This window comes from Scomber japonicus, chromosome 2 (assembly GCF_027409825.1).
Source record: "Scomber japonicus isolate fScoJap1 chromosome 2, fScoJap1.pri, whole genome shotgun sequence".
Taxonomy (NCBI): Eukaryota; Metazoa; Chordata; class Actinopteri; order Scombriformes; family Scombridae; genus Scomber; species Scomber japonicus.
The window spans coordinates 20638194-20699141 of NC_070579.1; the positions used below are offsets into that span (position 1 = coordinate 20638194).

At 40.0% G+C, this 60948-nt stretch overlaps 2 protein-coding genes across 5 annotated transcripts; one reads left to right on the top strand and one right to left on the bottom strand.

The window, feature by feature from the left end:
• Positions 1-5971: 5971 nt before the first annotated feature.
• LOC128365814 (putative methyltransferase NSUN7) lies at positions 5972-20621 on the top strand. The gene is made up of 13 exons (XM_053326409.1): positions 5972-5984; positions 6077-6223; positions 7225-7407; positions 8893-8951; positions 10250-10386; positions 10522-10674; positions 11227-11410; positions 12288-12498; positions 13484-13627; positions 13874-13975; positions 14149-14266; positions 16983-17103; positions 19680-20621. Exons 1-13 carry the CDS (start codon positions 5972-5974, stop codon positions 20619-20621), a joined length of 2514 nt encoding a protein of 837 aa, XP_053182384.1.
• A 4818-nt stretch (positions 20622-25439) lies between these two features.
• On the bottom strand, positions 25440-60448 carry apbb2b (amyloid beta (A4) precursor protein-binding, family B, member 2b). Of its 4 annotated transcripts, none has more exons than XM_053334359.1 (17): positions 60338-60448; positions 59393-59459; positions 56763-57833; positions 49469-49713; positions 48425-48556; positions 47768-47839; positions 46269-46319; positions 44531-44616; positions 44093-44153; positions 40463-40609; positions 39721-39848; positions 35858-35972; positions 34304-34391; positions 30183-30263; positions 29961-30076; positions 28979-29158; positions 25440-26234 (listed from the first exon to the last, which is right to left on the bottom strand). In XM_053334359.1, exons 2-17 carry the CDS (start codon positions 59409-59411, stop codon positions 26064-26066), a joined length of 2763 nt encoding a protein of 920 aa, XP_053190334.1. In that variant the 5' UTR covers positions 59412-59459; positions 60338-60448; the 3' UTR covers positions 25440-26063. The 4 variants fall into 4 exon arrangements, with proteins under 4 accessions (XP_053190334.1, XP_053190318.1, XP_053190326.1 ...); XM_053334343.1 differs by having other exon boundaries at positions 29961-30091; XM_053334351.1 differs by having other exon boundaries at positions 30183-30266.
• Between the last annotated feature and the right edge of the window lie 500 nt (positions 60449-60948).

Below are 60948 nucleotides of genomic sequence, written 5' to 3' on the forward strand. Positions count from 1 at the left end.
TAGGTCATTGTTTTGCTTACCAGTCTGCAATTTTACCGTTGCTCTCACCACTCTCATAGTTACATTTTCAGCCACAGCATGCAACTGAAACTCCAAGAGAAAGCTCTAAAAACCAACTGTACACCACCTAGCTGATTATAGTGGAGCATTTAGCAGTTGAAGACAGAAATATATTTCTTTCAGGAGTTTGTAGACCAGAAATAGCTCAACGATAGTTACTATTGGACTTACTATTATTAGAGGGACAGAAAAAATACTCCAAATGAACAATAATGTTGCGCTGTGACTGCTGGATGTGTAAAATACTGTTGGTAACAAGTTCAACAACTTAAAAGGTGATATGACATTTAGTCAGAACTTGTTTCCACTGCCCCCTAGTGGCCAAGTATAAGCACACAAGATATAATGTGTTTGTGAATTTAAGAGGTGTTGGTAGGCAGATTTTTATTTCTATTTCTAAGTATGCTAATTGTCTCAAAGCTGGATTCATAGAGTGGTATTAATCGTCTTCTCTAAATTTGATGACAAACATATTACCCAAAATATCAAACTACTGCTTTAAGGGAAATGCTACGACATGTAATTATGTTTTAGACACTAGTTTACAACTTTGTGGCAGCAGTTTTCTGTGTCAACGCAACAATGCTTTTTGTGCCCAAAGCGAGGCCTGAAAATAAATGATTTGTCTCAGTTTTGTGTGGAATAACTTCACTGGTCTGCACTGATTCATAACCTCAACCTCAGATTAACTGCAAAGTTGATTGTGAACCAGGCCTTATTGCTCAAAATGGTCAAACTCACTAATACTCATGTGGCATGGGAGCAAATGCTGCCATGTTCCAAAATCTTGTGAAAAACCTTCTCAGGGGATTGAAGGCTGTCACAGCAGCATGTTACTATAATACCCATGGTTTTGGAACGAGTGTAGCATACATGACCTCGTGTAGATCAACTCAAGGTCACTCAGGTAGACAACACACACACATAAAAGAAACATGTGCATAGTGAGTGTATGATAAGTGTGATTGAGAGGTTGCATGTTGTGAGTGTGTAGGTGAATTGATTAAAGATGGAGGGGGGCAGGGGGCAAAAAAAGAGAGAAACTCCTTCCAGCATTGTACAGCTTTCCGTAAAGATTAGGCCTTTATTGAGAAAATTCCAGGTCGGCTTACGGCCGCACGACCCGCCATCTCCAACCGGGCCGATTATTGAATACGCCATCACACACACACACACACACACACACACACACACACACACACACACACACACACACACACACACACACACACACACACACACAGAGCAAGTGAAGCCCTGTTGTGAGGCGACATTGATGACGCGTGTTGGATGGGATAATCTCTCCAGCTGTACTCTCACCCGCGGAGAAGTGAGGCTCATTTGGCCCCAAAAAGCTCACTGTGGTTTTTCCACACACTGATAAACCACCCCCTGCTTTTCCAGGCGAGTACTCTTAACTTACTAAAGCTTTAGTAAACTACAAACACCAACTTTCTGTGATCCTTCAGGATTTATTACAACTAAATAAGACACTGCATTCATCTCTACTAGTGCAGGTGCTGAGCTCAGCCTGCACCTTGCTGTGTTTTAAAAACTGCAGCAAAAAGATTCATGTGAAGAGTCAGGTTCATACATTTTTAATGTTCAAGTACTAGGATCAAACGCAAGCCAGAAAATGGCTTTGAAATAGGTCACTCATTACAAGAGGGAAGCAGCACCCAGGAAAATGTCTCCCTCTGTTGGTCTGATAGAAACACATCAGTTTACTGTAAAGGGAGGGACTTTTGAGAAGTGCACTCTTTACAGAAATGGCAACATAATATCTGTAACTATTAGTTACTGTTGAACAACTTTCTTGGTGTCATAGTTTGTTGACTAAGAGCTATTGTGGTGCGTTCAAGAAACACCTAAAACTTTTTAGTATCTTAATAATTGGTGCAATGCTTTCTTGTTGTTTATGGGATTTCTTATTTATTTGTCTTCTTCCAGTAATTTCTTACTTTTATTCAAATCTTCTGTCTAGTGCTGTTTCTCATTGTACTTGTACCTGGTCATCCACTTGAGGCTCTAATGTTTGATTGTTTCCCTCATGTGTTACTTTTAAAGTCATCTGCCAAATAACAAAATGTAAATGTAACAGGTGAATAAAACTGTGGCCTTCAACTGTTATGTAATAGAACATAAAATGCAAATGATTAATTTGTATTGGACCATATTTCAGTCCAGCATCTGTTTAGTTTAAAGGAACCCCAACTATTAAGACTTGAAGGACCTTATAAGTTTAATATTGTCACCAACTATTGTGTTATATAAAACACTCTTGGTGTCTAAATTTTTCATAAAATTGGAAAAAATGTCGCAATGCAGTCTGGGTAGTCACATCAAATGGTTGCAACAGTCTTCGGTCCCAGTCTGTTTACACTACAGGAGAACATCCAGTGTATTCTGTCTTTGACGTATCTTAGAACAGATTTCACTCACTATTCAAGGGCATTTAAAGTTAAGACTCCTTGTGGGAGAAAATTGTAGGCACGGCATGTGGTTTTAAGCTTTGCTTATAGCCAGCAACACCCATTAACTGTTTTAACAGCTGTGGTCGATTAAGTGCATCACACACATCAAGGCTGAAGTGATGAGAACACAGCTGCTGGTTTTTAGGAAGTTGAATTTATCCACAGGCATTTTCAACTTCCTTCTCTTCTTATCATTAGGAAAGCTAGGAAGCTGACTTACATCACTTGCCTTGTTTCAGTTTGACTGGAAGTTACAATCAGAAGCAGCACAGTCATCTCTCTAATGCAACTAGTTTATGTCGTTCATTGTGCACGTAATGTAACAGTGACCTCTGTATGTCAAAATATGTATTAAACGTAGAGGATTTTTCAATAATGAAAATATCTCATGTGTTTCTTATGACATCTTAATAAGGCAGGGTAAGTATAGCATATTAAGGCATAAAAGTCCTTTTAAATCGGAGGTGTTTCTTGTTTTTATTTGGTTAGTTTTTTATTGAACCGACTGGTCTCAACCTGTAAATCAAGACCACACAATGTAAGCTGCTGATAGATGTACTGACTCATACTTCCGCAGACAAATAAAATGTGCAAGGACTGGATGATGCAACCTATGTGGGCAGCTAGTTATCATATGAATGTCTACTGTAACACTCCATACACACACCTTATAGGGGAATGTGCTTTTGAGGTTAGGATTAAGATCAGGCATTATTCTTAAATTGGTCATTCTTAATAAGAAATCTATTTAGAATATGAACTTATAGGTTCATATCAACATGACTGAACATAACAAAGGATCATTTTTTTCCTCCCACATTTTACTTTCATGAATGACAGTAGCTTAAAGATCCTGTACATTGATGCACACATACTTGTATCTCACGGGAATTATTGTCATCTGGAGGACCCCCTTTGACAGTTTTGTCCATTCTGCCATAGCCTTCAATAAAATACCTAGAGGAAGGCTATGTTTACATGTGAGTAAGTATGTGTTAGGAGATCAGCACACAGCAGGCCATTAGGCTTAGCAGCATGTTATCCAAGTAGCATAGAGAAGTGTAGTAGCATAAGCATAGTAAAATATATAAAAAATAACATACCATACTATATACATTAGACAAGTGTGAAAAATTGTTAAGTTAAAAAAAAAATTAAAAATGCAATGAGGTAGAGTAGAAGTTAAAAGATGTGCAAGTTCATCATGAAATATACACACACTTAACAGTTTATTAGGTAAACCCACATAAAACTAATATAGTATAATATGACAGCCCTGCAATAAATCCCAATATCATGAAGGTTATAATGTATTAGAGAGCAGTTGATTTATGATTTGTGGTCATTGTGGAGGATTTAGTCTGTGGTGCTGTTGAACTTTATGGGATTGTACTTTAATGTATTTGTAATACTTTGTCCACCCCTTTTATAGGAATGATAGGGTATAGACATAATATTATAAAAATAAATCAACCCCTCGCTAAAATGGATTAATAAAAATGAAGATTATGACCTCCAAGAAGTTAGGATTTATTACAGGGCTGTTGTATTAGACTGCATTAGTTATAGCTGGGTGTGCCATATGTGTGCATATATGACCATGTGTGCAGTGTATGTTGTGTGTGTCTGTATGTTTTTCATGTGAGACATAAAAATTCATTTCTCCATCGGGAACAATAAAGACTCTTTGTATTATAAGTATTAATAGCAATCTTAGTCAGTTTAAGTTGTCAGAGTTAATACTGTCCAACAGGGGGCAGTCTTAGTCTGCACCGTCTGTCCGAGGCCTCCTCACTGTCACTCATGAGAGGAGAGGACAGTGCAGTATGAAGTTCACAACGGGTCCAACTGGTCAGGCTTGATACTGTACATTGGCACATATCAAATGCTCTTTGAAGCATTTGCCATCCCATTACACAAACACACAAACACACACAGACTGTACACTACACTTTCTTTCTCTGCCTCTAAGTACAGATGATAAATGTTTGATCCTTTTTTTTAATCTATTTATCTCTTCTGATTAATTGATCCATAAAGAGCATCAACCAATAAATCAGTCTAATAAAGTAGTCAGTCTTTAAAATAGGCCTAAGAGCAATAATATATGATGATATCCTCTAAATAATAAAAGCTGTCTTATGCAGAGTATATATTTTGTATTTTACTGTAAATCTCACAGAGAGGAAGAGCCTCCTTCATTATCATATTGTTGCCATGGCGTTTCAAACTCAGGACAGGCAAAAGCATGCATGACAAAGAGGTGATGAGTGTATGAAGAGGGACACTGTGTGATACCTAATGTGGAGCAGGAAAACAGTGTTAGACAGACAAGTGCCAGTTTGTGGTTCATAGTTATACTCATAGAGTACGGATTCTTGCTCAGGTTGCGTATTTGAGAAGATGAGCTGCATTGCTTCCATGAGGAGGATTCTGAATGACAAAGGTAAGACCTGCTATGCAATTTTAAACAGCCTATCATCGTCTATACAGATTACACTAAGCTGCTGTAGCCTTTTCTTCCAGCACTGCTCTTCTAAAGTGGACTTAGAGTTTCTCCTGCAATGGACAGAAATTGCTTCATACTCATTAAATCACTGCTGTTTGATATTCATTAATGTATTCCATTTGCACTGACATGGCCTTATTGGACACATTTCTGGTCTATTCCAACTTTGTCCTTAAACATTGATGAGTGCTGTAAAAGCCGATTCTACGGTGTCAGTGTTTCTCTCTATTAATCCAGTGGTCTTTAAACTTTTGGATAACAATCCTGATGTGAAAATTCTAATTGTCAAGTCAAGTAATGTCACCTGAACACCACATCACTAGTTTCAAACACGTCGTGCAAATTGGGGGGGACATATTTCTGACATAAGATCAGTTAACTGGCTTGTCCAATTGGGAATAAAAGCCATGTCACAAATTGGGAAAAGGCTGATTTTTGGGTCAGTGTTTAAGGTAAAGGTTAGGCAAGTAGTGATTATGGTTAGGTTTAGTCTCCAGGAAATGAATGTAAGTCTATGTAATGTCCCAAAAGTGACCACGATCTGATATGTTCGTATATGTGTGTGTGGGATGAGTGATTCAGGTCAGTGAGAGGTGGACCTTTGTCCAGGGTCGGACAGTTCCCATTACTTATTAATGCTAATGTATCTGAGTGGCTGCCTAATTGCACCAGGAGGAGCCCAATTATCCACAGCTGCATTGTCTCACATACACAGAAACTGGAAGGTCTGGATCATATGTCAGCTGTGACTGACTGTGCGTCTTATTTACACTTGCAGAGCTCAGTTTCAGCTGTGTAAACAAACAATGTTTCTAATGGGTCAGATGCTAGCTGGTGTTATGGAGGCTGGAGAAAACATGACAGAGATAGAGACAGAAGGATTGTGCACAGGACTGCTTCACAAGTATTTTGTTTTATTGCTGTGATCATGGCAGGTAAAGGTAAGGTCTTCATACTGCTGTTTTGTTTGGTAACATGAGCAACAAGCACACAATCACACTCACACACATATCTGTCTCCCTCTGTCTTTCAGTGGGAAACAGCAGGGATGAGAAAAGCAGCCCTGTGACAGAGAAGATGTTCATCTCACATCAAGACCGAAGTCATCAAAGAGACAAGAAGCCTCTCTTCTCTCCTCTTCCTCCTCTTCCTCGTCTTCATTTATCTTCGCTTTCCCCAGGTGAGGTCCTGAATGTTTCATTATTTTATCTCATAATGTAGACATTATATTCCGATGTATTTCAAAGTACACTGTAGGATTTTAACATTTATAAAGCAGGAGAGTGTGAGAAGTCTGTGTGAACACTGATCAATTATATGATGATAAGAGCAACAGTTCGACATGGAACAATGACCAGGTGCTTTAATTTTAAAGACACTCAGATACTCATATTCAGCTGTGTGTGGTCTCAGGTTACAGTCGCCTATAGCTGAGCTGTTGGCACCAGGAAGCCATCCCTGTGCTTTCAGGAATCCAAATACTTGATTGAAACAGGATATAATGTATTTCCCCTGTCAGTGTCAATGCTCAACTTTCATCATTTATTTGAAACCAGAGAGATAAAGATGTTTACAGAGAGCTGCATTAATATCCAAAGAAATAAGGTCATGACAAGCATGCTGACAAGTATCTGTATGTAATTTCTTCCAGTACTACTTGTATATTGTTTCAATCTTTCCTTTGGGACATTTCGCAGTAGAAAAAAGTGCAGGTGTAGATAATAAAATGAATGATGGCTGTTGATCAACGATGAGCTACTTCAGCTTTAGGGTGCATGCAGGCTTACTGTCACACTGTCATGCCTGACTGAGACACTTTAATTGAACAGATGCATCATCAGTTTTATTAGTAGAATGCTTTTCCTACTATGACAAGTCCAAGTGTCTGCTGTGAAGAAAGCTCACTGCCAACCCAAATTACTGGAGACTAAACCCTATACTGTTTTGGAAAGAACACCTACACTATCAATAAACAGTATCACTTCTCAGGGCATGAACTGTAACTTATACATTTTCCATGTTTTTCCATGACATCACTATTTTCTTTCTTCCTTTACATCCCTCGCTTCATTTCATTACATTTTTCCTCCCTTCATTACACTTATTCAACAATAACTTATCCTCTTTTTCGTCCTTCCTCTTCCTATTTTACAACCCTCCCCAATCTCCTTCTCCCCACAGTCTCTCCTCCCTCAGATGAAGCCTACCTGCAGGCAGCAGACATTTTCCAGCGGCTGCGTCCTGAGAAGCCACTCACACATCAACTTCTGCATTATGCGAAGAAGACAGACACGCCTCTACCAGAGAGCGGAGACAAGACCACACAGAGACAGGCCTACCAGCTGGCCTTCAACACACTCAAATGTATGCCCGAGTGTCAGTTTAATTATTGTGTGTGTGAATTTCTGAAGTGAGCAACTGAGGATAATCCCCTTTTAGCATCCTTTTTAAACAAATTTAGTTTTGAGATTTATGTAGAATTGCAAACTCTGCTTGGAGAGAATGGGATGAGGGTTAAACATAAAGTCAGGGAGAAATTAATTTGATCTACTCTACTGCTACCTCTGCAGACCTCACCCACCCCCTATAAGGAAGCCTTATCTCAATAATGAATAGCCGTGGAGCTGCAGTATGTGTCAACTCTTCTGAATAGCAGCTTCAACTGCATACTGTAGATTAAACAGTATACAGTCACACATTTCATTTCTCCATGTGGCTGCAAATTACTTAAGCTGGAGGTGCAGCAGATGTCTGCAGGGGTGGTGATAAGAGGCAGCATATAGTGAGCAAACACACACAAACAAAGCCACATGCACACACTTTTTCAAAAACTTGACCTTACATATAGGGTGTGGCATTAGGTTCACCCAAGTTATTAACAAAACAAAAAAACACATTTTCTCTCCATTGGTCCAGTGATCTAACTTTCAAGTTACTTTGTTTTCATTGAGTTTGGTGAAGTAAACAGTTTGTGTTTCTCAAAGCACTGGAAAATATTTAAAGCTGCACTAATCAATTATTTAACAAATACACATAATGTGAAACATACCTCCAGTAGTGACAAACTTTTGATTCACCCTCACCTCTCTTATCAACATCATTTTGAGCCGCTGAATAAAAAAGCTCTGTTAAACCTACTGTACAAAAGACACACACAAAGTTAGCTTCTAGGTGGTGAACACAGCGGAGCATTAAGCAGCTGAAGAGCCAGATATTTCCCTCAGAAGTCTGTGACGACCTAAATAAATCTAAAAGGAGAAATAATATTGGGTTCAGAATCAACAAGTGGACAGAAATATGACTCCAAATGAATATAATGTTACTCCATGAACTCTGGATGTGTCATTTGGCAGCTGTTTCTTAATGTTAAGTTATAATATAGCAATATTAAAATGCTTTTTTCATCTTGTTCTGCTGCTCCCAAGTTTCCAAAGATATTTGATTTCTTCATTTTAATTGAAACTACTTCCTGCAGAAGAAATAGTCCCTATGAAACCTGTTGGCATTGGAGGTCTGTGGATTATCCAGCGTAACCAAGGCACCATTTTTCAAAAGAAATGTTGCTGTAATTTGAAAAAAGGGAAATTTTCATTACTGCATGAACAACTAATACTTTTATATCAACAATGAACCTTTCTGTTGTGGTGATGAAAAGTATCTCGGAGATGAATATGTCCAAACCTGGTCTGATTAAACCAGCCTATCAGCAAAGCTAAATGGTTTCTCTGTCATTTGAATGAACAGACTATTTAATGTGTATATTTCTCTTGATTGTCTTTAGTGTGTTTTATACGAAATCCAACTGATGGTTTATTGTTTAATCAATCACCAGTATTGTTTTCTTCTCAGATCAAGATTTACTTGAAGACATCATGATGGACAGCTGCTTCCACACTTCACAGCACATTGTGAGTTCCATCAGATTTAACATGACCATTGTAATTAAAGAAAGTTAACCATTCACTCACTGATTGTTAAACTGTCTCTAGAAGTTGTTCTCTATATTCAGATAAAGTAGTCGAGCTTCCTCTGTCCATATGAGTGTGCTGCATTTGAATATGGTAAAATAGTGGTGAAGGAGACAGGGCTGCAATTAAAGGCCATTTGTATTCAGATCTCTACGTAGTCGGGCCCGTTACAGGCGATAAATGATGCATACAGGAGAGATACAGATGCACTCTCCAACTGGGAGACAGTAAATGACGCTATAAAACACCGTGCAATGACACATACGTGGACAAAGAAACACACATAGTCTGTGTGTGTGTGTGTGTGTGTGTGTGTGTGTGTGTGTGTGTGTGTGTGTGTGTGTGTGTGTGTAAATGATGACTTTATTGAGGGATCGGTGAAACAGAGAATAGGCTGACAGGTTGTTAGTCAGCAGGTATGACTATAAAAGCTCTTTGTAATTCCACACACCTCTTCAGTGCTACATACATATTCTCAAGAACTCTCTAATTAACCTACTGTTTAGCTGGTAAACACGGTGGAGTATTTGGTGGCCAGAGATGTAACTGCAAAAAGAAAGTGAATGTTGGACTTATTCATCAGGTGGCCAGAAAGTCCAAATTAATGATAATTAATTTCTGCTGCCCCCAAGAGACAAAAAATCAGTTAATGTAGGTTTAGAAGTTTTCTGTTATTTATATACCTTGATGTAGGATATACTAAACATAATCAAAGACAAAAATAATTCCAATAAGTCAAAAGTCCAGGCTCACACATACCAATAAAAGGACACCCTTTTTGTAGCTTTTGTTGCTTAGGTTTTTCCATGTGTTGTGGTCGCATTGTCCACACATATATTTTGTTTTGGATTTTGGCTAAATATGTACAGATATGTTTCCATTTTAAATAAAGAACAAGAAAAAGTAGTGAAATCCTACAACTATAGATTGTTTCATGGTTTGTCAATGTGTCTTCTGCAGCCAGCCAGCTACTACAGTAAGTAGCAGCTTTATGGGGGCCTTAAAGAGACAGGCGTTAGACAGGCGACATGAAAGGCCACTATAACATAAATAGTTTCACTGTAAATCATACAAAGATAGTCCAGTAGTAGTATAAATATAGACCAGGAAATGTGCATGATACATTCCCTTAAGACGGGAAAGATAATAATAATATCACTGAAGATTATTACAGTAGTGATAATGATTATGATAATGATCCTTACGATAATGCTGATGAAAGTGGTCATGTTTTCTAGTCCAGCGACATGTTACCATTGGCATTGGTGATGCTGTTCGACTTCCAGGACCGAAGATTTGTGCTGCGTGAACGTTCAACAAAGGAAAGGGAGGAGCCTCACCAGGAAGTCAGGGATCTGGAGATCAATCTGTACAGGTGTGTATAGATATAAAACAAATGCAGCTTTAAAATCATTTCAATGAAGCACATTTATTCAAGAAATAATCCTACGAAGGATTTGTAGTACATTAATGATGAAGCTAGCTGTGGTATGGTGGGTGTTCATTACAGGTGTAAGACCAAGTTGGCAGCGTCTCTGGCTCGCTGTAGGGTGAAACTGAATCTGCAGAGTGTTTCCTGTATTCTGTCTGCTTCTGTGAGGACCAAACAGCACCAAGCAAAACGTCTGCCGATTTACGCATGGGTCAATACACTCAAAACCAGGTATACACACATTTATTTTGTTCCTTTTTTCCACTTGCTTTCAGTTGTCAGTCAAATGTAATGGACAGTGGAGTCTATAATCATTCTGGTGGTGCACTGCAAAAGATGCAAAGTCTTTATCTGTTGCTGGTACTGGGAACATAATGCTCACCTCGTTTCTTCTGTCTGGCAGACCCCACACATACAGTATTTGGGTGTGAATCAGCAGGGATTATCTGGTGCATAGCAGCAAAGAATGTCAGTTTAAAGATGAGTGTTAATGTTTAACAGAGTGGCTGTTAATGATAAGACTTTCAAGTGATTGGTTCTGTATGGGGATTATTGCAGTCAGTGAAGGTAACTGGGGCATATCTGAAACATGGAGGTTCAGCAGTCTAACAGCTTGAAAGTAAGAAGTGTTTTTGTGATTGTAAAGTTGAATGATGAGACACTGTTCAACACACTGGAATAAACCTTTATATTAACAATGTTTGATGTAAATATATGAGAAAATGAAGACTCGTACAAAGCTCCAACATTCTGAGCCAACAGATTTTCCTTTGTCGTTTGTAGTGTTGAAGAAGTGTGTGAGGCATTGCAAAGTGACAGTCTGTGCGAGGTTCAGAGCATATCTGACATCAGGGAATCGACGTTCTGCAAAGACCCTCTCTGTCCAGACACACTCATCTTCTCCCAAGACCTTCATGCTCTGCTCCAGCACAGCAACCTCACAGCGACACATACTCTCAACATACAGGTAGTGTGTGTATGTAGAGAAGTGAGTCACTGAGCTAAATATAGACATAAATCCCTGATGAGAAGCATGCTTTCCTCTTTCAGGAGCATGCTTTTGAAGATAATTTTAGTAGACAGGACTGAGACTGACTGGGTACAACAGTGTCCCAGTGGAGTAGAGTTATTACCTTTTTACTGATTCTTCAGTGAGGCAGAAGTATTGGCTTTTTATATACTTGAGTAAAGACACACAAAAAAAGCCTCTTTTACATGTATAGGTTTTTAAAGGGGTGACCATCATGAAGATTTCAAAAGGCTGAGAGGGCAGAGGATTGTTTTCAGTGGGGACAGAGTAGAAATGACTAAATAAAGTACACAAAGTAAAGCCTCTTTCCTTTCTTTCTTTCTTTCTTTCTTTCTTTCTTTCTTTCTTTCTTTCTTTCTTTCTTTCTCTTGTTATCTTCACTGGCAAACCATTCATCAATGCATGATCTCAATTGTCAGGTCCCTGCATTAAGTAGCATAAATTACATTTGTACTCTGGAACAACACCTCAATAGGTTAAGTAAAAATCAAAATGACTGACTTCAAAGAAATAGTACATAAAGTCCTCAAAAAACTCACTATAATGTATTTAATAGAATTCACAGGAGAAAAATGTTAATTACTTCGGCTGCCAGATTAAAGGTATTTCTCTTTACTGCAGATGTTTCCCTTTTGTGATGTGAAGTTTAAAGTTTGTGTACTTTGTGTAACTGTGTTACACAAAGTATCAGCTCGATTAGCAGCACAGCAGTCTATAAAGCTGAAGGGTACAGTTGAGTCAACAAATAAACCTTGAGAAGAAAGCCCTCCTTAAAATGTGAATAATATGCGTGTGTGACTTTGTTTCTCTGCAGGACAGGAGTGTGTGTGTGGCAGTGACTGTGTTACGCCCCCTGCTGTTTGATAATGCTGATGTCCTGGTGGTGGGGTTCTTTTCAGCCATGACTGTGGCTCACATAGCCGTCGTGGCTGCCTGCTCAGGCCGAGTGTTGCTGTGTGGTGCTGATCACACACCATCACAGATGGAAGAGATGCAGGAACTGCTTACTCAAATGAAGATAAAAAGTAAGAGATAAAAAGTCAAAATCATATTAAAAGTAACTCAAGGCCCCTTGAAATATCTTGTTTTTGCTGACTTCCAGTGTTGTAACTTCTCATCTTGCTTTAGTGATGTACAGGTGAACCCCAAAACAGGTCCAACATTCAACCAACTCATCAACTCATCAGTGATGGGTGTGGTTGGAGTTGAAACAACCTTGAAACTTTCAATCAGAGAGGGCAGTAAAACAAAGGATGTCAAAGGATGGGTTCACAATTGTTCAAGTCTGTCTTAAAACAACAGTCAGGTGTTCAAATGGACTTTGAAAAATGTTAGTCTTCCTGTTATACTGGACATTAAAAGATCCCTTCACAATGCATTTACAATGATATTGCCCAAAATCCACTGTCCTCATCTGTCTGGCTAATATGAAGCTTCAGCCATCTATATGAGTCAAATAAAGTAGATATCTTTTTATGTAACTGCAACTCAACAGCCAGGGAAATACAATGTGATGCTTAAACACTGTAAATGTTGCAGATATCTGATATCTTGATATGACTAACTCAGACTGCTGAAGCCTCATATAAGCTTCAAATAAACATTAAATGCATTTTTACACAAAGTGATTTTTTGTCATTTACATTAAGAGCACATTTGAAGGGGATCTTTTAATAGCCAGTATGAACATGGGGAATGATTACAGCAAGGAAAATCTCTTTCAGTATTCATATGGACACCTGACTGTTGTTTTAAAACAGCCTTGAAAAATTGTGAACCTGTCCTTTAAAGTACTTAAAGAAACAAAAAGTAATTTCTTAGACAAGGTTAACTTACACATTTGTGCAGTGTATTCAACCCTTCATGAGCTGATTAATGTATGTGTATGATGTCGTTTGGTTAGGTTTACACACTGTTGTTAATCGTGTTTTACATTTTAAAGATGTTAATAATAAATGTAAATGTATATATGTGTACTTCTTTCCTGATGCTTGTTCATGTCCCATGCAGATGTGCGCGTGCTGTCAGAAGCGTTCTGTAGTCTGGATGAGTGGGATACCGCTGTCCAGCGTTTAAAGGTCATTATAGTGCTTCCTCAGTGCTCAACATCAGCCCTCAATGACCCAGTACCCACCATCCACTGTGAACACGGAGGTATGTAACATGTGGGAGCAAGACAGATAAGTCAGAGGGCATGGGAACAAGATTGGTACAAGGGAGATGTAGAAAGAGGTGGATGAATAGAGGTGAGAAAGGGTGGAAGAATAAAGAAAAACATTGAATTTGTGAGTGAAATTATGTAAGAATGGAAATGTTATGTTGTAGTTTTGATGTGAATATGAAGAAGTGTCTTTCTATATATGATAAAAACAACACAAATAAGTTACATTCTCTTGACAGACTGGGATCTGCTGCAGGACTTGTCTCATGGTTCTGTATCCCAGAGTAAAATGCAGACTCTGACCATCCAGCAGGCGAGGCTACTAACCCATGCTCTCACCTGTGAGTGTATAACACACACACACACACACACACACACACACACACACACACAGAGAGAGAGAGAGAGAGAGAGAGCATTAGCAATAAAAATACAATATGTTGAGTTAAAGTTGACACAGGTTTTTGTTGATGTTTGTACATTCTATTCTCTCCTTTTCGTCTCCATCCGTCAGTCGCAAAGGTTCAGACTGTGGTCTACTGTACACGCTCGGTGTATTCCCAGGAAAATGAAGAGCTGGTGAAACGAGTGTTAGAGAAAGCACACACTCACCCCAAACTGCTGCCCTTCAGGTAAACACACACAAACACGGATGAACAAACACATTTGTGGTTTTACTTCCCTATTCTAAACTATATTATTATGTAATCAGTCTTTTCATTAGCATTACTTTTCCACAGGCTCAAACGTAATGAGAAAACTGAAATTGGGAACAGGTCAAGCATAAAGCCCCTTTTTAAAAGAATGACATTTGAAGGAAAATTGGAAACTGAAGTCACTGAGACTTCTTCTCCTATTCTTTCTTGTCAAACACTGACAGCTCACAGGGAAGCCGATCTGCTTTAAAGTTTCTATTTCATTTGGACATTTTCTTTGAAGCAAAGTAATTGTGCTCTCACCGTCAGTTAGTCTTTGTCCATCCAGATGATTAATTTCTCTGAGTTTGAACAAGATGTCAACGGATAAGAGTGGTATTAAGTCCATGTCTTGTCAACTACAGTATACGTATCTGCTCTGCATCACTTGTCCTGAGTTCTTCCTTTGAGAAAAAAACAGTAACCAAAAGATTCATATTTTAAATTAATTGATTTCATGATTGTTTCACCTAGTTTACATTATTTTTGATCAAATACCATTCTGACATCTGCTTACATAGCTGGAGACCGTATTTCAATACCGCAAATCAAATCTTGAAAAAAGCAACAGACAAAATGATATTAGGTCATCAGCAGAGCAGATGGCCACACTGAGCCTAATAGCATCCTGCTACAGCAACCTACATTTACTTTCATGCTAAAAGCTGCTTCTTATATAACTTACAAACATTAACATGCATCTCGTCCTGCAACTTAGCGACCAAGCAAACAGTCACTGAGAAAAAGTGCACTTTTTATATCAGTTAAAAGGCTAGATAGCTAATTCGCTATCTAGCCTGTTGACATTATGCTCAAGCTCTGACACTGTCCTATGAAATCACTTTAGTCTTGTGGATGGTCTAGTGGATTTTTATTGATCAGATATTATCTGTGGTAATAAAGGATTGTGCAATTTTCTAATCAGGGTTCTATTACCTGTAATATAGCAGTGTAAAACGGACTTCGGCAAATCAGGACTAAGCAGAAAACATCATCAATGAACGAATTAGTATTTTGTGCGCACGTTATACTTATTTCGTGGCCACAAATTAATATTTCGTGCACACGGTATAGCTATATTGTGGCCACAATTCTTTTTTTTTTTTTTGAATATGACACCAGAGGGGCTCCGTAAATTGTTCACTTTGGATGACGGGGCTAACATCATTTGCCTCTAAATTGGCTTCTTCAAACTATATGCTTGGTGAAGTCTGTGTGACAAGCCTGTTTTACCAAAAAGAGTATCAAGGGCACTTTGTTGCGATACACAAATTGCCCAAAAAATATAATTCTGTGTTCAGATAGGCTACAGCTAGTAACTTTGGAAATAAAGTTCCCTCTGACTTTTATGTTGTGTAGGATTTATAGATTATAGTACTTTAGATTTTGCAGATTTGTGATAGTTCAATGTCAGTTTGCTGTTAGCTTGTTAATGTTTTAGGGAATTATTCTAAAATCAATATCAATCAAAGGCAAGCCGGCTTTATTTATATAGCACATTTCATACACAATGGCAACGCAATGTGCTTTACATAAAACAAGCATTTAACAGTAAGAATTAGAAACAAAAAACATAAAAAACATGCAATTTGAGTAATAAAAATAACACACAACAGTGGGTTTGCCAGCTTGTAATTTTTCTTTTATGTTGAAAGGGCAGCTCTCCAGAGATGTAACTTCTCACTTTCCTGTAGTGAACTTCCTCAAATGTACTCCAGGACATGGTCAGCACAACATGACATCACTATCAGTGATGTCGGGTCTGGTCAGGAGTGCAAAAACGTACTATCAGAGTGAGCAATGCAAATCTGTATTTCAGCATTTTCTTCTTATTATTTAAATTTTCTTTAAAATATCAGAACTTCCCCGTCACTGAACCATAACATTTTATTGTAAGCTCACAAAACTCATTAAATCAGCCTCACAAGTACAAATTCTGTGCCTCCTGAAAGACTTTCGCTCCGGGCCTGAATTTTAAGTATTCTTTTGGCTGTGGAAGAATGGTCACCGCCCAGATACAATGGCAGTGAGTGCAAATGCTCACCTCCAAAAATAGCTTTTCACTGAGAATTTTAATGTGAATGAATGTCATATCAGCACATCATCTCCATATTTTAACAGGATTTAGACAGTGTTTGGTCTGCTGAGAATTGTTAACCAACATTTGCTAACATAACTAATGCTGAGTATTCTCATGCCAGATGTTAAAAATACAGAAACCAGCAGTGACAGCTGGTGATGCAGAGGCTGTTTGTCCTGAGGCTCAGGACAATCTGTCTGGAGATAAACTCAGTCTTGCCTGGTGGACTAATCCCACAGCTACAGTAAACAGTTGTGCATGTATATTTTTGCACTAATGCTGACCTTGAATCGGTGTTTAAGAAATACTATGAATGACTACTGTGCCTGGAAAAATGATATTGATTTGTACATTTTTCAATATTGTGCCCCAGTTTATGAGTTAAAAAAGATCTCACACATGCCAGATTCACAGACAAAATGTGTATTTGGTTGTCACAATTATTTAATGTACCTTTTATTCAGCCAAATCTCCCATTCGATGACAGTAGAAGTTCTCTGAATTAATGTGGCAATGATGGATTAATGTTAAAGTGCGACAGGACATCTTATTACAGCACATCTGCTCTCTCAGGGTGAATGGTCCAATTTTCCCAGACGAATCCCAGGCAGAAGACACACCAGACTCCAAGTTCTTCAGGCTCGAATCGTCTCATTTCACCAACGGCTGCTTCGTGGCCCGGCTGTCCCGACAGGTGAGAGACAGAAAAGACGGACAGAGACTGAAACTGTGTGAGACATGGAAAGAGATAGAGGGAGAAAAGTGAGAGAAATGTTTAGAGCAAGATAGTGTGTGTGAAGATGGAGGGTGAACAGAGATTTTGTGGTGTGTGCTTGAATTTTGAATGTTTGTGTGGGTGTGTGTGTGTGTGTGTGTGTGTGTGTGTGTGTGTGTGTGTGTGTGTGTGAGATTGCTTTGCGACGAGACCTTCCAGTAGTGCTGAGGCTGCAGTCTTTTACTGTCTGTCTGCTGGGAGGTCGGTCCGCTCTGCTTGTCTGCGTGCACACACACACACACACACACACAAACACACACTCTGACACATACTATGGCTCCCTGAAACACTGCAGCATTATTCCAATGCTCCATAAAAAGAGACGAGTTCAAGATGAAATACCTCTGAGCTGCTGAAACATTTCAGTACTTTGGAGAAAAGATGAATGGATAATACTCTATATCGTTCTTCCAGCCCACCCTCCACCCTCCAGTCTTGTTGCATCACCTCGTTGCTCCATCTATTTTCCCCCTCCACTCATAAAAGAAGAAAAATACAACAGAAGGAAATGAGATGCTGCTTCTTTGATCTCCTGCAGCTTGAAAAAATGGTGCAGGGAGGACACTGTGCCTATGTGTATGTTTATTAACCTTGTAACACACACATAGACAGGGGCAGGTCTTGTTCACCTGTCTGGTGGCAGTGCAGTAATTTAAAATCTAATGATCATCGTGTCTTATTAGATTGACGCTCACTCTCACGGTGTGTCAAATCACATCAGAGCTGTGGCTGCAGATTTCATTACACTGACACTTCTGAGGTGGTTCAGTGCTGCTCACACCAATGACTCTGGGATGATTTAAAAGGATCTGAACCAGACACATAGCAGCTTAGAGAAAACAAAGAAAGAGAAACACAGAGAGAGGGTGAGGCAAGAAGTCTCCTTTGAATTGCTCTTTTAAAAATCAGAAAACAGACATATTGATTAGAAATGTAATTAGCTGGAAACACATCTGACAGGCTGCTAGCATTAATGCTCTCTCTAGTAGGCTTCTACTGAACATTTCACCACAAAATGTACATTTGACATGACAATTCAGCTTTTGAGTTTTGCAAATTACATTTTATGCTCCTAAAGTATGAAAATAATAACATTAAGAGCAACACTCATTGAGGCTGTACTTGCTTTGAGCTAAATGCTAACTTTAACATGCTAACATGCTCACAATGAAAACATGCTAAGGTTAAGCAGGTATAATGTTTAAATGTTTAATTCCTAAAATGCTAACTGACACAAAACAGTACATACAGCTGAGTAGGAATGCCATTACTTTTAGATATTTGAACAACAAATATTTAAACAAAATATTGGATAAATTGAAGTTTTGAAGTTTTGATGTTTTGATGTTGGTGTTAGATAGAAAATTGAAGGATTACCAAAGTAATTACAATCCATTTTGAGGGGAACATGACTGTGTACCAAACTAACTGACTATTCATCGAAAGGTTGTTAAGACATTTTACTCTAAACCATAAATGTCAACCTCATGGTGGCGCTAAAGAGGATCAGTCAGAGGATCACCAAAGCCATTAGGATACCATGAAAGCCTGAATCATCACATAATAATATTATACATATTTATTATATCTAGTTTATTGGAGGTTTAAAGCAACCAACTCTATGGAACACCTGACCTTTAGATATCAGGGAAGCCCGCTTGCTAAATATTTTTAGGAAAGCTAAAAGCTTCATTTTAGCTTTTCTCTCAGTCTGCTTCTTCACACTGATGTAGTACTGCACTTTTTAAAAAACATTGAATTTTACTTGATTTTATCCATTCTATTTATTCTGTTTTAATTATTTTTATTTTATTTTACTACTCTATTTTTATTTTAGAGGGTTTTATACTTGTTTTTATTATTCTGTCTTATTTCTATTAATAATTTTAAGTGTGTTTTACTATCTGGTTTTTTTATACACTTTTATGTTGTTTTTATGTCCTTTTTATATCTTTTGAAGCACTTGGTGCATGTCATTTCTTTTGTTGTAAAGCGCTTTGAGCTGCATTTCTTGTCTGTAAGGTGCTATACAAATAAAGTTATTATTATTATTGTTCAAATGTCCACTGTGAAAAAGTGGCATGAAATTTTGTACAAACATTCATCTTCTCCACAGGATGAACTGTAATAACTTTGGTGATGATTTAACGTCATTGAGCGTCATCGTGAGGCTAAAAATGTAAGACCAAACAGTCAATCTGCTTTAACTAACAACATTACCATCAGGCTCACACGTACTTTGTGTAAAGTACTTATTAGCAAATGTTAGCATGCAAAAAAATGATGTCCCATGCTCCCTGTGGGGATGTAAAACCTCCTGTGACCTCCTCTCTCCTTTCTTTTCCTCCTCTGCAGGTTCAGTTTATAGCTGTGGTTCATTTCTACAGTGCAGTGTTGTTGTATAGACCTCCTTGGTGCAATGTTACCCTGGAGACTTGTAGTTTTAATGTGTTGTATCTTCACATCAAATCTTAAACTGTGCTTGCTTTTTTCAGGCGGATCCCACTAAAGTAGAAACAGTTCAGGATGTGTTGGCAAGGGCAGCAGCGAAGGGCCTCCTGGGTGGAATAATTCCTGAGCAATCAAAAGCTGGTAAAAAGGGCAAAAGCAAGAAGAATCGGGCAGCTTCAGCCACCAGCAAACATTCATCTCCTTCCAGCCAAGATAGGCCAGCACAGACAGGAAGTGAGCTTAAAAGTGGACAAGATCTATACACACATTCAGACCATGAAGAGCAGAAAGGTGAGGAAGACATTAAGCATAGAGCAGAAGGAGAGGAGGAAGCTGAGGATACAGGGGGTAAGGGACAACTCACAAGGAAGAGGAGAGGGCTTAAAGGACGCAAGCTCAAGCGACGTTCAAAACAACCCAACAGGTTTCCTACAATCTCCAAGATTCTTCCTAAAAGCCACAAGAAGAAACTGAACAAGAGAAAACAGACGCATCACAAGAGGCGTCTCCAAGGTCCAACAAAAAGTAAACCAAGAAGGATTCCTCGACTTACACTGACATTGATATCCTCAGCAAAACCCTTGTCTCTGATCACAGCCCAGGACATGTCTGGTACCCTCACCTCTGCTGGAAAACACCCCTCCCCTGCTCGTCCTGCTCCACCCATCCCTCCCTACATGTCCTCCAAGCGGCAGACACAGAAACAAAACACAGAGCCTGAACATGTAGAGAAACCACTTACTGACACAGCTAAACCAGGAAGCGTGTGTAAAGGCCACATGAAGGGGGTCAGACCAGTTAAAGAGTTGAAGCCTGCTGGATTTTTTCTTCCACCCATTTCCTCCCCAACCTCCAGCTCTCTGAGCAGCAGGAGTGGTGCTTCTCTCTCACAGCCTCCATCCACGGCCCTCCACACTCAGCACACCTGTACGTCTGCATCTTCCCCCTCAGTGTCTCTGCCCAGTTTAGAGAAACTTTGGGTTTAGGCTCACTGATGGGGTCTATGAGATGTTTGGCAAGCTTTGACACTCCACCAGTCAGTAATGATCATAAATTAAAAAAAATGTTATTGTGTTTAAATTATTTATGGTGAACCACATTTTACTGTTTTGTGTGCTAGAATATATTAAAATGTAAATGTGGTGTATTAAAAAAGACAAGTAAGAAATAAAAATAAATAAAGCTGCATCTGAATTCTCTGATTTACTACAAACACGACTTTTGGAACAGTACATAAATTAATAAGACTGAGGATTGGGGGGATCAGAGAAGGGGGGAGGGGGTCTTTTTACTGTAGGGAGGGTAGTCTAAATGAATTAAGAGAACAGGGAAGGGTCTTCTTTTCATCCCAGACTTGTTTTCTTTTACTTTTTCACTTGTAGTACTTACTGGAAAAAAATAGCATATTATTATAAGGGTCAATATGTCATATCAGTATGAGAAGACCATCTTAAAATCTTTGTACTTAACTGTCATGTACGTTATGTTGTTTTTGAGATATTGGTGGGAGGGTTTGAAAACTGTTAATCAAGTGTGTGGGAAGGGGAGGTTCAAAGACAATACTAGTAAACTGGACAGTCTTTGTGCCCCTCTTACCATCAGTGCTTTCACACAGACCCTTATTCAGACAAATTGAGCAAGCTGAGGTCTTTTAAACTTGTAATTGGCATTTTCATATTTAATATAATATAGTCAGATAATATAGTCATGTAAGAAAATAAATATGATAATTATACTATACACATTTATCTTTTAGATTTTATGTTTGTTTGCACTACTTCATAGAAAACAATCACCTTTTGAGACTTCTGGAAATTGTTAAAATGAAACAATTTCAGACGGGAATAAAATCACTTTGGTGACTTTTTGACTGCTCAGAAAGTCACAAGCTGACATTCCTTCATTTTAAAAGGTCAAAGGATAAACTTTGTGGACTGAATTAATAAAACTAAAGTTCAAAGAAATATTAAACACAGAATAATCAGTAATGAAATATCATTAGTTGCAGCCCTAAACACACAGACACACAAAAAGTCAGGGGCGTCTATTTTATAATGCTGTTTATTCTCACAATTGGTTACATTGATAAAGTGTACAAATCAGTGAGCAGCAAACGGAAGCAAACACATCCATCTGTGGGGAATGGAGTGTGTGTGTGTGTTTGTTGTTTATGTGTGTGAGCTTGACAGAAACGCTGGGAGTCCATTGCTGTTGCCTTCATCTTCCTCCTCCTCCTCCTCCTCTTCACTCCTCCTATCAGCAGTGGACTCCCAGCTCTCAGTGCACTGTACACGGTGAAGATATATTCCTTTATCTGCCTTTATCTGCAAAGCGGAGCCTGTTGTAGCATTGTGAGTTAACCAGGGACAGAGACAATGACACCGAGTCAAGAGACTTTACTTGCCTCAACTAATAGAATCAGTATACTTTTATAAAATAGAATAAATAAAATAAAAAATATTTCTGTTCAGTACATACAGTCGTTCTTCCAACCGTCCAAGGGCATGCAAGGCTTTTAACGACTTTCCATTTCTCAAGATCAAAAGAATGCATAGATAATTGCTCAGTTAAATTCAGTATCAACTTAATTGACGACTGTGAAAATTTCCAATCACCTCTCCTTTTTTCATTATTTGCTCTCGTAGTTTTCTTATCTACAACAATGTATATCAATATTTTACACTTTGGCCATTTGGTGAGCACTCAAAAAAAGGCATTTCATTACAGAAAATAATAGAAAACAATAGGGTCCCTGCCTCCAGGCAAGGGCAGGACTCCTCTAGAGTCCTCGCCCTCTTGCCTTTCGGCTCGGTCCCTAACTAGAAGACATTCAAAATGAAACGATAGCTTATAACAATGATTAATGCCAAATGTTACATTGAATGGATATTATGTACACACAAATTAGCCATCTCATTCACATTTCGACATCCTTGTGACAAAAAAAGTGATGTGGCTGAATTTTCTCCACATAATCTCAATAACACTCCTAGTTCCTGCAACCTGTTTGTGATACTGTAACTTTAAAATCTGTAACGGGCAAAAAAACACCTACAGACGAAATAAATGACTGTTCTCTAAGTCCCGCCCCCCTTAGTTACTGTTGCTATGCTTGTCAAGCCTTCGTTTATACATAAAATACATGCCATACGATAACAGCAGCAGATTTATCACTTGAAAATATTAAAGTCCACCTCCAGTCAAAAATCTGTTTTCAAAGTTTGCCACGAGAAGGATGTTTTCACATTCATCTGCTGTAAGTGGAAAGTTTCTCTGCGTTTTTGTTTTTTGTTTTTTTTGGGGGGGGTGCACGATTTATGACAACAGAACTAGTTTGGAGCCAATTGTGGTCCAGCATGCAATTTACAGAGCAGATGTGGTTTTAAAGATTTTCACCATATGATGCTCATATCATTGTTCCAAGCAGAGTTTAAAAAAATCTTTTTACATGTCTGAAGGGGGTCTTCTTCATTTAAGACGGAGGTAGACAAAACCAGCTTCTCATTTCTCACCAGCAACTGTCAATTCTGTCGTACAGTCTATGGCCAAAATGATCACTGTCGCTATCTGTTGAAGCTAATGATAAAGACTAAAACTCTGCTTTTTCTCATTTTTTAATGTTTCCAGGTCATTCATTTAAAAATAAGAACTCTATAAAGCTTCTTCAATATGTACGATAGATACATTTATGGTACTGTGCTAAAAGATTGAAACTAAAAATTTAAGCTAAGACTACAAGTCTGAAGCAAAGAGTCAGCATCCTGTGCTCAACAGAGCAGCAGCAGATGATTGTGCACTGCAGTGTTGTATAGCACTAATAATAAAAGTTATAACTTTACTGTTGGATGGTTTGGATGCTTTCTATAGAAAAAAAACATTTGATAAGCAACGTAGTGGTTATGATTGACTGTAAACAGAACTGACAAGTTGGTAAAGCTGAAATTAGTTAAGTAAGTGTAAACTTCCCCAATAAACAGAAATACAGAGCTGCTATGATTAACTAGAGCTGCAATGATTAATCGCCAACTATTTTTAATAATTATTATTTTTTAAGAAGCAAACATTCAACTTCTCTCATTCAAGCTCATCAAATGTGAATATTTTCTGGTTTCTTTAGTCCTCTATGTCAGTAAACTGAATATTTTTATGTCATGGATTGTGGGTCAGGACAATACAACACACTTGAAGACTCTACCTGCGGCTCTAGGTGATCATCATTTTTCACCATTTTCTGACATTTTATGGACCAAACAACTAATTGATTAATCAAGAAAATAATCAGCAGATTAATCGATGATGAAAAAATCATTAGTTGCAGCCCTGTTGTTAACTGATATACTAGTATTGTGGATCCCATTTGTAACCTGTAACCCCACAACATCATGCAGTTAGTGTATGACATGCTTCTTGCCTTTGGCAATGGATTATTACTGTAGCAGTCAGCTCGTTAGCCAGGCATGCAGTTTACAGCTTCTGTTGGAGCAGATAAACTGTTTTATTATTCCCTTACTCTTTTATTTTTTTGGTTTTGTAAAAAGAAAAAAGAAAACAAATATACTAACGGCCAAACTCTTTCAAACACTGTGATTGGTTAGAGTTACTTAACTATGATTGGATGATTCCTGCTTGGGGGCAGAGATAAGAGAACGGTCAGATGTATTTATGTGCTGTCCTACATCCAAGATTACTGTCTGAGACATATTGATGACTTAAGTTGCGATAAAGGACTTAATTACCATTATATATCCAGTCTAGTCGGATATAGCATAATAAGGAGCTAGCAGCGTTGAATTGAGATTTTTGTGAGAATAAATAATAAAAAACAGACAAAAGCTTGTGATGTTGTGGCACTGATGAAAACAGACTTACATTACTGTAAGTAAGTAGGCAATGGAAAAAACAGAAAAGGCGCATTCAAGTGAACAGAACCCTGGAGAGAGATAGACAGCAGCCCAGGAAAGTCCTGTTAGTTTGAGTCAACATGTCACGGTTGGTTTTTTCCTCTTAAAAAACAGTCGAGTCTGGAGATGAAATCAGTCTTTTTCCTTCTCACGTCCTCATAGTTCAAATCATAGCTCTGAAAAAAATCATCCCAACCATACCCAGGTATAAAAACACATTCCTCCAGTCTTCTTCTTCTTCCTTATCCTCTGGGCTTTGTACTGTCTCCAGGACCCTTTTATTAATGGACATGAAGTCTCAGAGGATTGATACTGAGGTGGGATTTAAAGGAATCATCAGTCAAATTTCCTCCAGCATGGGTATCAAAGAGCAGCAGCATGCTAATGTCTCCTGTGTTTGGAGCAGCAGTGAGTACTGGTCACCAGAGAGCAAGGGAGCTAACAAGTGACGGAGTCTCACTCCGTCCCATCCCCGTGTCTCATCCTCCATTATGGCTATCGTCATTTCCGAGGGATAACACAAGAGTAAAAACAAGACGTAAACAGGAAGCACATGAAGGATGTTTCGGGTGAAAGGTCACCGCTCGTTTTAACCATCCCGGCCGGTCTGGCTGATTCTTGCACAGTTGACGAGAAACAAAGAGCTAAGACAGGAAAAAACAATGTGGCTTCTGATTTCTCATCCCTTCAGTCTCTGAAAGCAGCAGCAGTGTATCGATATTGTCTAGAATGTGTCACCTTTATATAAAAAGTTCATGCAGGATCAGTCGAACAGTGTGCTGTAGACGTCAATGCCCAGATCTCTTATCCTGCGGTAGCTTCCTTATTTCTTCAATTGGTTACACACAGATATGAACATCAGACACCATGGCTTTCATAACTCCTTCCTTCCTTCCTTCCTTCCTTCCTTTCACTTGATGCAACAGTCTACCGTGGATAAGAGGGACAGAGGGGGATTAAGTCACTACAGACAAACAGGACAACCAGGTGAATGACGAGGGGGTTTGGCCAGGTGTGCAAGGTCATGCTGGCAGCACAGGCACAGACAAAAATACAACAAGAGCATGGAGAGATCAGCAGTTTGGGAGGTAATGAGCTCACTCATCACACGTGCTGTGCTTGAAGGAGCACTTCCTACTTATTTGTTCTTCGGCTGTTGGTCTCTTTCCTTGCTTCTTCTTTGCTGAAGGGGGAGGGGTGTGTGAATTACTTCTATGTACATTACCACCATTGAGGTGTTTCTGGTGGTTGTTCCTTCACGGTATGGGATTAGTTGTTATCCAGCTCAGTTATTTTGAGGAAACAGACTTGAATTGCTGCTTAAGAGCACATAAACTCTTGAGGTGAAATTCCAATTTGCTCCAGAAGGCAAAATATCATGACAGGATTTCCCAAACCCTGGGGCTTTAGTGTGTTTCCATGGTTACAGGGGTCTGTGGTAGCGACACATTTTGGCAGCGATGCGACTAGTTACCATGGTGACTGGGGGTTATGGCAGGGAGTCAAGTTGGTAGTGCTTAACCGTGGTTACTGCGGCAACTCTGTGACGGGTCTCTTCTGTTTGAGGGTGTCAATGAGGGACAGGACGCCCTTCTTTACGCTGGTTGAAACCCGACGGGACACAGAGTCACCAGGGGGCGACGAGCCACAGGCCTTCTGGGAGGGAGGTCGAGCCACCAAACACTTCTGGTACCGCAGCTGAGAGAGAGAGCGAGAAGAGAGAGAGAGAGAGAGAGAGAGAGAGAGAGAGAGAGAGAGAGAGAGAGAGAGAGAGAGAGAGAGAGAGAGATATTATAAATAATTGGTTTGGCCAATAGGACATTTTGGAAACTAACGGTATTGGCAGAACTTGGTTGCAATAGTGGCCGATGGCATGCAAAGACATTCATCGCCATTTTGCATGGAAGGTCCACACAAAGTCAAGGTTATTAAAGTCATAGAGAATTGATATAAACTAGCTAAAGGTAAGCGATGTAGTCAAACTGTTAAGCTTAGTTTGTCACAATCTTAAAATTCGGCAAATTCTTGTAAACTGAGCTGCTGGCTGATACAAAGCAGCCCCTCCTCTCTCTACCAGCAGTACCTGCAGGCAGTGAATCACATCAGCAGCAGAGGGAGGAGTACAGAGGATGTCTGTGTTCTTTCTTTCACTCAGTATTCTGATGTCAGAAATACTTATTTTACTGACATTTTAGATTTGTTTCCAGCGAGATATTATTGAGTTTATATAGTGACTTAGCTGTTGTGAAAATTACTGCTTTAAAAATGGTATTTAGTTCAATTTAAAACATAAATTCCTTGTAATCCTGTTCTGAATTCATTCTTTTTTTAATGATGATTTGATGATTCAAATTATTTAATAATGATAAAAAACTGACAAGAGTTTGTATAAAGATAAAATCCTAACATACCACACCTATACAGGGTTAGTAGCTTCGTCCTGATTTTAGGAGGATGAACAGGTTTTATTTCGTTTTCCAGTTTCTAATAAAGTTAAAGATTGTTAATTTCCCACAGTGTTTAATTTTTTCTGCTCAAAACTATCGTTAAAGTATATCAACCTTTAAAAGACCACTATCAGTCCACCTCTACTTACAGCTGCTTAGTACCTAGCTGTGGAGGTGTCTGTGTGTGAGACAGAGAGGAGGAAAAGGCGCAGGGTCAAAGCTGTGATCAATAGTAATGACTGATGACTCTTGCCGTTGTGAATCAGTTTTAGTATGTGTAAGTGTGTATAAGTGTGTGTGTGTACCCTTGTGTCCATATATCCAAAGTTGTGATGTGTGATCAATAGCACAGCCAGCAGTCGACTAATCTTGTGACTCACACACAGATGAGAGGAGGCAGAGGAAGACAAGTAACACTAATAGGCTGCATTATAACAGAAACTGTATTATAACTGTGATTATGCTAAATAAAAATTCTCTAAAGCTATTATAGCTGTACTACGGTAGTTACTAATATCATGCAGATATCTTGTTGTTCTCCTGCAGAGTAATAAACAAAGTGGGATCCAGTTGAAAACATTAAAACTTAAAGTTAAACAGAAAATGTATATGAGGCAACTGATGCTGAATATACCCAGTATTTTATCTTAAGGTGTCTTCTAAAACACCAATCAGTCAAGAGTGAAAAACCGAACCAAAACTACCCTCCATGGATCACTCAAAGAGAGGCTCTAAATGCCTATGCCTCTCTCTACTTTAAGAGGATGAACTTGGCTTAAATTTGGCACTTTTATCTTTCCCTTCTGGCAGTGACAGTAATTACAAAAACACTGTTGGCAGGTGCTTACATTGTAGGCTCTGCTATAGCCTACTCTATCACTACTGTTACAGCTGTAAACAGGTGGGAAAATAATTTTGGGTGCCACATAACCCCCACGAAATGACTAATTTTGCAGTCATTCGATAACATTTAGAAGAGACACATGATTAAATTATTTTTCCCACATTCAAGTTAGCAGAGAGCTAACCACAGGTTAGCTAGCTCTGCTGGTGGACATCTTTAGTTCAAATGCCATGCCTGCTTATTAGGGCTGTCACTTTTTATCCGATATTCGAATATTCGTTTTAACATGATGTGAAACAATCATATTGGAACTATAATTAACCATTCAAATACTAAAATATTACCCGTAGCACATTAAAACATTTGTTTTTATTTTGTTGTTTGCCATCTCATCCAGCAGTGGGCGCTCTAAATTTTAAACAAATACTATTAAACAAATAGTGTGACATTTGGTGTTCGTTTGAACTTGATTTTTGAGAAAAGTGACAGCCCTACTGCCTACAGAATATGTATTCATCCAGCCAGCACAGGAATTCCAAACATGACACCAAATTAAAAACTCCAGTAAACTGTGAAATACAGAGAGATTTATCTGGCAGTGATAGACTTAATCATTATTGTGTGAACTCATTTATATGTAAAGGTTCTGTCCTGAATGTTTAAGAATAAGGGAAACCTTTAAACAAGGCTCAATACAGTGATTTTAATTCGACACCAGCTGGCTATAAATAATAGAAAATCATTTGTGTTTTATGCTCAATCATTTTGTAATTTTCTGAGGAGAGCAACTTTTTGGATTAGCTGAATACAAGAAATATTAAAAGACACTTGATGTCTTTCTGCGCAGAATGAGTGTAGACTTGTTTACTTTATATTTCCCATCAGTCTAAAGACCAAAGCTCTTTATTTCTACTAAACAAATTCCAAATTCTATTAGTATTCATGGTTAAATTAAAACTACAAACACAGTACCCCCAGTTTCATTAACAACTCCACACTACACTTCAACTGTAATTTGTAATTTCCGCATGCATCACTGTGCACTGTTGTTACATTTCTTTATTTTTAAACCTAGTCAGAGTTGGCTCAGAGTATTTTGGTCGTGTTGTCAGCTCTTGCCCAGACTTCTCTATTAGTACTCAGTGACTCACCATACAAGCTGCCTGTACAGCCTCTGACACATTCCCAGCATTGGGATCACACCAGAAGACGTGACAGTCAAAGCGATGGCCACCAGCGTCCATGATGAAGGCAAATGTGTGCACGTCATGCCCAACGCCCATGAACGACAGGAAACGAACTCGACACTCCACCAGCACCTCCCCTTCATCCTGGTAAGAAACATTCATTTGTTACAGACAATGTACAGTACATACAATTAAATATATACATTAATGAAACATTATTGAGGGAAAATGCAATCATTCAACATTTTTGATCTATGCAGTTAAATACATTGACATACATAGCAAAATAAAACCTGGGCTTAAGTTGCCTTGCTGTTAAAATTCGAATACAAAAATCCTGTACATTTTGTAATCTTCACTGGTCGAGTGTAGTCAGATGTTACACAGAGATTTATTGCTCTGGGAAGCAGCTTTCTACTTTTTTTAGCTGACAATGCCAATAAAGTCTGTTCAATCTGCAGCAAGTTAAATGTTTTCCATCCTTTTAGTAGTTTCACACATCAATGTCATCGAAGAACTTCAAACATTTGTGATGGCTGATGGAAATAAATGGCAGGTGCATCACAATCTTCACTAATCACTGTAAGATGACTCAAAATCAGTAGTCATGTATACATGTATACAGTGGGGGGGGACAAGTATTTGTTACACTGGCGATTTTGCAGGTTTTCCCAATTACAAAGCATGTAGAGGTATCAAATACTTGTTCTCCCCACTGTACATACAGTATTTAGTTTGGGTAATGTCTACTTCTGGCTACTGTTTGTCCACTCATCTTGTTGCCTTATCTGACATCAAATAAAGTGACATTACGTGACTAAAGAGAAATTTTAACACTATTATAAATTCACAGCCTTTAACTTAAGTCAGTGAATTTTATTTGGCAGACTGCGTGCAATAAGCTCCATAAATAACACGGGTTTGAGAAACAGCAGGGATGTGAGACCTTCTCCTTGCTGATGGTGACTGTAGCATCAGCCACGTTGAGGGCTACTGGAGTCCAGTCTTCTCTGTTGGAAGAACCAATCAGACTGTCTATGGCTCCATTCAGTATGTCCATGCCTGGAGAGGAGAGGGCTACAAATTAAATTACGCTTGAAGTTACACAATCAACATTAACTTCAATCATGTATCTTGCATGCAATTACAGTGTAGGTGTCAAACTTACCTATTGGTCTGGCCACAGGTAACATCCCAAGATAGAGCACCTGAAACTTCTGAACCAGTTCTGTCTTTGGTGTGGGAAACTCTGCTGGGGAGAAGCCACCACACTCATTTAATATGTCTTTAGATAAACACTGATTTAACATTTATGTAAACAACTGACAGATGGTTCCCCAAGAACTGGATATTCACATTAATGTCACTGGCTTCTATTATATTTATATGTCAAAACAAACAGATTTGTTGACTGACCAACGGTGTACTAAGTAGACAATAATCATATGTTCACTTTTCACCTTGTGTTTGAAACATTCATGTCAGTTTTATGGTTTTAAACAGAGACAGACAATACAGCTGTTAGATTTGACAGGCTGTCAGCAGCAGGCTGGACAGTTAGTAATGACACTAATTGGCCTGTCAGTGTCCGATGTAACATTTTCCCCGCTGGTCCATTTGGCCAGTGTATCAGAGTTTTACTGGCCCCTTGTATATTTTTATTGGTCCAGCAGCCAAAAAAAAAAATGTCTCCATAATTTTGGTGATTTATTCATTGTATACATAATGTGTGCCACAGTGAAGCTCCCTTGAGACATGGTTGTTTTCCTTTAGTTATGGATATGGTATGTCGATATATTACATAAATATGAAAATATAAAAGTAGGCACATTTTGGATCAGTTTTGTGTTGAGTCAGCGAGTATGGATGACCTTGATAATAAAGTCAATAATAAACTGGTTAGCAACTCTGTGGCATCATTCATTTTCTCCTCTGCCCTCATTCTACAGCTGCTGGTTAGAGACTGCTGTAGATGCTGCTGGTAGAGAGGAGGGGCAGGTCGGTGTCAGCCTTAAGTCTACAAGATACGGGTAAAGTAATTTCACTGAATGGTTACAGACAGTGAATGTCTGTTTCAAGCTCATTCTTAACAGTTCACAATAAGCATAATGAGCTCCATATAACTGTAAAATATATCATCTGTGGATGTGAGGGGAGCAGGAGTTGACTGCTGGAAGTCGAAGACGTCATATTTAAGTTCATGATCTGCTTGTTTAATGGTTGTTTAATAAATTGCTTGTACCGTTTCTCTTACTGCTGGATTCTGTTGCACTTACGGCAGTGAGCAGTTGGAGTCGACTCAAGTAAATAAAACCTAAAGTCCGTTTCAGTCTGTCCACTGTGGCCTCCTGAAGTGACCCGCATGCTCAGTTGATCATTAATGACGTCACGCACAGAACGGTGTTTACGGAAGCAAACATGGCAACGGCAACAGCCGGTGAAGTTACTGGTAGTCTCAATTATGGTCTAACGTTAAAAACAGTGTGTGGTGGCAGCCAGCACATTTGTGAGTGGGTGATATTAAAAGGAGGAAGAGGAGAAAGAAAATCAATACTTTAATGATGTCTTTATGCGGAGCATTAGGTGTGTGTTGCTGTGTGTTGCTCCAGAATAACGTGAAAGCCCCATTAAATGTGACCTGACTGTTCAGATTGCGGTCGATTTTAAAAAAATCTGATATGTATCCGATTCAGTACCACATTTGAAAGTGGCCTGAATCGGATTTAGAAATGTCAGATTCAATGCTACTTGTGCTGTTCACATTGTCAGAAACAAATCAGATATGGGTCACATTTGAGCGAAGAAATCAGATTCAGGTTACTTAACTGCGGTGTGAACGTAGCCTTATTCTTTTTGCTGAAGTCATAGTGAAGAGAAGTGCTGTCTTTAATGACAGTTACTTCAGAGAGATTTGCAGAAGTGACTTGAAAGGGGGTCCACCCAAAGCATGTAACACCAGGAGTAAATCCCACTGCAGAGTCAAGGAGCACATGACAGGTCTGTATTCTGACTCCTTTTAAGAAGCGCTTAACCAGCAGGTGTGCAAGAACAGAATTATTTTCTTAGCCTTCATGCCAGGATGAAATGGCTGCAGCATATGTTTCAACCTTAGATGCCAGATTTCTATCTACTAGCAGCTGGAGGAAGGTTAACACATGGGACAGAGGGCACAATATGGGATCTGAGCCCTGGTCCACACACCAGTGCTTAAAAGCAGACCATTTCCCTAGATAACAGGCCATAGTAGAAGGGGCCTGTAGCCCCTAGATTGTGTGTACCACTGCAGGGAAAAATCCTAATCTCTCCAAAACGCTCCTGTTCAGGGGCCAGGCCCTTAACCACTGAGCTATCAGTGGGAAGTGTAGGATTGAGAAGTCAAGCTGTGAGAGCAAGTTTCAGCTTGATGCAGCACGTTGCCATGGCTTCCCTGATAGCCGCTGTATGACAGTCAGGAACCATAACATGCTCATGCGTTCTGAGACCACCAGAATGGCTGTTATACTCTCCTCCTGAATGCATACTAGACGGCTAGGAATCAGGGTGACCGGGGGAGAGGTGTAGGAACATCTTGTGAGCTTATGGAGAGCCATAGTGCACATCTTGTTTTGAGGTGAACAGATTTTTTAACGCAAACCTTTCCCACAACATTTGAACAGCCTCCTCTCATTCCTCTCGACCTATGCATGACATCAGGTCAATGGCTTGGTTCTGTTTTCCTCGGATGTAAATGGGGTTCTGTCTGATCTGTGATGGAGCACAGGTTCCTGTGGGACCACAGCACGAGACTTCTGGCCATTTCCAGAAGCTGAGCTGAGTGAACATTGCCCTGGCTATTTATATACAACACTATTGTCAATTTGTTTTGAAATGTTTGAGCTCTTTCAGCAGTGCAGACAACTTCAGACAGTTTATGTGGAAACCACATAGATATCCAGATATTTCCAGGTATTGACTAGGATGGGGGGTGAGAGCTCTTTTGCCAGTTTATTGCAAAACCCAGCAGAGACAGGTGTTTTACACTTTACTGTGTGGAGAGCTGCACTCTCTCTTGAGGATACCATCACAATTAGTGCCAGCGTTTGAGGGAGCTGAGTCATCAGACTCGTGCCCAGCATCATGCACACCTCCCGGGCTGCGTTGGTCAAAAATGTTCAGTGCTTTTTCAACCGTGAAACCCACACGGTCAGACCAGCAGCCATCTCCATCACCTTCCACTTTCAGTGCCGCAAAGACGTCCGCTCACCCCTGTAACTCTGCACAGGTGAGCACAGAAGGCACACACAGCCCATAGGTTGTGATCTATCCCTCAGCTCAGGACAATGGCAGCACAGTGGGCATCGAAGCTGGAGGGCATTATGTAGACACTTGCTACATGGGACAAAAGTAGACCATTCTGACAAGGTGCTTTCTTCAAAAGTGACTGCATCACATGCTGAAGAAAAATTGGGAGCAAATCTCAGGTCAAGCCTTTCTTTTTTTAAAGTATATTTTTTGGGCTTTTTGCCTTTTTAATGGACAGGTTAGTAGAGATAGACAGGAAACAGGAGGCAGAGAGAGGGGAATGACATGCAGGATAAGACCGCTCGGTGCGGGATACGAACCGGGGTCACCTGCAGCGAGGACTGTAGCCTCAACACATGGGGCGGGTGCTCTACCCGATGAGCTATGCTCAACCTGAGGTCAAGCCTTTCTGATATACCAGAGATGCAGCTCTGAGATGGGCAACAGCGAGACATAATGGCACGAAAGAAATCTTCACAACTGTGCATGCATGCAGTGATAAACTCGATAATAGAATGAGTATGATGGATGAATGCCATTACAATAGTAAACAGCATGTTTAAAAAAAAGGTACCCATGACTCTGATAAACTTTTACTGGCACTGGGCTGGCAGTTATATAAATATATGAAAAGTGCTATACAAATAAATTTACTTCAATCTTAACTTAAAAATTGAACTCCCTTCTCCAAATTAAGTTAAAATAATGAACACTGGCACATTATGCTTTTGCACTGGACGAATAACCAATAAAACTGAACTGTTGTTTAGGCCAAAAGTTATTCAAAGTGAGACATGTATATCTTAGCAAAGACAACGCTGTGTGTTTAAAACACAGCTTTTTCTGAGATACTGCGCTCTCACAAATGACAACTTTGAATGTCAGCAGCCACCCACAAAAAATATTACTTATGTGTTAATTAATGCATGACAACTCTCTCACACACACACACACACACATACACATACACACACACTTTGTCGTAAATGCTGTATGTATGAAGCCTACCTTGCAAAGGGAGATCTAGTCCTGCCTGCATTCTGTCCTGGAGAGAGCCTCCTGCCATTGCTTTGGCATTCTTTCGCTCTGTCATTATCTGGAGGAGAGAGAGAGAGAGCAAGAGCATTAGAAGGGGAAGGAAGGGCGGCGATGAAAGCAGACACACAGATATGGAGTATGAGGAAATGGCGTGTAAAAGCAGAGCAGAATTAGTAAACCGTGGCAAAGACACAGGGGAGGAGGGCAAAGAGACAAAGAGAAAGATGTGTGAAAGTGAAAGAGGATGAGGGAGAAAAAAAAGATGAAAGAATCAACACAAAGACGCTCAGGAAAACCTAGAACAGCATCATTCCTGATACTGTCATGATGTCTACACATTTCACCTGCAGAGCACAAACACACACACACGCACATTTACCAGGTCACACAAGCCTTTTTCAGCAGTGCAGCTGCTCACACAGAAACACAGTACCAGGCAGATGAAAACAGGCAAAATCACTCTCTCTCTCTCTCACACACACAAACAACCACCACATATAAATTATACATTATTCAGACAGTTAGTCACAGAAAATCTGCATCTCATCAACTCCTGCGGTGTCCAATTCTCTCTTATTTATCCTTTTATCTGTGACAAGTGTGGACTAAACAGACTTGATGTTCTATAATATAGGCTAACTGTAAAATGTGGGACATTTAATGTAACTTTAATATAAACATGAATTTAATATGAAGGACAAATGGCTCTATCTCTGCCTTTTTTTCTCTAGCAAATAACATTTTCAACTTAATAGTCAGAACAGGGCAACTGTGGGCACCAGGAAGAAAGTTTTGAAGACATGATCACTTTAAGGTACCTTATAAAAGTGAACCTATAATTGGATTCAGCACCAAATTATGAGTCTACATAAATAACGTAAGCATTTCTATCCTGTTTCCCCAAATGAAATCAAAGTTGTAAAAGGAAAGTCCATAAATTCCGAGCGACTTTAGTAAATTAAACTGACACAATAAAAGCGTGGTTTGAATGCTATTCTTCTAACCCTGTTTGCAGAGTTGTATTCATCTGTATTCATCCAACAGTGAACATGCAGTGCAGAGAAAGCAAGCTGATAACAATGTGGGGAGTTTAATCTTGTTTTTTTGGACTTTTTGAGGATTGCAGATACCCTGTGCAAAGATGAAAAAACTGTGCTTTGACAGTGGAATGGTAAAGATGATGAAACAACACAAGCACTCTTGAAGTTGGGCATTTCAATGTGTAAGTGAAGATGTCTGTTCTCAAGCACGAGCACTACAAGAATAAGTACACTTGGGTAAATGTGTTGTTTTTGCTTTGGAAGTGGTTGATATTTCCTTTTGTTTCTTAGTATTTTAATGTGGTTTGTTTGCAAATTTAATTGGTAATGGCCATCAGCACCACATTTTCATCTCTCCCAGCCTGCTTGTTTGGTAAGAGCAACATTACACCCACCAAGTATTTGTCTGGTTTGGATTTTATCTGGGTCTACTTGCCAAATCGTAACTTGGCCTTGTGTCTGGACTCCAGCCTGAACCACTTACCCGGGAGCAGATCTCATGCAGGCTGGTGGCGATGGCTTTGGCTGGCGTGTCACAGCGGAACACATGACATTTCAGGATCCTTGTGTTTTTATCTCGTGCCACATATGCAAAGTCCCTGAGAGGAGAAAAACAAAACAAAACACAGGGTTAATGAGGACACACAAGTGGAGGTGACTGACAAGGGTGTGAAGACTAAAGGGCGGGGGGGGGGGTTTGTGGAACTATTTTTGGTTCTACCTGGAGACAGAGAAGATAAATGATGCAAGTGTGTGTGTGCGTCCAGTTTTTGGACTGACAGCACTTGGAGACAGATGAGAGATGAGCTGACCTTTATCAGTCTGATGACTACAGAACACACACACATACGGACATACACGCATTCAGGTCGATGGACCCCAGAGATCAATAGAGCAGTGTGATGCAAAGGGGAGCTGAATAAAGTGACAGCAGGGAAGAACCTTCCCCTGGGCCCACTGGAGCCGAAAACAATTTAACACAGCTGAACAGAAGGAATGAAAAGAAGATGGAAAAAAAGAAAAAGGAGAGAATGAGGAATGAAGACTCAACATAGAGCACTCTGCAGAAGAAATACAGCTGCACCAAATTAAACCGGCCCAAGACACGCACAAATGTCGATTTACGTCATTCAGAAATGTACAAAAAACTAAATAATTTCCTTCAAGCTGTGTGCTTCAATATGCCATGCTATGCAACAGGAAACACAGGCCTGAGAGTTAACAAGATTTCAGAGCCCGGCCCCTCAGGAAAACTTTACACAAAACATTCCTATTTTTATGTGTGTGTGTGTGTGTGTATGTGTGCGCACGCGTGTGTGTGTGCATACTTTAAAAAAATGCTTGTAGACAGGACAGAGGAGGTCACCATTTCCTACGTCTTTAAGAGTGTGTGCACAGCGGTACAGTACATAGAGAGTCACTTTGAAGACCAGAAAAATGAGACGCAGAGGAAATTAAACAATAAAGAATGACAGAGATGATGGAGTGATACTGTAGGAGGGTTGGGACATGAAAAGAAGGAATGTGTTTACCTCTCTCTGTGTCCAAGGAAGCAAGGGAGGAAAGGAAAACAGTTAAAAACAGCAGGCAAAAGAAGTGTCAACCACAGAATTGATATTAAGATTCATATTCAGTCCTTCTGTCACCTCCCCTAGAAAAAAAGCGTCAATATTAGAATAAGAAATGTGTGTGTGTGTGTGTGTGTGTGTGTTGAAGGGGTGTAAAAAAGGTCAAAGCAGCACTGCAGGTAATTTCCATGCATACTTAACCTTGACGTACAATATGAATAATGGACAGAAAATGAATAAAGTAAGAGGGAAAAGAGAGAAGGGGGCAATATCTGGGACAGAGAGATTTTCTTGATGGCGGCAATTAGCTTTAATTGGCTGCTGTTGGTTTGTATTTCTAAAAAGAAATAAAAGGAAATTGGTTGGGAATATTTAAGAGCCATATAAATAAAGAAGCTAAGTGTGAGTGAGTGGGTAGCGAGAGGAATAAAATAAGAGAATAGTGAAATACTGGGAGGGGGAAATTGGAAGTGAGCTGCAACAATGTACATGATAAAGTGTAAAGACGGGGGCAGAATGAAACACCCAGATGAGTAGTAAAGATAAAAGTGAGAGGAAAGAGAGGAAGGGGGAGGGTGTGTGTGTGTGTGTGTGTGTGTGTGTGTGTGTGTGTGTGTGTGTGTGTGTGTGTGTGTGTGTGTGTGTATATAAGGGAGGACACCCCTGAAAATGTCAAGGTTGCTGTGGGAATCTGTAATCTCTATGGTGATAATGAGTTTCGTGGCACACGGGAGAGAGAGTGGGAGACACTGGGGTACCATTCCTGTCCTGACAAAACCACTCCAATCATTTGCAAGGGTACAAGACTGTGTGAGAGAGACAAAGAGATACAAGAAAAAATTAAAACTCGCTGCTCCAACCAGGTTTCAAATTCCACAGCCGCTCATATCTTCAAACTGACCAGTCTGAGTACGAATAAGAAAATGGGCAAATATGGGGAGCATTTTTGTATTAAAACAAACGTCTGGATATTTAAAATATGAGCGTGTGAGTGAATTTTTGATGCCGATTTCCTACGATAAAGAAAATGTGTTCAACTGCTGTGAGTTCAGAGATTTCCACAAAAATATTCAGATTCACACAACTCATTTATCAGTAACCAGCAGTGCTACTTTAATTTAGCCATCCACATCCAAACCAAAACGCACAACTCAGACATCAGATTTCTTACGTGTCACCCGAGTTCCTATAAAACTGTCTGGTTGTAAAAATCAAACCTCAAACTACCTGCACAGCAACATCCCCTACAGACAGAGGCCTGACCACTCTTGTCTTCTCCTTAACAATGAAACAAAAGAGCAGAAGTGATGATTCCAAAAGTAAGAGAAACATATAAATATACTCACAGTGGTTTGTTTTCTCTATTTTGGCAAGTAATCCTTTGAACGGGAGCGTCTTTAGGCACTCACACCATCTATTCCTGGTGATGCTGCATGCGAGTACACACTCCTCAACCTGTCCGCTCCACACCCTGTGAGCACTAACCATACCTCCCTCTCTGTCAGGCTCATCCCCCTCTCCCTTTCCCCTGCCAACCCCCTCACCTCCCCTCCCTTTCCCTCTCTATAACCATCTCCTCGCCTCCTCCCACTGCTGCAGCTAAGGTATTCCCACTGCTCTGACTCTCCCACTATATGTAGAAGTGGATGGCAAGAAATTAAGGTTAAGTACGCAGGAAACACACAATCATATTATCTGAAGGATCTGGGTGATCCTTATAGCTGTAATTATACTGTAACGTACACCCCTGCATATATGTGTGTATGTGTGTGTGCGTCTGTGTTATACAGAAAAAGACAGAGAGAGAGAGAGAGAGATCCCTGAGGCAACAGAATTCTGCAGTTCTGCATATGCCAAGGGCTTTTAGCCTTCATCTTTTCCCTGAGTGCACTCGTTCTTACTATGTATGTGTGTGTGTGTGTGTGTGTGTGAGTGTGTGTGAATGTGTGTGTGTACATGAACAGGCACGTGCCAGCTCGACAGCAGCTACCAGCCTCTCCAATCCACATCACCCGGCTGTGCCTGATGGTGATAACCTACATTTAGTATCTTTGCGTGCGTGCAGCAGCAGTGTACAGCGCCCTCTGGTGGTCAGCCAGCAGCAGCACTAACACACTGGTGGTGGTTTAAAGTGGTTTTCATTTTGACCTTCATGTATCCAGGAGAGGTTTGTGACGCTAGTTTGCTTTTTGTTTTTCCCTTCAAATTTCTTGCGTCAAACATAGAAGCTGCCCAGTGCAGTGACGGTGGGAATTTGTTTTCGGTCGACCTCCCTGTGCTGAGCTAAGCTGAGGTGAAAGTGAGGGACGGATAGTCAGGTGGGGATTTGTGGTGAAAGAGAATAAAGGCTATTCTTCCCTTTCATCCTCTCTTTTGTACTGATGAATTAATCTTTCATAAGCATCCCTTCATCATCAATCATTAACTGTTCTCTTCTGCCTGTCACCACACCACCCATCTGGTGCCCTCAATTGTTCCCCTGACCTTTTACTGAGTGTGTGTGTGTGTGTGTGTGTGTGTGTGTGTGTGAGATGCACCATTGATTTCATTCACACTCAACTAATGTAATAATTAAAGAATTAAAACCTAAACAACTGAAAAATTGCAGAACAAAGGCCTCAATAAGTCACAACCTGAATGATCAGTATATAACTCTGGATTGACTCAGAACATAGTACATAGTAGAACAGAGCACACTCACAATCCATCAATCAAAAACAAAAAGGAAATGAATCAATGAAAAGAATAAAAAGGAGTGTGGGTTGAGACAGTGACTAACCTGCCATTGTCTCGGCCAACGCCCCAGACTCGGATACTTGCGATTGGCTGAGAGTGAAGCACACTGCGGTCCATGGGGTCAACCAGGTTTAACATATTATTCTCCAGCACCAGGTACATGTCCTTCCCCTAGACCAACACACACACACACACACACAAACACAGGTCCTTCAAATCTCATCATAGAAACATGCAATCCTCATTTCCTGCAGCTGAGCATGTTGCATAAAAGTGATTCTTTTAAAGGTCAGGTGCTTTATTTTACTTCAGTATATATGCCCGTGTGTGTGTGCAGGTAAAATGTGTGTGTGTGTGTGTGTCTGTGTGTGCATTCACACGTGTCCTCTGGCTTTGAAGGCATCTAAATAAATTATCAAACCCCAAAAAGAGGGGGCAGGAGATGAAAGGTTATTGAAAGAGGGTTGAAGCTCTCTCTCTCTCTCTCTCTCTCTCTGCTCTGTCACTTCACATTAAACACAACCACCGCAGAGAGAGGGGAGGCTTCATAACATTGCTCTACTTTTCTCTCTTCATTCCTCCCGCCTTCTTCCATCTTTTGACACATATTTCAGAAGACTGTTGCCCCAGCTAACTTCTGTTGCTCTTTTTCTTTGCTCCACCCTTACACATTCATCTACTTAAATCTGTACAAGCAGCCCTCCTCTACGAACCCTTCACTTCTAACAACTACAAGCTCTTCATTCCCAGAACAGCACGACAACGCTGTACCCTCCCTTACTCACCTCTCCCCAGATGCCGACGGTGTCCCGGATGTCATTCTTGCAGTAGGACAGCTGTCGGATGCAGTTGTTAACCGCAACGCTGCTCTTCCCCGGAGCCAAGTCCTCCTCAGCCATCTCTACCCATCCCAGAGATCTTACAGCAAAACACTGAAAACACACCAATGAGTGGGGATACTTTTACATATACAGTACATTACTTACAGACTTTTTACAAACAGACAAGTAGGATTCTGTTTTAGGTTCTAATAAGTTTTAAAATGAACTTTTTGGGTTACTTTAAATGACAAAGCCATTGTGTTTAAAATAATACACGTAGGGTTTTGAACTCTAAAGATTCTGTGGATAAAACCAAAGTATTCGAACTTCACAAAGACGAACACTAAACAGATGAAGACAAAAATGCATCTTGGTAGACAAATAGAGACGAAAAGAGGAGAGAGACTCATCCATCTGTCCTCATCAAGTATTCATTTGACCTCAGCAGACCATTCAGAAAGTGCTCTGCAGACAACAGAGAGCCATGATGAAAGAGGCCAGAGAGGGAAGGTTGGCACAGATAGACATAGAGGTGACAGACAGTAAATATAGTGAGTCACTATCCTGAAAAACTGCTGGGAACATAGAAGTGGATCAAACATGTGTGTATTAAATACATGTTCTTGCATGCATACAGGAAGTATGTGTATGCATTATATGTGCATATGTATAGTGACACTTGTAGACCCTGTTTTTTTTTTTTAAAAAAAGAAAAAAAGAAGAAGATCTATCTGCTTATTGTAGTTTTTAATATATTCTGCTCCTGCAAACACACTCACGAACACAGTTTGAAGTTCTCCACAACCAGATATAAGTCTTCTATGTGGCTCACTCTGCAGGCGCACGCACGCATACACATAGAATACAGATGAATCCACACACTTGTGCAAACACGCACACACAAACCTCCCCACGCACAGTGCCTCCCTCCCAGCTGCAAAGAGTCTGCTGTATGTTGCGTTGCTGATTAAGACCAGTAGGTGGTAGCAGCTATGCGACGTACAAACTGTGCAGCCTCGATTTTATTTTATGCAAACTACAAATATCATAAAACCAGATTTTTTTTTCTTGATGTAATCTTTGTGCTTAACAATGAGCTAATAAATTGGAAATTGTCTGTAAATAATCATAAATATTTGTCCTTATTAGGTGTGTTTGGATTTTAGATTACAGTAATAAATCTAAGTTTGTTTATTTGAGTGGCAGATGCTGCAGCAGGCTGTTTGCATGTGTGTATGTGTGTGTGTGTGTGCGTGTCAGAGCGTACTACCGGACCAGATGCCCTGACTGTAGGCCTGTGTTTGTGTCTGGTATTCATCACAATGTCACTGTTGCTAAGGATTATGAATTTCTGCCAGACAAATACACAGAGGGAAACAGACACTAAACAGCCAAATCAGCACCACATCATCATCAAGCTGAGTGTTGGCTTTAAACTCTAATCTGCAACGCTTCTATTTAGTCATCTGTAGGAACACCACACACACACCTTGGAATCTATTTCAGCCCTGCGGCCATCCTCTGTGGTTTCTTACACAATGCATGACTCTGTATCATGTCTGATAAATGATTCACTTTTTGTCAGTGCAATTAGTTAGTGAATTTATACCTGGCACTGACATTTGCTGATATCAGCCAAAAGAGCTGCTGACTAATATGTTTTATTATGCTTGACTCCTTGATTAAAAAGGCTTAATGTCTAGTTTGAATCTTTAGGTTTTGATTTTTAAGAGGCCTTGATAATCAATGCACCAATGTGCAGCATGGAGCTGTGCTTCTTAGTCTCACCACTTGGCGGCAGTATTGTTTAGACAGCGACCCTGATCAACATAAACACCACTGGTAAACAAACAAGCTGAGGACATCAACAGATTAAAAACATATCATTTCGACACCATGTGTACAGCACATGGTGATTATGATCTACAGTGTTTAATAGTAGGGTTGGATAGAAGTCTGGAGTATGTAGCTTTAGATTCTGGCAAAAAACCACTAACTAATTAGAGATGTAGGCTGATAAGTTTTGCTGAAAGCATTAAAAGGCATATAGGGTCAAAATATGTATTTTCCATAAGTTGAGGTATTCTGCCAGCCACACAAAAATACTTACTGTGTTTTGTAGTTTACATAAAAGCAGAATGGAAATATGTGTTGAACAGTGGGGGTATTTATTGACCTCAAAAGAGCTTTTGATACAATAGATCATAAGATATTAATGAGTAATCTGGAACACTATGGCATTAGAGGTGTAGCATATTCCTGGCTGAACTGAAGAGCTATCTGGATAACCGGTACCAGTATGTAAATACTAACACTGAAAATTCAGAGCGTCAAAAAGGTCACCTGTGGGGTACCCCAAGGGTCAGTGCTTGGACCCAAACTTTTCAGTCTCTATCTAAATGATATTTGTAGAGCATCAGAGCTGCTACATTTTGTTATTTTTGCTGACGACACTAATTTGTTTTGTTAACATAAAGATCTGAATGAGCTTCTGGATATAGCAGAAACTAGTGAATTGTATAATTTGAAAAAATGGTTTGATGTGAACAAACTGTCACTGAATTTAAGTAAGACAAAATTTATAGTGCTTGGAAATAAAAAAAATCAACAATGAGGTTAAACTCAGGATTAACAAAGTTGTATGAAAACAAATTCCTGGGTGTAATGATAGACCATAAATTAAACTGGAAACCCCACATAAACTACATTAAATCAAAAATATCAACATCTATTGCAATACTCTAATAAAACTAAGGGTATCTTGGACCATAAATATTTATTTATTTTGTATTCCTCACTCATTCTTCCTTACATTACATACTGTATAGAGATATGGGGAAATACTTACAAGACTAATACAAATTGCATTTTTTTGTTGCAAAAAAGAGCTATAAGATATACACACAATTTGAGGTTTATGGATTTGGTTAACTTTAAAACATTACAGCTAATGAGCACATTGTAAAACACTTCCAGACTGTATCCAAGGGTTACTCACAAAGAGGACAAGCACTTATCCACTGAGGGGAAACTTCATTTTTGAAAGGAAAAGGGCAAGAACTAATGAAAAGTAGATGTGTGTCAGTGTATGGAGTGAAGTTATGGAATGATTGTGACATTGAATTGAAAGAAAGTAAAAATATGAGTTCATTTAAGAAATTATTTAAAATCGAAACATTTATGTTATGTAAGAAGTGAATATGGGGATTTGTGGATTGTTGAAATCAGGTATCTGGATATTTATGCTTTTAGTTTGTTAGGAGAAATTAAATTGTTAATTTATTGTACTTTGTCATGTTTAAAAGCCATTGCTACTGACATAAGTTTTGTTTGAAGACATTTAATTCATGTTTTAAAAAGGGTAGACAAAATAAGCTCAGGCTTCAGTCTACACCTTTTTTTCAGTCAAGGAAAATAAAAGAGAATATAAGAGAGATTAATTCATTTGTAAGAGAAACATATAAATGATGTAAATGATGAAATAATTAAATAAAACTGACCTAACCTACTGCACTGTACCATATCTACAATAATTGAAGATGAATTATGACTCTACAGGTTTTGAAATTATCTGAAAAGTAAAAGGCTTCTTACCTTTGCTTCTGGATCACTGTTGATACTGCTGGACTCTTCTTCTTCCACTGTTGGACGGTTCCTGACATTTAAAAAAAATAATAATAGTAATAAGATTAGCAGTGTTCAATTACTGTTATAACCAATTACTGATTTGTTAGCATGGTAACCAGTGTGTACCAAGGCAACAGGCAGTCATTACACTAACAGGGAATATGGAGCTATTTCCTGAGTGTAAGAACTAACTTCCTGCCTTGCCTGATATCATTAAACTCAAACACTGATTAAAGTCAAGATTAGAGAAACTAACCACACAATACTGGGGAACAGACAGATAGTGAGAGTGGTAGTTGAGTAGAAAGAAAAAGAAATAAACACTTTTGCTAACCATTTGCAACTCTGGTGTCGTGCAGTGCATAGAGGTGGTTTGGTTTTTGTGTGACTGTACATGTATTTCACCTTAGTTTGAGTGATGCATAGCGAAGTGTAGCACCCTCAAACTCCTTCAGACTGGGGTCAGGGTTCACTGTGGCTGCCTGCAGGTCCTGGTGCACATAGTTGACATCATCAGAGTGAGCAAAATGACCAAAAAACTTAAAGCCCCTTTCACACATGTTACTCATAATATGAGTGGCTTTCGCCAGCTGTCCCAAACATTTGTCAATATTTGCTTTTCTTTTCAGTGCCTTTACAGTTGCATAGTAATGTATTTGAAAGTGATCTGAATGCATTTTGATTACCTTTTAAAGCTGCAGTTGGTAACTTTGAGGAGAGAGAGGACTTAGCATCAAATTTGAAGAAGTACAACTTTCAGATCCCTCCCCCTCCCTCTCCACTGCACTCCTGCCCTGCCTCCAAAGTCCCTCCCCCTGAGGAGGCTGACGTGCTCACGACGGCACGCGACCATCGATGTAATACATGAACTACACTCCACACAGCTAGATATAAAACGCTTTACAGTGACTTTCACATGGCTATACCGTACCTAGAAACTCAGAGATATGAGCTTGACCGAGCTGAGGAGGAGGGGGAGGTGGCTGTGTGGAGGAAGGGGGAGGGGCCTGTGTGCGTGAGCAGTGATTGACAGCTGTCAGACACTCCATCAGACACAATCCTGGCTCTGATTGGTTCTTTTTGTCCAGTCGCGGTGGATTCTGGCAATTTGCAGTAGGAGCAGTAGGCGGGGCTAAATGAGCCTGGGTTTTTCTTGTTTTTTTTACAGATCACTAGTTTCATGTAATGCTGTCTTTACATAGTGACAGTCTTAGCAAATATGACAAAAAGTTACTTTTATAAGACTTACCAACTGCAGCTTTAATGTAAGAGGATGTCAAATTTATATTATTCTTTACACATCAATGTATTCTTATTGCTTGCCTTATAGCTTTAACTTTCCCATAATTTGGTGTTTTTTCACATGAGAAAGCTTCCTACTATTAGAGAGAACTTCAAAGTCTCTTATTCTTTATTTACACTGTCATACAGTGTATAAGAATTCCCTAGAACTTGCATGTTTTTCTCCAGGAATGCTGGAACTGTGACAGAAGTCTCACCAGGGCATGAACCACCTAATTGCATGAGCAAATTAAGCAAAAATGTCTTTGAATCCTGTTCCAGCATGACACATATTTGTGTATCTACCATAACAGTCACTGGTTACACAGCATGTGGGAGAGGGGCTAAAAGGACACAAACCTGCCAGGAACAAAGTGTAAATGTTTTGACCCCACACAGTATATACAGTATGCCAGCATGCATCCAAGTGCAGACAGGATGCCCTTGCCGTATGGAGAATGGCAATGGTGTGTTAAATGTAATGGGGCATGCTATATCAAGGAAAGAAAGTTGACATTTAGTATGTACACACACTTGTGTGTGCAAACATTCAGATCTGTGCCAGCAGGAAGGAAAGATGAAAACATTTTAGCGAGTGAACCTTGTAAGTAAAGAAAGAAACAACTTGTTGAGCGTGTTGCTGCAGCCGAGTAACAGAGATGTTTCTACTCATCAGGCATGACAAAATGCTGTGGTTGGTGCAGTTATATTTATGTTGAAGCATCAGCCACACATGCTTTTGCCCAGGCAGTGAATTTCTAGCATGTAATGCATAAATACACACACTCAAAAAGTGGACAAGTTAGACCACGAACAAGACTCAGTGACTCAGTGTGTGTTTCTCTGAGTGCATTATACTTGCCTTCCACACTTCACTATCAATCTTTCCGCCAAAATCACTCCACATCTGTTTCTACATACAGTGTTTAAAACACACGTACACATAAAGTTGTGGGTCAAGGGCGGGAGGAGAGCAAGGGGAGAAAGACAGAACAAGGCTGTTAGCTAACTAGCTCACTCCACACTGGTGCCTGTTGCAATAAGGAGCAACTCAGCAAAAACATTTCGCCAACAAAAAGGCCAAGATCATCAATCAAGACTGTTTTTCTTTGTTTCCTCAAATGTTTCTTGCTCCTATTGAACATTCACCTCACTACTGAGAACCTATTAATTCTTGATTAGTAGAATATGAACAATACAGGACATGCAGTACAGTGCTGACTTTCAACCTTCATTTTAATAGTAAAATTACACAACACAGTTGAGAGAGAACAACAATATATATGCCAATATAACTAAGAAAAAAATCCAATACAAAAAAAAGACTACCAGGAAAGGTAAAATAAAAACAATAGTAAGTAACAGTACATACTGAAGTACAATAAATAAATGTAGTTAGTAAGTTACAACTACAAATACCGTCTCACAGTTGTGTGCCTCTTACATCCATGGACACCCAATATTAGTGTCACCAATTGAGTATGCAACCATATGTGAAATATGGTCTTTCTAGTCTCTTTATGAGTTATGGCTTAGAATAACGGCCAGCAAAGTGTTTTTGCTGAACATTATGATGTCACAGTGAAGTTGACCTTTGACCTTTTCAATATAAAACATCATCGTTTCATTATTTTATCCTATTTGACATTTGTGTGATACTTGTCATAATTAGTGCATGAATTTTTGAGTTATGGGCAAAAACATTTTTGTGAGGTCACATTGACCTTTGACCGCCAAATTCTAATCAGTTCCTCCTTGAGTCCAAGTGGACATTTGTGCCACATTTAAAGAAGTTCCCTCAAGGCATTCCTGAGATATTGCGTTCACAAGAATGGGACAGATGGACAACCTGCCACAGCTGTCACTAGGAGTCATGAAAATAAATATGCAAGTGGATTGTGTGAAGTAAACATATTTTATATTGCACACCTATTATATGATATTGGAATATTATTGCACAAAAATCTGTCTTTGTCTATGAAAGCACACAGGCTGTTGAGAGGTTTTAAGTATTTTATTGCACCTGTCTCCAGAGTGCAGTGTATTATTTTAACCTCATTGTCACTGTTGTCCTTTCAAATCAAATGCGCTGGAGTACAAAGCCAAACCAAATGAAAATGTGTCCCTATCCAAATACTGACTGTACTGTGTGTGATACAAGTAGGGCATGAGGTAACATACACACACATACAGATGCAGCAGGAATAATTTTTTCCATCTGTGCCACACACTGATATTTACGCATAATTACTGTACAAAGAAATACAAAGGCACAGCTCAAGGCTATCGAGCCAAGGAGGAACTAGAAGAGTGGGGGGGTGAGGAAGGGAATAGGGTGTGGAAAGTTTTAAAGTATCCCACCTTGTCTTCATCTTCATGATGCTGAGGGCGACACTCTTGATCAGGCATTCCCTGTAGAGATGTGGAACGAGGCTAAAAAGAGAAAGATACACATACAGAGAGAAAGAAGCATCAAAAAATGTCTTAAGTCTCCATAATGAGAATTCAGAGGGCATCTTTGTCTGTCAGCCATTTTGGCTCCTGTGTCACCGTCTAATACATACATAATCTGCCGGTCAGGCACCCCAGATAGATGTGCCAGAGTGAGATTCTGGCACATCTATCTGTCAACATCAGTCTATTCTGTCTGGATCAATATTGTATCTACACCATGCTCCTCTCTATCAATCTCCTTTTCTCTCTCTGTTTCCCTCCATCATTGTGCATGATTGACTGATTGACTGACTCAGTGTTCTTGCACTCCTGTGTTCTGTTGCTCGACTGGAATATTGACGGCCCTCTTACTCTCTTAGCCCGGCTGTCTTATTGTATATTTCTGCCAATCTTCCACTTATCTTAGTCAGGACTACAGAAAAACAGATATATAATCAGACTCTTACATTCTCCTGTCTCAAAAGACCACATGGAGGCTTCAAATGAATTCTCTCAAAATGTACAGGTTATCACTGATGGCACAGATATTCTTCCACAGAAAAACAGGGAATGTGAGTTACTTACAAAGTAACAGCTGTTAACAAATCCACATGTGGGGAGGATGGGCTCGTGTGTGGAGAGGGGCTCCACCGAGCTGTCGGAGGTGGTGCTGCCCGAGCGAGTAGACGCCCTGAAGAAAACCTCTGCCTGGCACGACTATATGCATACACACACACACAAGCAAAGGCACAGTGATGAGAAACTGCTTTATTTAATACATCTTCATTGGTGCATACAGTCATTAGCAGCTATTCAGGGAATGAGGAAATAGCTGATTTCCCCTGTTAAGATTGATACTGAACTTTTGACAGTAATATTATCAGAGGCACAGTTTGGCCCAAAGGTCATAAAACATCTTCCGCAGGTGCAACACATGGATCGGATCTACTTTCATATGGGTAAGAATTTTATGCTGTGTTGCACAATTATTTGTTTAAAATCATGCACCACACATGATATAGTATTGTTAGAAATAATACTGAGGTTATAAAATGCCACAACAGCATTTACTGTTTAAGGTTCATCAATACATTTCTAAAATCTTGGAGATAAAAAAAGCTGCCTGAAAAAAAAAAAGGATTTTCCAGCCTTTTGTTTTATTACATCCACTCTGATATTCAAACTGTGCTGTATGGCCATCAGAGACTTTTATTGTTTATATAAGCAGAGGGCTTCCAATTGTATTCAGGCTAACAAGGAGGATTTTCATTTTCAACTTAATTGCAAATTCATGAGACATTATTAGCTATATTACATCCACAATTGCTTGTTATATAGTATTTGTTTGTGGTTTAATCTAACTGTCTTCATTATTTTGGTATAAATTTAAGTTTGTGACTTTATTATTATTTTTCCCACCACTCATCTTCATTCTGTGGCTGGACTGTTTTCAGGCTTTAATGTGAGTCTGACCACGGCCAGAGCCAGAGCCACAAAAACATCTTTGATCATTCTGGGGTGATTAAGTTTAATGAGAACATCTGTAAGTCTAGCCACAATTAACAGACAGTTAAAACAAAGACATAATGTGTGAAACCTAAAATGTGTGTTTGTCCTTCTGTGTCTCACCTCATGGTCAGGAGTGGGTGAGGGGCTGAGTGAGCCCAGGGAGTGTTTACGTGGTGTTGAGGCTGTGTGGTCACTCAGGGCCTGGGAGTCTGTCTGCCCAGGGGGTGCAGGGCGGGTGGCAGGCCTCTCCCACTGGGTGGTGCCTGTAGGAATGTGCCAGTAGTAGATACCAGCCATATCTGTGATCTTCTTCCATCCTGGAGGCAGGTCAGGGTCTGTCTGGAATGACTGCTCACTCCAGATATCTAATTGATGGAAAAACACACATTAGAATGATTTATATGAAATTATATGAAATTAGACAAACTGACAGACACCTGCACAGTTAAATGCATATAAACACAACTCTGTGACTACATCAAAACATACTGCAGGAGAGTGTTTTTTCTTCCATATGATCAAATTTGCCTGGTGGAAATGAATACCTCCACGCTCATATACTGATCAACAGCTGACTGGGATAATCAACATCTGCTGCAGCTGTCAGTTAACAACCTGTGCCTTTCCATAGACAACAACTGAGGAAAACTTGTTAAGCACTGGTGTTATATTTCTGTAACAAACACAGGCACATTCTGTAGCTTTTTTTGTCATATTTTTAAATGAAAGAAATCACATTCCTCCAAATATACACAGATACACACAAAGGCCCAAAGCATTCCTCTCACATTTAGAACTGTTAAACAGATGTCAGATGCAGTCCCAATGATCGAGCCAAGAGCAGAATTTAAATATATTAGGATTTATTCCACATGACACAAATGAACACTATCTGCTTCTAGTAATTTTATTAGCTTCTTCTTGGAACACAGTTTCATATTACGATGAGTAGCGTGGATGTATGTTGAATAAGGGGTACTTGCTTGTTTTTTTCAAATCAGTTCATAAATCAGAAGAATGTCCTAAATACAAGACTTATGATCAGGAAAAGGGGCGGACCACCAGTTGTCCATAATGATGCTACTGCACAAGTCAAACTGTCTGACTGTCAGCTGGACTTTATGTCAGTACACACACTAACATGGGCAAAAAGAAAAACTTCATGTCATCAGAAATGCTTTCTATGTTGAAAGTTAAATAAACTTGTCTGGCCACTGACTTTGACATCAAACCAGTGACAACAACAAAGCACACAAGCACTGCTTACATGGAGAGTGCAAATAGTGGCAGGATCATGTTTCACAAAAGATTGTTGCTATTCTTGAGTCCTCATGCATGGATCACAAGGATGCTGTTTGGTTTGATTAGTAAAACATGTCTAAATATGCAGAAAGGACATGATGCCATGTTGCAAATTTGGCGAAACGATCTCCTGGTCTTTAGTGGTACACACAGCTTCCAGCCTCTGTACATTACAAAGTTATGATAGCAATAAAAGCATTAGTGTTACAAAAAATGGTCTATATTACTCACTGTGACAAAGTGAAACTAAACTTATAGCAGTACGAGTGGTGACTGACTTTATTTTGCCAATCAACGAATAAAGTTATGCAGTGAGGTTTACACAATTATACATTTAATTAAAAAGAAACAGTCCATAGCTGTGTCCAAACTCAGAAAAACCTGTTATTATTCAGTGAACTGGCTCAGTATGTATTAACATAAAGATTTAAAGTTCTCAGTACAGAACAGAAGACAGCAAGGGCACATAAAGCAGATGGCTGTTACCATAATTTATTAGACAGCAATACATTAAGGAGGAAATACAGCAGTTACCAGTTAAGACACACACACACACACACACACACACACACACACACACACACACACACACACACAGACTGTGTGAAGATGGACTCACAGTACTAATATAACTGTTCCTTCTATCAGTTCTGTACTGAATGTCATCTCATCTGAAGGTTGCAGCAATCAAGCTATAGCACACATGTACACGTTTAATTACCTCACTTTTGAGGACATTAGACTTACATTAACTTCCTGGAGACTTAACCTAGTCCTAACTATAACCACTACTTATCTAACCCTAAACCTTACCTGTACCTTAAGTATTGACCAAATTGAGGAACAAGCTGATAGTTTTTCCACCAAAGCCACCCCCCAAAATGTGTCCCTGAATGTATGATCAGTCACACTGACACACATAGAGAACTTGATAGCATCTTGTGTATGTGAAGTTGACGTACTGGCAGAGATCGTAAAGATGATCCGAAACTGCATTAGGTGGTGGAGCAACTCATAAAGTTGATATAAACTCTGACAGAGTGGTCAGCTGGTGCTGTGTGTATTTTTGTGTGTGTGTGTGTATGTGTGTGTGTGTGTGTGTGTGTGTGTGTGTGTGTGTGTGTGTGTGATTGCACAAAGAGTTCTCGAAGTGCTGACCATGCTGATGAAACACAGCCTGTGGGCTTGTCGCCACGACAGCAGGCCATATGTCATCATGACGACTGGGTCGGTCCGGATTGAGATGGAATTCAGACACACACACACACACACACACTCAGTCACACACACACAGAGACAGGCATGCACTGATAAGTTATCAAGGCTTCAGTGTATTTAATGCAACAGAATTCATTTGCAAAGCTTAGCAAAATGTGCACACGTTCTTTTTACAAGCACCATCCCTTGGGACTTATGACTGTGCTTTAGAGCAAAAAGCTGTGAAGCAGTGCCTTCTGGGAGTTGCAGTCTTTTATGAGCAAACAAAAAAAAAGAAATAGGTCAGAGCAAATAAAACTACAATAGAGAGAACCTGAGTGTCTCTGTCTGCTATGAGCAAGAGGGAAGATGGTGACTCAGAATGGGTGCCAGTGTGAGATGAACAGACTACTGGATGTGGATTAAAGCATGCGTGTAAAAAAGAAGAGAGAGGGAGAGAGATACACTGGCAGAAATAGAGAGGGAGCAAGAGAAAGAGAGAAAGAGAGAGAGAAAGAGAGAAAGAGAGAAAGAGAGAGAGAGAGAGAGATATCTGGCTGGCTGGCTTGGCTCGGGGGCTATGTCATGCTTCGAAGTTAGCAATGTCATCCTCTGAAAGCACTGGTGCAAGTGCGGAATCAGACTGAAGAGTCTTAGCATGATGACACTGAGGATAAACATAAGCATGCACCTATGCAGCTCACAGAAATGTGCCATGGCAGAGCTACATAGCAGTTAGGCTGTCATAGCCTCAGTTAGCATGCAGCTCCATGCCAGAACAGAGTTGAGCAGAGGGGGAGGGGAGAGCAGTGAGCTTCTGTAGCAAAACACACACACACGTTTTCTTTGGAAAACAACACCACGCATGCACACCACCGCGGTGAGGGTGATACACACTTTGATTCACAACATGCACACAAATAAAGCATGCACAGACCACAGATTCCTATGGCAGACATCTAGAAAACAGATCCACTACCATTAGAGACAAACTTCAGGGACACACATGTATACACAACAACAACAACAGTAATATAGTAATAAAATACATTTAATTTCTTTCATTCAAAGTGAAACTCGAAGTGCCTGCTCTCTCTCTCTCTCACGCACACACAGCTTCCAAACTCTAAACCTACAGTGTAGTGTCCAGTCGACTCCGACAGATGCACCTACCCTCATAATTGACAATCACAATGGCCAGCATGTAGTCTTTCCCCAGCATCATAGTTAGCTAGCTGCCTCTCACATACAGCAACAAACAGAGCTGTAACCACAGCAAAACCCCAGACAGAGAGAGGGAGAGAGAGAGAGAGAGAGAGAGAGAGAGGGAGAGGGAGAGGGAGAGGGAGAGGGAGAGAGAGAGAGAGAGAGAGAGAGAGAGAGAGAGAGAGACTGCTCTTTTCATTCTCGCTTGAGCCAGACCCCTCCGACATACCTACAACAGAGAGAGGAGAGAGGGGGGGACACCGCATGAGAGGGGAGGAGGAAGACAGAGGAGAGAAAGGGACATGGAGACACATTGAGGCAGAGAGTCAGGGAGGATGGAGAGAGAGAGGTAGAGAGACAAGAGAGGGAAAGGTAGACAGAAAGAGAAGGAGAGAGTGAGGTTGTTCACTGTCAGCTGAGCTATGTTTGCTCTTTCCTATATCTGGAGCATCAACAACATCAATAGCGAAAATATGCCTGCCCTTTACACACACACACACACACACACACACACACACACACACACACCTCCCATCTTCCCTTTAGCCTCTCTTGGTTGTCCTGGCAACCCCTGGATTATCTTTCATTCAGTATCATATCCAGTGGAGGTGCGAGGAGGAGGAGGAGCTGAGAGGGACAGAACGATAGGACTGATAAATGGTGAAAAAATGTAAAAGGGGACAACCCTGATATAATGAGTGGAATTTTTCTTTTGCCATGCTGCATTCAAGTTATGTTCTCCTGCAAGTGTTACAATGCATGTTGTTGTGTGAGAATGTAGAGGACCTTACTCAACTCTGCATGTGTGTATGTGTGTGTGTGTATGTGTGAGTGTGTGTGTGTTTTCCCTCCTCTGTGTGAAAGCAGTGTCGTACTGGCCCTCTAACCCACAACATCCACAGAGGAATCTGACACACACCTGGGAAAACAACAGGGCTTTGTCAATAAGACAGAGAGAGAGGCACACAGGAGGACACGGATGTATGGACAACTGTGTGTTAAATATCGATATATTCAACATGAAGGATGCCAAAATCATGATAATCGACTTCTCTCAAACCCTCAGAGGACTATATGTCTTAACTAGAGACTACAATACCACTAACGTCTACCTTTTGCCCCACTTCCACGCATCATCAATACACACACATTGATCTACGTAAAACACAGGCCATCCCAAGAGAGAGTCATCACTGTGGGATGTCAGTGTAGACGAAGACGAGCAAAGGGAAATCAGGACAAAGGAACACATGGAAAGTAAATTCTCCTATAATGACTCGGTTTCAGACCGCTGAAGAGCGCAGCAAAAATTGTGAAATACATAAAAATTCAACAAGACAAGCTGCCAATTATCATCCTTGTAGATAGATGAAATACACAGATGCTTTGAGCTTCCAACCCATGAGGGACAATGAGTCATCATCAGAGAGCGAGGAGAGGAAGAAGCATTCTGCGAGAAATAAAACAGCAACTCAGAGCAGAGCAACTCTTAAAAAGGGAGAAAGGATGGTTTACAGCTGAGCTCATGTCAGAGGTCGGAGCTGCCACTCTAGAGGAGATGGATGTCTTACAACAAAGACAGGGTCAAGGGGTTTTAAGATCCTAATTAAATTGAGCACCCAGATTTTTTCATTCCATTATGCTGACAAAGAAATACAATGACTCAAACAGACCTTCTGCAGAGGCAGGCAACAAGTGAATGCAAGAAAGAAAGGGCCAGTGACAGAGTTGATGACTCATAAGAATCTCTTAAAGGGGACCTATTACTCTCAAATCTATATTTTTGTTCAGGGACTTTACTAGAGTAGGTTTGCAGTTCAAGAAACTCCTCATGTATCTTGTGGCTCTTTATGCAGCCCTTCAGTTTAGCCTATGTCTCTTAAAAGGCAGTCTTAGCTCCAGAGACTGACTGACCAGCTTTCTGGAAGCTTCTTGAGGGGCAACCATATCAGAGTCATGTTAAGTTACAACTGATGCAAACCCAACATTTGCTGGGACGACTGTTTATATACATGACACAACACACGTGCAGTAGCTGTAAACTGAGGCTGAATTCACACCAAATTAGGTGTTGCAGTGAAAACACCAGTATTCCCATTCATTTGAATGGGGCAGTGCATTTAGGCTGTGGGAGTGAAAGCTACAGCGGAGTGCGGCAAGAAAGTTGAACCAGAATCAGGTTTTAGAGAGACACAACCAGACGTCATGTTGCGGTGACCGATCACAGCCGGTGATATGACTGATTAGAGCTATACAACCCTGCCATGAGGGAGGGGCTAAAGATATCACTAGGAAGAGGGGAGGACATTTCTCTTGTTTGATGACGTTAAACTGAAGTTAAGAGTTTGCTGTCGGCTTTCTGGATCAATTTTAGAAGACTAGAGAGAGAGAGCGAGAGAGTGAGAGAGACACTGCAGTGGTAGCGGGAAATCCAGTGAATGAGAGGAATGAACATTATGAATACAGCCTAACATTGTCACATCAGTAGTTAGTTAGCAGTCGTTCTCGTCAGGAGGAAAAAGGACCCCCAGTTATCCCCCAAACTTACATCAGCCTTATGATGAAGGGTTCAAGTAAAGTGCTACTGAATATTCTTCATAATAAAATGCTGTTCAGTATGTATTCCTCCTTAAAGTGATCTCTGCTACAGTTAAATTTAATTTAAGATTCTTGAAACTTGATGAGCATCACCAGAGCAGCACCTGGTTCAAAAGTTTGGGTAACAACTTAATGAATAGGGAAAAAATGTGGGTCCTGAGGCTTAACTACTTGAGAACCACTGCTGTACAGAGCAACTTTCAACATACCACCAGGAACTAAATGAGCAGCTTAAAATCTCATACTCATAGCTCAAAACTGAATCTTTTCTAATGAGAGTCACAGGTACACACGGAGGAGTTCAAATATAATGCTACAGGGTCTCCAATCCTCCATGCCCGTGATTCTGTGCCTGCAGACTCCTTCCTGTAGTTAATATCTGCAGAGTACAAGCCTTTATATCCTTATAAAAAGAACAGTATGAAGTATTACGGTAGGAAAGAACACACAGAAGATTATAATAGGAAGCTCAAACAGCTCCTCTCTCTTGAGTATGAGACAACAAAAGAGCACATGGCAGTCGAGAAAAAAAAAAATCAAAAAAGGCGAAAGAGAGAGGTAATGGCTGTTACAGATTTCAGTTTAACTCATGACCAGCCTGCAAGATCCTGTCCACATACACACACACACACACACAGGACACAGCTTGAAACAGGATGCAGCTGATCTAGCTTGCTAACCACCCATGAGGTTACAAGGGCACTTCCTGTCCCAGAGGGATTCTGGGAGATTTACTGGAGGCTGGAGTGTTTGTTATTCTGTTCTAGTCATGTCTGGGTTCATGTGTATGCATACACGCACTTGGTCACCCTAAATGGAAACATGTCATCAGCAGAGAGGATGGTGAAACCACTACATAGCACAACACAGCAGAGTCGCACACACACACACACACACACACACACACACACACACACACACACACACACACACACACACACACACACACACACACACACACACACACACACACACACACACACACACACACACACACACACACACACACACACACGACAACTATGCCAAACATCTCTAAATGACAGTGGCTGCATAGTCTGCTTCAATAAACCCCTTGCAGCATGTTTTGTGTGTGTGTTTGTTTGTGTACCTGTTTCCTCAGGGGAGTTGCTCTCCTGGGACAGTGTGGTCCAGCTCAGTTCTTCATCACTGGGGTTCAGATTCTGGATACGGTTCAAAGCGCAGTCTGTCTTTGCGCCAGTCCTTCTGTCCTTCTTTGTTTCAGGAGAGGAGGAGGAAGAGGAGGAGCAGGAGGCCACGGAGAGCAGTGGTGTATCCTCTGGGCTGGCCTGCCTGGGTGGGGAGGGAGGGGGAGGCACCGGAGAGTCCTTGCTCATTTTGAGGAGCTTGAGGTTCGACTGGAGGTCAGAGATGAGTTCCAGGTCTGAAGAAACTTTGAGGCTCTTCACAGACTCACTCTCTATCAGTAAAGGTTTCTTCTCCTCGTCCTCCTGCTCCTGCTCCTCCTCCACCACCACCTCATCTCCATCTTCCTCAGTCTTCATCTTTGACACAATTTCCTTCTCAGACAGAATGCTGATATCATCACTCTCCTCTGTCTCAATGTTCAAGTCAAATCCTGTGCCTGATGTGTTGCCATTCAGTTTGAGCTCTACAGTCGTGTTGACGTTACAGTCTATATCTGATTCTGTGTTCTGCTCGGGCTCTGCGTCTGTGCTACAGTCTGGGTTCAGTTCAAAATCTAGATTTATGACATCATTCTCTTGTTCATTACTGGAGAGAGTGTGACCATCAGGTTCCTCAGTTGTGCTGACACTGAGCTCATCTGTTATACTTTCTGAATTACACTCAAGGTCAGTCAAATCAGTTGTGTTTTTGTTATGATCCTGACCAGCTTTACGGAGCTGATTGACTCCGTTCTTTGCTAGTTTGGGATTGTTGGGGGTTGATGACTGCGATGGCGATGATGATGGCGAGGATGACGATGGCACCGCTTCTCCAAGGCCCATGGCGGCCTGGATGCTGGTAAGAGCATACTTTTTGCGACACTTGGGAGGTGTGGCAGAGCCCTGTTTGATGACATCACTGCTGAGCAGCTGGTTGTGGGAGGAGCGCAGGCTGAGTGAAGTTGGAGGCGTGGCAGTGGGGCCATTACGATTGGTCACATCTACTGACATCATCATGGCACAAGACAGATCAACTGAAAGAGAAAGGGAACGAGAAGAGAACAAATATGAATCCAAGTAATAAAGGAATTAGCTTAAAGACAGAGTTTGCAATTTCTGCTGCTACAAGTTCCCACAATCCTGACCTGTGAGTCTAACTCAAAACTACTGAATGCATCACAGCCACTTTAAAAGATAAGTCTGGTGATATTCTATTATTCTATTTTTCTAATTGACAAAAAATTATCTGAAAAAAACCCCCAAAACAATTATCCAATAAACAAGTATCATGTGTGCAGCTAATGCCTTACATACATAATAGCTTCTTTCTCTGTGTCACAGGTCTCTATTGTTGCCCAATAATGAATAAAAACAATGAATCATACCATTGCACCAGGTGATATGTTTTTTTATGATGATGAGCATGTAGTTATTTTGTTATTATACTAAATCTGCAGCTGAAAATAGTCACCAACAAATGCACCAGTGACTCCAGTTCAAGTAACATTTTCTAAAAACCACAGTGCCCAGACGTTTTGGGAAAACCACAATTTGTCCTCTTAATTCATTCAAAAGCCTGAACAAATTGAGTACTAATGCAAGGTTGGTTTTGGTCTTCTCATGAGATTTGATGAAAAAAATATAGAATATTATAATATTATCAGCCTTTTTTTATTATGAGATGTTACTGTGGATTACAGTCTGGCATTCAGAGATTTCAAAATGCAGGCCACTGCAGAGTAGGGATGGGGAACCTCTCAGCATGGACAAGTGCAAGTATGGAGGTTTTCATTTCTACTCAACCGTGAACACAAACACAGCATGTGTGAAACCATCAGTGTTGAAGAGACTTGAACTACATGTAGTTGAACTACATAACTTAACTACAATTTGCTGTAACTTGCTGGTAGTTAAACTACATTCATATTTTGTGCTGCATCAAGTATTTCAACTACTTTTTGAGTCATTTTGTAGTTTAACTACTCAATTTACAAACTACAATTTTTGCCAATAACATGAAATATTTTTAATTTAAAAAAAGACCTGTATAATATAAATGTTATTTTACCATTATTGTGTTCCAGAACAAAAAAGGCATGAATCATGTCATGACATGCCTACATTGTTGTTCAAGACACACTGATCTAGAATATGTCTACCTCTTTGTATTTTTTTATTACATTTTTTGTTGACTGATTTACATTTCTGATTTACAAGCGGGTATTGTGGTAGGATTTTCATTTTCTCTTTATATTACCCAACATGTCTATGGTGAACCTACAATATGTTGACCAAAAATGTCAGCTTTTTTTATTTAAAAAAATAAAACTGAGTTGAGAGGCATATTTCTGCTGGCATGTGAATTTTTTGTAGGCTGTCATATTTTGTTTCATATACACCACATGTTGATTTATTTAACGCTGAGTATAATGAGTATAAGTAGTTGCTAAAGCTACTTTTTTTGCTGTAGTTTGTTCACTACTGCCAGGCTGAACTACATGTAGTTTTACAAGCTACATTTGCAAAGTAGCTTCCCCAACACTGGAAACCATGTGTGCCAGCGTGTGTGTAAGTAAGTGTGTGTATTTCGTACCTGACAGGAGGTCAGTCATAGACCAGCGTTGGTCACGGTTCAGGGTTCAGTACACTCAGCTGCAACTCTGAACACCAGCGAGGAAACAAAGAGAAAGAATGATCAAAAGAAGAATGCAAAGAATCTTGAGTCTTGAATGCAAAGAACATTCCACATTCATCCATAAGGTACCTAACGGCTGCTGGTTTCTGTGGAGACAGCATAGCACTGTACAGCAGTAAAGGAAGAAGTAATCTCTCCATGCACATCCACTGTAGTTCCTGATGTACTGAGCCACTAAATGTTTTCCCAATCATAAGGTTAGGTTTATTTTTTTAATGCCAAAACACAATACCCTACAGTGTCAAAGTGCTGCCTGGGAAGCAGGCAGCACTATTCTTGTGATGTTTATCAGCTGTTAATACAAACCAAACACTTCCTTTACAGTGAAAGTGTTCCCATGTTTCACAATAAAGCTAGATTGGTACCTAACAGATGGAAGAACCGAGCCACACAGAGATTTGTTTACCTGGATATGATACTATGTGTTTAGTGGGTTTCAAGTTCATCCAAACAATAATAAGGTTCCAATTTGGCCTAGGTGGTCCGCTTTAGATTTAGATATGCAGGGGAAACTCTGCTTTAGTTGCTTCACATTAAAAGAAAACAACCATGGTGCCGTTTGTTATGAAGCATTTACAGGAAGCGCTGCTAAGTTATAAGCACTTGAGGTTGCTAAGCGTGTCTTGGCATAGTATAGCTTGTTTAGGTTTTTATACAATGTGAAAAGATGTACTAAATGTATCTAAATACCATCCCTCTGATAAAAATTACAAAAACTTCATATTTTCTGTTATAAAAAGGGAGAAAAACAAATTTCTAAAGCCTGGGAGGGTTTACAAGAATCCATTTTTATGTTAAACACACACCAACTTAAAAAAGGAGCCTTTTACAGATGCTACTTACTAGAGACCTAAGGATTATGGGAAACTCCAGGATGGCGCGCGTCCATACTGGTAGTCAGTGGTTCTCTCTTCATCCAATCACAAGGACTTTACTGAGGCAGCAGCAGCATCCTGAGGGAGAGACAGACATAAAACAGGATTAATGGGAGAGAGAAGGGGGGTTGGGGGGAGACAGAGAAAGAAAGAGGACTGCAGGACACCAGAGGGACAAATAATAAAGATGCATCAATTATTCACAGCCTCGATCAAACAATACACAAGGTGTGTGTGTTTGCATGTGTGTGTGCGTGTGAGAGAACATAAGGCTAATTTTGTACAAAGCTCATATTTCTTTCTTTGGTGCAGTCTTGCCAACCGTTCACTGACGGGAACCATCATAAACTTAATGCCACAGGAGACTTGTAAACTCTCCTTATCCTGCTTTCCGACAACCAACACACACACACACACATTACTGCATAATGCAGTCAGAGTGGACAGTTCTCACCAACACTCTCTACATGTTGTGTAGAGAATAATAAGCATCATTAGACTGATCCATAAAATCCCACTTATCCTTGGCAGAGGTGCTGGAAAAACACCTGGAATGATTTTGGAGAATAAAAATTGTAA

Bases quoted from the DNA above. Each gene is read 5' to 3' on its own strand.
- LOC128365814 (XM_053326409.1), top strand. The intron at 13,628-13,873 runs GTATGTAACATG...TTCTCTTGACAG, and splicing joins CATCCACTGTGAACACGGAG to ACTGGGATCTGCTGCAGGAC. The intron at 13,976-14,148 runs GTGAGTGTATAA...TCCATCCGTCAG, and splicing joins ACTAACCCATGCTCTCACCT to TCGCAAAGGTTCAGACTGTG.
- apbb2b (XM_053334334.1), bottom strand. The intron at 39,849-40,462 runs GTGAGTAAGGGA...GTGTTGGTCTAG, and splicing joins CCGTCGGCATCTGGGGAGAG to GGGAAGGACATGTACCTGGT. The intron at 30,092-30,182 runs GTAAGTTTGACA...TTTAATTTGTAG, and splicing joins ACCTGTGGCCAGACCAATAG to CCCTCTCCTCTCCAGGCATG.